The sequence below is a fragment of the Amborella trichopoda genome, chromosome 2 (genome assembly GCF_054954075.1).
Source record: "Amborella trichopoda isolate Santa Cruz 75 chromosome 2, AtrichopodaSantaCruz75HAP2 v2.0, whole genome shotgun sequence".
Taxonomy (NCBI): domain Eukaryota; kingdom Viridiplantae; phylum Streptophyta; class Magnoliopsida; order Amborellales; family Amborellaceae; genus Amborella; species Amborella trichopoda.
Window position 1 is genome coordinate 54,064,469 of NC_142337.1, and position 62,725 is coordinate 54,127,193.

Below are 62,725 nucleotides of genomic sequence, written 5' to 3' on the forward strand. Positions count from 1 at the left end.
AAAATTTTCAAGTTTTCATAGATTTGCTCGGTCTACACTATTTTTTAAGCTTTAAATTTTATAATTAAAAATAAAAATATAGTTTAAAGCTATCACAAAGATTTTCAATATTGAAACCATATTTCTCAACATTATTTGAAAGTGTGCTTTGCTTTGATTGTCTAGAACCTCGGCTCTATACAAACAGCACCCTTTAAAAATTGCCAGGCACTTCATACTCCGATCATCTATTATTTTGTGATGTATGTCTGCAGATATTCCCAAAGATTTATTTATAATACCTGAACCCTGAAGCACACTAGCCTAGTGAACCATAGGACACCCTAAATTGTAGTCCACACGCATACCATAGTCTAACCTTAGAATCTTCCCTAGATACTCCAGATGTTTTAAGTATCCTGTTTTACAAATCTACAACCTATAAATACGTAGGACTAAATTAAAAATACTCCATCAAAATGAGGTTTTCTACTATCCTTTTCTTTTTATTTTATTTCATACATTTTTTCAGTCTTACGATTGCATATTTTCTTATGTTTAATTAATATTGATTAAATATCAGTATTAATTATTATTATTTTTTACTTTTTTAGACTTAATCTATGCTTTAAAGTGATGGTTTTTGACGCCTCATTTACGACATGCCCCAAAAAACTCCTTTTTTCTATTTCTAAACAACTATGTTCTTTGTCATTACAATTTTCAAACTATCAAAAAAATCCTTGTTGTGCTGTCATGCTTTTTAAAATTATTTAAATAAATAATAAATATTTAATATAAACTTACCTTTTTAATCTTCTTAACTATATGTTTGGAAGTACCCACGCTCATCAAAATATTCATGACTTATTTTGAAATTTTTATTATATTTTTTTTGTTTTGATAATAGTTATGTTGTCTTCGCTATGGAAAATGGAGAGCAGCTATTTTACTTTTAGAAATAGCTTGTGATTTTTAAAGAATTGTTAAAGTTATTTCACAAAACATTATTTTTTACTAGCACTTTTAAATAAGGGTGCAGTTGGCATACGGATGCATCCATAGCTGTAGACTTAAGGTGCACCTTCAAATTTTATCATGGTATATAATTTTGATGTAAAATTTTCTTAAGATTATCTCAAAATCTATTTTTATATCTAATTATAAAATTTTAAATTTCAAAAATGGTTAAAATCAAGTAGATCTATAAACATATGAAATCTTGAACATGGACGGTATAGATAATATGTTGTAAAATACATTGTTTCTGAGACTTAAAATCTTTTTATTTTTCATGGTCATACATCTCGACGTCGAAATGATCAATCAAAGGATTTTTCAACATTAAAACTAGCCTTTTTCGGTGGATTTTTGAGGTGCATCCGTAGTTCTACATTATAAGATTGCATCCTTATATAAACTTTTTCCTTTAAATAATATCTTTGTTTTATATTTTAATAGTTACTTTTCTCAAAAAAAATAAGTTTGTTTTTGTGTTTCCATACTTTCTAAAATTATAGTAAAATTTAATATTTATTATAAACTTTCAAACATTTGAAATCAAATACCTTCTTTTATATTTTCCAATTTTGAGTTATTAATAATATCAATAATTATTAACAATTAAAGGAATTATTTATTTACATCCTATATTATGAATTTATGATTTGATTATACTTTTTGGAGGCCTTTTACTATGGATTTTATAAATTTTAAATAGTTTGTGAATCATTCTCAAAACTCTAATACTTTGGCATAATTTTATAGGAAGTAAAATAATTGCATTTTTACTTCAGCTACCATTACATAAGTACATCAAATTTTTATTATTGTCCTTTTTCATTTTTTTCATCTCTCCTTACGTTTAGAATTAAATTTATTAATGATTTCTTTAATCTTATGAATAGGTTTGTTATTCTTCATCGCTCTTATATTTATACGTGCAATGCACGTGAACCTACTAGTAACAAAAAGCACATGAATTTCAAAAACCTACTGGACGGATTTGGGCAAGGTTAGTGCCTTAATTCCATGGGTAACTAGAAGCGTGTGCGTGTTCAATTTTTTTTTTGGATAAGTCAGTTGGGGCAGGCAGTCTATTACTCATGTTTTTTCAAATAGTTAAGCAGTTTTTTTAATATATTAGTGGAATGGTGTCAATAAGAATGAAAACCACAACAGGGTGACTAAGATGTAGGGGTGCTACCACCACGAACCCAACTCCTTGTTCAATTGTGTGATTGTCTACATGCTGACAGTGCATGATTTGTCTGCAAAGTACAACTAATGAGGGAAAGGGGTTTGGGTCGTGGTGGTAGCACCACACACCCTAGTTACCACGTTATGGTTTTCATTCCCACTACCAACGTCACCCCACTAATACTTTCAAAAAAACATAACTCCTAATCGATTTGAAAGAACGGGTAGGGGTCATCTTTTTCACTAAATTGCCTTTAAAAAAAACACAAATAATGAGAAGTCCGGGCTTAATTGGTTAACGCACATAATGATTTGCAACGCTAGGTCTTAAGCTCAATTCCTACCGAGGGCAGGAGCTCTCCCCAATGTCTCACCAAAAAAAACAAAGAGTTGAAATAGCGAGAAGGCATGTGCCTCCCTCGAGAGAAAGAGAGAAAGAGAGAGAGAGGAGAAATGTTCCCCTCCAATAGAAGAGAATTATAGATTGGGCTCAGCTCAGTGATCAGCTTTTATCTGAAGTCCCAGTACATACAGCTACCGGCCATGGCCATTGAATTTTGGAAGGAGAAAATGTCTGAGCTTTTATCTGAAGTCCCAGTACATACAACTACCGGCCATGGCCATTGAATTTTGGAAGGAGAAAATGTCTGAGCTTTTATCTGAAGTCCCAGTACATACCACTACAGGCCATGGCCATTGAATTTTGGAAGGAGAAAATGTCTGAGCAACACGCCACATGTTCGTGCTACAACATTGTGCATTAAACAGACGATGAAGTCCTGCCAAGATTTACTGATCAAACCCATGATGAAGACCTGCCAAGATTTACTGATCCTTCATTGCAAATACTCACAACATGTTCGAAAAAATAAAAATAAAGTTGCAATTTATACATCTTGAATCATGAACATTTTGATAAGTACAGGCGTATTTGCTACCACCGTCACCTTTCACTATGTTTATGTTTTTTTAGCACACTAGGTGGACAACTGTACCACATTCTTTTAGTATTTTTTTTGTGAAAAGACTTCATACTGCCTTGGGAGTATACTGTGAATTTGCTCCCTCGGGCAAAACTCAAGCTCTGATTATTTTTTGGATCCCCACATTTGGAGATATAATCTCTAGAACCAAGCTCCCAACCACAGTGAAGGAAAAAAAAAAAAAAAGAATTAACTCGCACTCTACATAAGGAAAGTTCACATATGCCAACCATTTTTCAGTTGTCTAATATGAATAGACCGTCGAGATGTGCCCAATTATAATGTCACATCTAAATACTATTTTATTTTTAACTTTTCAGAAATGATAGTGGCACCAAATTTGGGACATCCAATCCTCTCTTAAGTTTGCATATATAAAAAAAAAATTTTATTACTGATAAAATAAAATGACCAAAATGCCCTTTACAATTTTGGGGTAGTTTGGTTATTTTATTTTTAAAATATATTTTGAATTGTTTTTTAGATGAATCCCATTGACTAGATGAAACACTCTACATTTCATGTTCGTATGATTTTAAAAGATAAAATAAAATACTCTGAGATGTCATATCTAAATCGAACAGTCAATAGTTTACTTCTGACATTATGGCTGAAGCTATCTGATCCATCCATTCATATCACACGGCTAACTGCACCTAATGATATATCTAATGATATATAGAAAGTTTTCCCCTCTATATATGTCTAAAAAGATGACATTCCAAGATCGAACAAGAACCATACAATTTTTTTAGGAGAAAGATCTAGATGTTGAAAAACTTGAATGTTTTTTTATAAAAAACAATCATCTATTGATACTCAGATGGGTCCCAAAATTTGAGATCAAATCTCCCAAATATTTATTTGCCTAATTGAGGGACTTGTGTACAGTATATTTCCATGGGAGCATGCTATATGAGCTCCTTTTTCTTTTTTTTCCCTTTTTGTTTTCTTTTTTTAATTCCCGTTTGTTTCAATAACGCACAACTTGAGCTACTCAAACCTTTGTTAGTCTAAGACTATAAATAGTATGATTGTTTTTGGGAGCTAAAACTAAAAAACGAGAAAAATTTAAAATATCATACGTTTATTGCACATTATAGTAGAGGGTCCTACAATTCATCTTCTACTCGGGCGGGTAGGACTTTATTGATTGAAAGAAAAGTTTATATAAGGATGCTACTTTATAATGTAGAACTACGGATGCTCCTCAAAAATGCATCGGAAAAGGTAGTTTTAATGTTGAAAAACCCTTTGATTGATCATCTCGACATCGAGATGTATGACTATGAAAAATAAAAAGATTTTACGTCTCCAAAATAGTGCATTTTACAACATATTCTCGACACTGTCCATTTTTAAGATTTTCATATGTTTATAGTTCTACTTCATTTTAACCATTTTTGAAATTTAAAATTTTATAATTACATATAAAATTAGATTTTGAGATAATCCTAAAAACATTTTACATCAAAATTATATACTATGATAAAATTTGAAGGTCCACTTTACCGCTACACCTACGGATGTATTCGTATGCAAACTGCACCCTTGATTGAATGGTGCTTAGGATATAAATTTCAGTTGTTCCTTTGGCTGACTGGTGTCATCTTCATGACAATAAATTACTGGTCACATTGTACCTCTAGAAAATACCTAAATAAGGTAGATTATCATTATGTGCTCTTTGTTACAAACACAACATTAAAATTCAAGATGAAGAAAGAATAATGGGTGTTTGATCAACTCCCGCAATTGGGGATTTAAGCCTTTCTTGGATGGTGAACTGGCTTTTAAAAAAAAATTTGTTTGTTAGTACACCAGGTAGGAATAGGGACCTTACCTTTGGTAGGAATGATATTCAAGATGTTATAGTGTGGCACCTACCATCCGGAACACCTATGCCTTGAGCTTATTTCTATTGGCTTTCTAACTTTGAATTTGTAAAAACCTACTTGTACATAAAGTCAACTAGTGCATCTCACTAACTCACCAAATGCCCAAACACACTTTGATACGTGTACCCTATTATTTTATTCACTTTTATTTTAGGAATAGAATTTAGAACATTGGTATTTATGGTTGTGGGCATCTTAAATTTCATTCTTACCACTAGTAAGAAACCCCAACAACATTCACTTTGATGCTACATGCATAGGATGAAGGGCATGTATAATATAGTATAGAAGATTAAAATACCTAGGCTTAGCTAAGGTATTTTGTATTATGTACCCACCAAAGACAGTAAAGGACCAAGTTAATGAGTTTTGATATGATGATAGGCTGAGAGAATCACATATTTATAAATCGTGTGGGTTCAAGTTTATCATTGTCATCATCTAAGTCTTATGTTTACTATTTGAGGTCACCTGTCAGAATCTTGTTCTATCATTATACTCTATCAAAGGTCATACCCTTATTCAAATCACAAATCACTAGATCTCTTCACATTATTTCTATCCATGTCCTTTTGGGTCATACCCTCAAGTTTATAACTTCTTATTTATTCTAAAGAAAGGAGAAAAGGTTGTAAATAATGATATTATTTAGTACATGGTTGGAAATAGTGAAAAAAATACTTTGTAACTTATGATTTATATAATCAATGGGATCAGTCGGCTAGGGCGATTCTTCTTCTAGTGAAGGCAGTGTAAACAACGAGCAATTTCTATTCATTATAGCCTTTTCCCAACTATTTTTTGTTGGCTACACGAATCATGATTTATCATTCTATACTATTAAGGGTCATACCGTCAGTGAGGCCCTAAGTCCCCATATCCTTTCTTACTACTTCCAACCATGTTTTTTTGGGCTTATCCCTTGCCATTTTTTAGCCTTCCATTTTAACTAACTCGCACATCCTAACACGTGTTGTACTAGGTCTAAGTTGCACATCTCTAGCCCACCGAATTATATTTTCTTTCATCTTATCTCTTATAGGAGCCACACCTAAGTTCTCTCAAATGTATTCATTTCAAATTCTATCCCTTCTTATCTTACCACTCATCTATCTCGACATCTTCATTTCAGTTATACTCATCTTATGGGTATGGTGTTTCTTGACATCCTAACATTCGGCCCCATAAAGCAAAGCTGATCTCACAGCTGTCTTATTGAATTGCCATTCAGCTTCATTGTCACATCTCCACTTTTGCACACCAAGCTCTAATTCTATGCGTGACATCTTCCTGAATCCAACCATTTTCCTGGATTATCTACCTAAGACATCGAAAGTATACTCTGTTTGGTATTTTTTCGCCATCAATCTTAACTATTTCCTTCGTCTACTCCTATTATTACTAAACTTGCATTACATATACCATGTCTTAATCCAGCTTGTTTTAAGGCCTTTATATTGTAGAGCATCCGCCCAAAGTTTTAACTTCGTGTTGACGCTACTTTGAATCTCATCGATCAAAATTATGTCATCCGCAAACAACTTACAATATTGTGTCACATCTTGTAGGTGCCTAATTAAGTCATCCATAATTAAGACAAAGACAAATAGGTATGGGCTCAATGTTGACCCCTGATGGAGACATATTAACACTGAGAACTCACTCGTCTCTCTACTAGTTGTTCGCACGCCATATATATCACTCACCAAGTCGATATAGTATTAGAAACTCATTTCTTATCCAACACCTACCAAATTAAATATCGACCATCATTGCAATGGGGCGCACCTAAAAAAATATTTTAAAAAAAATCTAATAAAATATAATGACTAAAATACCCCTTAAAACTTTCAAGGGTATTTTGATCATTTTATTTTATTTAGAATATTTGTTTTATATTTTTTTTACAAGTGTGAGTTTAAGAGAGGAGTGGACGCCCAAAATTTAGCATCAAAATATTTTGTAAAATAAAAATAAAATGGTGTAGAGATATGATATTGTGATTGGGACCATCAAAGCCGTCCATTCAGAAAGGGCGGTTGGATAGGGGGAAGTATTAAAGTTTTATGCATCAAGGGAAGCATATAAATTTATGAGAAAGCATCTCCACCATTGCATTTAGAACATAACATAGAGTAGACCCATGCGGACCATGCAACATGTATGCATGCACTTAATTTTCAACCACGGCTAATGGGTTGGCCACAGTCATTGCAAACTATTTCTTGCGACTACCACTCTTCATAATCCTCATGAAAGTTTTTTTCAACTAATTGGAGTTAAAGTACACAAATCATGGTCTACCATTCTGCTATATTAAGAGTCATACCCTCAGTGATGTTATAAATCCCTATATCTTTTCTTACTACTTATAACCATATTCTTATGGGCTTACCCTTGCTTTTTTTTAGCCTTCCACTTAAACTAAATCGCACTTCCTAACAGGTGGTATATTGGGTTACACCACATATGGCCAGTCTACCTAAATATAATCGCTCTCATCTTATCGCCTATTGATGCCACACCTAGATTTCTCCAAATATACACATTTTGAATTATATTCCTTCTTGTCTTGTCACTCATCCATCTCAACATCCCCATCTCCACTATGCTCATTCTATGAGTATATTGGTTTTTGTCATCCAAAAGGTCACCCCATAGAGCAAAGTTGATCTTACAACTACGACTATTAATATAATAATACTGTTAATAATGAGAAGAAATAATTCTTCAATGAAAAATCGCATTCCAATAATTGAAATAGCATTCCTCTAAGAAAAAGGGACTCAAGTCTCTCATTAAAAAATGGTGCATGTCATAGCAGTCTCTCTTTCTCAATTTTGCATAAACAAAGGCAATGTCCTGGTTCGTTCTAGTTTTTGTTGTTCTCGTGCATTTGAGCAAGCCAGACAAATTTAAATATTTTGTTTTATAATAGGGTGAGGTTTTTATGAGGTGTCAATCTTATACTATTGAAGTAAGGTGCACCTCAAAACTATGCTGAAAATAGAATTTTGGTGCCGGAAAAGCCTTGTGATGATATGAAGATCTATTGTTGCCCCCAATTATGAAATTTAAAGTTCCATAAATTGTGGCGATCAAGCATATCTATACACACTTAAAAATATTGAAAATAGACGGTCCAAATAATATGTTAGAATATGAACTATTTTTAGAACTAGAAATTCTTTTTTTTTCAAGTCTATGAATCTCGAGATCAAGATGATCAATTTGAAGGTTTTCCAGTATAAGAACAACCTTCACTAGCGGTTTTTTAGGTGCACCTTACTCGGGACACCTTATATAAACTTTTTCTTTTATATCCTATGGATAAATTTGCCTAAACCCCTTAAATGGACATCTCAGAGCTGTCCTTTGTCCATACAATTCCCCCTCCTCTCTCATCCTCTTAATATTTTCTCTATACCTTGTCCATTGTCCTCTCCTGAACCTTCAAGGCTCATTCATCGGAGTCGCAATCCAATGGTTTAGTTGGCTTTGAAATCGAGTGCAGTGAAGGTTCATGAGTTTAGAGAGACGTCAAAGATTGTAGATAAAAGAGGGAGGGATTGTGACGGTTTAGATTGATTAGAGCTAATACTACAGGGCAAAATGATGCAAGAAATGACAGATTTATAGTCCCAGTTATCACAAAAATACACAATTATTTGAATTAGCTTAGTGAGTTTATTTGATGAGGTTGTGATCACAATGTTAAGATACCAATGCCTACAACTCTCTAGATTACACAAGTCACAAAGGGAGGCAATTTTCTTCAAATGCTGTTGTTGTGGCAGATGATTGAAGGGTAGCGTTTATCACCTTTCACCTTTGAGAACTACATCACGTTTGGCTCCCAGTTGGAGTTTTCTTGATATTCATATACTATTTTTGGTTGTTGAAACCTGATGTACTTCTGTTTGACATGCTTCCTTCAGTCTCGGCCAACATGTATCAATGAAATGAACTTTAATGTTTCCCATTAATGAAAGGGGAGCCCGCATAAAACTTTTGCCACATCTATTCCATAACACGGATGAGTGGCAAGACAATAAATGATAGGATTCATAATGAATACATCTAAAAGAATTTAGGGGTGACTCCAAGAAGCGATAAAAGAAAGTAGACTTACATAGTCTGGCCATGTGCAATGTCGACCTAAAATAGAACTACTTAAAAGGCGCAATTTAGTTCAAGTGAAAGACTTTAAAAGGGCAAAAAAAAGATCAAAAAAAAAAAAAGATAGAAACAATGAGAAGAGATATAGTGGCTTACAGTCTGTATGAAAATATGAGTTTTGATAGAGCTGAATGACCAATTCCAAATAATTAAGATTCTCAGATGAAAATAACGATGATTCTCCATTGACTTTAAGTTGAATAGATCAAATGCTAAAATAATCGCAGTTTGACTCTCCTTTTTTATTTTTTTTGGTTACAGTTCTAAGATGGGCAACGTTTGCGTGTATTAGTTGGGGAAAAATACTTATATGAATGTTAGGATCAAACAATATGAGATCCATTTATATGAACAGTCTATCCCTACCTTTGGATATGCTATTTAAATTGTAGTTACTTTTAACATTCGTAACAAATAGAATGACTATCAACTACTCGGCTGGCCCGCTCATCACAGTCCTCAAAAAGCAAGGCTGGGCCACAAATTGTGGACCATGGAGCGGGCTAGGGCCAATGCCAGCCTGGTTCGGCCAAGGACCATGCCCTTTTTTTTTCTTTTTCCAAATAAAATTTTTCTTCATTTGTTCCTGTCGCAGCCCGACCCTAACAGGGCCAACCCTATTGGAACAAGGCCTGGGCCAGCCCTCGCCGCCCTTAAAAACTATCCATTTCCGTCTGTTTTTTATATATGGTGCCTAGTCTGTTTTTTATATATGGTGCCTATCGTTTAATGGTTAGATAAAGTACAAACTAATTACAAATTAATCAATAAATCATGCTTTTCACAACTAAACCTATAAAAATCTGAAATCCAAACAAAGACCAAAAAAACGCATAACAGATAATAAGTGATCCTGATGCATTAAAAGCCTGCAATACTGTTATCCGATTTCACAAATCCTATACAATGAAATTTTTGTTTTATCAAAAGGACCCTAATAAAGTAGTTGCTTGCTCAGCAAAACACCCAAATTACCAGAACTATTTATTTACTCTACATTGCTGCCCGTCATCTTCACTTCTCTTATAAAAACCTGCACAAACTAGGTGATCAAAGTGGAGGGTCACCACAATATAACTTCTTGAGTTTTATTTTTTAGTTTTATTCCTACCATGAGTAAAACCCATCCTATTGAGCTACCCAAGAAACCTCCTATTCCTTATGTATCGTGGTTTTGTTGAGCATCCATCTTGTCAAACATGGCCGCATAGTTTCAACTGCTCAATGATAAAATAAACTTTTGGAGCATAGATTCCGTATATGAAAGGAAGAAAAGCCCATTTTAAGTTTTTTTCAAGTTATAACAGGAGGCATCATTTCCAACGGCCAATTTTTAATCGGTATTAGAAAGTTTGCTAAATGCTGTACATCTTACGCTGTCATTTCTAGGCGCCAGGATAATATTAAACAGTAAATAAGTGACCCCAATAACCTTTGGTTAGCTCACTGATATTTTTCCCTCACAGAGGTGAACAAAAAAACATAAAATCCTGGACTTTTTTTATTGTAACGATTAGACATTATGAAAATTTTGGGCACTAGGAAGACGTACAAACAAAAAGTTTACTTAGGTGAAATTCTAGATTCCAAGCTTTTTTGGTTTTTAAAGAAATACAACGCATTCACTCATGAGCATAAAAGAAACAAATATTTTACTTGGGTGAAATTCTAGATTCCAAGCTTTTTTTTGTTTTTAAAAAAATACAACACATTAATTCATGAACATAAAAGTAGCTAACCCTAAATAATTGAGATAAAACTTGAATGATGATTAAATAATTGAGATAAAACTTGAATGATGATGATGATTCATAAAATATCAAAGACAAACACAAACAAGAGGTATCAAATGTTATAATTCATCAACATAAAAGTAACTGGCCCCAAATAATTAGAATAAAGAAATGATGATGATTCATAAAATATAAAAGATTAGCAAAACGCACAAACAAGAGGTATAGAAACAAGAAAAACAAAAAAGCATAAGATCAATAGTGGGGAAATTTCAAAAAAAAATAGCACGGAAATTTTAATCCCAAAAGAAAATTTAAAATAAAAAAAAAAAAGGGATAAATTTGTTTCTATAGTTTCAGTTGACATTTTCATAGACGCATATTTTTCTATAAGTTCAATATTCATAAACATAATAAGTCCAATTTATTTAGACCTTAATGATTCCCGTCCCAGAAGGAAAAAAAAAAAGAATAACGAAGAATTTGTCTTTTCAAGATACACTTTCTGCTGACATTCTGGCTGCCAATAGAATGAATATATTTACCATGAGACCTTGCAGATAGATTTTGATCACTTGAGACCTTAGAAACAAACTTGCTCTAGTCACAACAAAACCATGGGAATGATCAAATGGCTAGCTCTGCCCTCGGTGACAAGGGGTTACTAAGAAAGCGCCCCCACCACCGCCACCCAAAACCACCGACCGAAAAAGAAGCAAAAGAAAAACAAGTCCAAACGCAGTTTTCCAAGGGCCAAAAAACAATTTGAAACACTGCAAATCCATTTCCGCTCCTGATATGGATTTGAAGCTCTATAAATAGCCCAGACCCGACTATCTACCAAGAATTGAGAAAATGGCCCAGATAAAATGGCATAATATGGACCATTTTTTACGACTCCAAATCCATTTTGTTTTCTTTTTTGTTTTTTTTCTTTAAGATCCATGTTCATGGAGGTCCGAGACGATGGATGTGCAAAAAGTTGTTCGTCTACAATGCCGCTGATATACCATGATCCAAGAAATATAGAAATTCTACTATTGACAAGTGCCACCAAAACCAACCTATGGATGGACAATGGCAATTGCTGGATCCACCAGCGTAAAATATAACCAAGGGCAAGTCCCACTCTCTCCATCATGACCATCCCTTGATTGGACCATAATAACACTAGTGACGAGAGTTATTCTATGTTCATAAGATCATATCTTCCGCATATAATATAAGAAGGGTGTGGCTTGTACGAGGCCGAGGCTCTAAACCATCAAAGTAAGGCACACCTTTAAATAGGCACACCTTTAAATAGTATCGAAAAATGTTGTTTCAATATTGGATATCTTTGTGATGACCTGAAAATTTATTTTCATCTCTAATTATAAAATTTAAAGCTTTAAAAATAATGTCGATCAAAAAGATCTATAAACACTTGAAAATCTTGAAAATTGATGGTCCAAAAATGCATTACAATATGCACCATTTCCAAGACTTGAAATCTTTTTTTTGTCATGTACATAAAGTTGAGATGATCAATTTGAGGATTTTTGGGCCTTGTAAATTCAAAACAACCTCTTCTAGTGAATTTTTGAGATGCACCTTAATTTGAATTTTTAGAGCCTCGCCCTTGTATAAACTTCTTCCATATAAGAGACACTGCAACCAACACCACTGCAACCAAAACAACACCTTGATCTAGATGGAAAGTGAAAACCATGAAAGATCACGAGCCTTATTGAGATAATCATTACAAAACATAACGCAACCCTATATTAAATAAAAAATTTCACAAATAAAAAAGGCACTATATCAAATTATGCGCCACTAAAATCAGCTGAAGAGAATCTACACCTAAAACAACACATTGAAAATGTAAATTCTAAGACAATGTAAATTCTACGATATATCGATGTATTATATGAAAAAATGATAGTGAATGGTGTGCATGAGTAGAGAAATTCATACTCAAGAGAGCTGCTTACACAATGATATGAAGCAACAAGCCAACAACAGATACTTGCACAAAGTCATCAGCTATAAGACATGACATACCAAAATACAAATGAGGGAAGAAACTCAGCCGGGTTATAAATGAAAGGCATCATACGCTCCGTTATGTTTTCCTCTCCACTTAAAATGGGGAATGCCACAATCTACCTTTTTATTTTAATCTGGAATGCCAGTATGGGATTTATTCTTTTTATTTTATCATTGACTACCTCTATGGAATTAAGAATATTTCAAATACGTCTATTTAGTTGTATCAGTCTCTCAGGCGAATTTAAACGGGCTGATTTTCCTAAATTTTGGCCATTCTCATTTGATTCTAAAAGGGTATGTAACGGAAAAGAGTTACGAAATTGTAAAAAGCCCAAAATATTCAAAACAAATAACTAATTCTTTTCATACCTTCTTTTTTCCGGGTTTTATATACAATAAATTCAACCTTTCTCATGCTTCCATAATTTAATTTTTGAAAAAGGTATTACCTATATTGTCTCAATAAATTTAAATACATCTCCATGTATAAATATTTTCTTTAAAAATGAAAAAAATATATGGGAGAAAATATTAAAGCAAATATCATTTTACACTCAATAAATTTAAATACATATGTATAATAATTTCTTTAAAAATGAAAAAAATATATGGGAGAAAATATAAAGCAAATATCATTTTACAAAATCATATAATATCTTATCAGCATCCATAATTGGGTTGGACGCATAGACATTCATAGAGGGGAGTGGGTCCCACATGTCAAAACTTGTATGGTCCACCCATATTGTTCCCATCACCATCCAACCTATTGATTGAACAGGGCAAACTTGAAAAGTGACGAACTATAGGGTCATTTGTATGACCCTATGGATCATACAGTGATATCAAACTTTTTCCTACAATTAAAATGAAGTAACTGCTAACACCTTAATAGAGCATCAACTACTTAACAAACCAAGGGAATGTCCATCATCGGGAACATGCCCTAGCAGATAAGCGGGACCACCACAGAGCTCATCTCACCACTTCACCACTCCAATGGATCCCAAAAACAATAATAGTCCACAAGTTTGTAAAAGAACAGAGATGGTTATCACACCAGATTTCTCAGTAGTCCCACTTTGTTAAGCAACGAGTCTGGATTCCACTGAAGTAATATGTCAACAACAAAAAAGAGAAAATAAGGTTCTAAAGACTCAACTTACCAGCCACAATTCTGTCTAAGATACCTGGGATCCCCGGGATTTGGTGCCTGAAATTTTTAGAACATTTTAAAATCCCAAAAACGGATCAAACAGACAAAAATCCTAAAAATAATAATAATAATAATAATGAGCTTCCAATAATCGGTGGTATCATATTTTTTGGAAGAAAAGATTCAATAAATGACTACCAGAGCGTTCCCAAGTTCAAGACTTGGTGGTTCTTAGTAACTGCACATTTCAGTCTGAAAGAAATTCAAATAGCAGCAAGAATCCATCTCATAGTTCAGACATAAATCTACAAATGAATAACCAACAAAAAAGTACACAACACGATGAAATGACACAAGGCAAAACTCAATTAGCAGAGCCAATTTATATACATCCACACAACTCCTGTCAGATGTTAAAGACCTAGAAATTGCAGTTCCTCTATGCACCTTAGATAACCATGACACTTCTAATCATGGTTATAGTGTTTAGAAGAATGAGATGGGGATCAAATCAAAACAGAAACCGTGAATATAATTAGAAGGGTGAAAGCGTGAAACAAAATCCGCCTTTCTTTAGGTATAGCCATCACAATTAAGGCAAATTTAAAAAAAAAAAAAGGATCGTAGAAAGCATGCCACAAATAACAATGAATGCTAGAGCTTGGTATAAACACCAGTCAAAACGCTTGTAAAAACCAATACAATCAGCATTACAAAGGATATCATGCAACCTTTCATGACATGTGACTGCAAAAAACGAAAAATATCCAGAAAAAAGCTCTAGGTTCATAAATCAAACATTCAAACTAGTAGGGCTACAGACAAACTCACCAAGAGAGTATAGCTGAGGTTTTTAAAGGTTTCAATATCTGTGGTATGGCTTCCCATAGTCTTCCTGCCTTTGACGAGGATAATCGCCATATCCACTGACGGGTCTAGGGTTTTGGTAACCGTCAACTGGCATATGATATCTGCTCCTTGCATCCAGAGGGGCATTAGCAGCAAAGTGAGGGTTATCAGCAACGGTGCGATCATAATCTGAGAAGCCTCCTCCTCCTGGGAGAGGATTGTTATTGTAGCTCGAGACCGAAGACATATGCTGGCGTGATCTCTGTCGCATTTGTGCATCTTTCTGCAAGAACTCTTCCCATTGTTTAGCATGGGATGCCCTTAGCATGGAGATTTTCTTCATGTAAGTATCTCTCAGTTCATTGATGGACTGCATTCTCACAAGAGGACTTGGAGTCAGAAATCCAAGTAAGTGATTCCAAACTTTTACTAACACGATATTATTTTCTCGATGAGTAGATATAATTGCTAATGTGGCTTAAAAACAGAGACCAAAAAATAAAAAAACTAAATAACCCCAGCCCTTACTAGGTAATGAATAAGCTAGTGATTCTTATGAAAAGGAAATTACAAAGGTAGCATATAATTAGAGGGTCCAGATCATGCAGTTAAGAGCTCCACTTATAAAGGGCCATGTTTCTGAGGCATGGATCACAAGTACCTCTATCTTCAAAAAAAGGACTGCAAGTACCAATATAATAAAAACTGTTCCTTGTCAACCCCATGTTTATTTTCGAATATGAAATAAACAGTAAACCAAAAAAAGTAAGAAGAATGAGATATTGACATAAAAGACAATGAGGTCCTAATTGGAATGAGCCGGTTGACAAGGTCAAACTTATAGAAAAAGGATTGACAAATAGCCAGAGAATCTAGTATCTTTAAAACTCCATCCCTATATGTTGAAATGAAGAGGTCCACATCAAGCCATGGTCCAGGTAATTAAGGGTTCTCAATGGTCCTTATATTTATATATTTGAGGAAGAGAGATTAAAGAAGACTGAGATGGTGGGATTATGTTGGGGCTCAGTCAAGTTTCATAAGTAAGGTTTGATCTGATGGAAGACTTGAAAGCTGAATGTGGTTAGGATTGTAAGGGAAGGCAGGATGGATGCAAGAACAGTGGTAGCCTACCCAGAAACAAGCTCATTCCTTCGATGTCATCGTCCAAATGGAAAGTATAATGTAACCCAAAGGACTATGGAGACCATAGTGCAGTTCATGAGTGCTAAAGAGAGAGTGGGCCCCACCATGGGTCATGCTATGGACTGGTGGTCCTCTCTTCATTTACCATCCATCATTTCAAATTTTGGTTAGTTGATATCCTGCCAAATCAAATAACCAAAATATTTTATTTTTTCACACGGCACAAAATCACATAACGGAAATATATTAAACCAAACTATTTTATCTTTTTGCACAACAAAGAATCATATAACCAAATGACCCAATTGGTCTAAGACGGGTGAGGACCTCAAACTTTCCCTTAACCCATCCCAAGCCCAGGTAAAAGGAGGTGGATAGGGTTAGGAAGGCAGCCAACATAAAACTTTGCCAAAACTTTTCATGAATCCGGAAACATATAACCAAAATAAATTGACAAATTTATGATCGCAAGATTGAAAAGAGTCTGACTTTTAAAAATGAAAAGGAAACCAGTAGACCCAAATACAACACATCCATTAAGAATCCTAAGGAGTAAGGTTTTAAAAAACACTAGGTGGCCCCTAGGCGCGCACCCTGACCTAGGGGGCCCATTGTCTAGGAGAGGGCCCGGAACCTCAAACTCCTTGAGGTGAGAACTTTTGAAAAGTACACATGTATGTGTTGTCCAAACGCACATATATGCAGATAGTTGTGCCAGTTTTGTATGTTTTTGCATTTATATGTATTAAAGTTGGGTAATATATCCGTATGAATGTTGAAACGCCTTTAAAAATTCAAATTATTGAAAATTATGTTCCTTAAATAACTGAAATAGTGAAAAACATAATCCTGCAGTGAACGTCCATATTCCATAGCAGCATACTCCATACTTCGTAGTTGACAGCTCATATAATCATCATACACAAAGAACCCTTCCTCAATTCAAATTACTTTGCAAAACAATCAACTTCTTCCCCTTTAGGGGCCTACTCTACCCCTAACCCTTTTCCCCTTTTCATGGGTCAAAAATGAAGAGAAATGCCTTCGCGGGCAACTTTTTCCCTCTAAAAAACACCCAGTTTCAGGTGCCCACCCGGAGGTACCCGCCCAAGCCGAGGTGAGACAGCCTAATGCCCCTTGGGTGCCTAGATGCTCACCTAGGTGCTGGGCGGGCCATTTTTTATATCTGTGCTAGGGAGTGTGCCTCAAGTAACACGATGCCTTGAGCACTGATACACAACAGAATTTGTTGCCTAGACACCACAAGATGCCCCTTAGCAACCTGCATGACATCGCACCCATTGGTGCATCCTTTAGCATTATGTGTAACTCATGATGTTGGGGTATGCCTGTAGACATGGCATATGTTTACACAGACCAGATGACCCAACTCCCACAAGAAGCATGACAATGTATGATTCCAAATATCCAACATGAATACTGTACACATTCACACTATATCTGCAACGTAATTTATTACTCCTTGTGGCACAAAATGACAATTTTATTTTAGCTTTTTAAAGAAACGCAACAATAGTGTCAAGTTGCAAAGCTTTTCACATAAGTGAGTTACAACTCAAAATTCCCCTAAAAAATCTGACCTACAAAACTATTTGCAAAGTTTCGTTTGAGAAAGTAATGATAAATCCAATTATTCAATTCTTCATGGATAATAAAAATTATAATAATTTAAAGAAAAATACAAGATGGAGGGGCACAGAAATATTTATCTAAATATCCAAAAGTGCTGTACTCATAAACCATAGAACAAATTATTAGAAGAACATTGAAAACCCAATAAGAAATCTTAGAAGTTCACTGATATTTTTTTAAATCGAAAATGACACTTTGCGCTTCATGATTTTCATTTCACTGATGTTTTTTAATAGAGAATGATACTTTGCACGACATGATTGCACGTAAATGATTAACAGTAGGTATTTAAGCATGAGCCCTGAATGGAACGTCTGCAAATGTGCACTCATTGGCAAAGTCCACAGATGTGTACTCATTAACATCCCTTATATATTAAAACTTAATGGTATTATTTGTAAAAGAACAACCATATAGAACATAGATGGGGTAAAGTTATACCTCACGATGCTTGCTATTCTCTTCATCTTCTTCCTTATCACGGGTTCTTGCTAACTCTGTAATCTCCCTCCTAAATTCCAACTCTAGTTCTTCCAATGCTTGAGGATAACCTCGAAACTCAAACTTGCGACTGGAATCAATCTCTGGCCCACGGCCCTCAACATTCCAACTGTCACTCTTATGCACAGCCATACTCTGAGAATGAGCATCATAGGGATTAAATCCATGGCTAGCATAGCTTGCACGCTGTGGAGATCCTGAACGACCTTTGGCCCCATCATTACCATATCCATAAGCTTCACGAAATGAAGATTGTGTTAAGAGAAACCCCACTTCATAACCGGATGTCTAATATAGAAGATAGAGTTCTTTTACTAAAGCCTAACGTACGTTCAAACCAGCAAGGAAGCACAAATACTACTGAAATGAGGAACCCATCCAACACATACAAGTCCGGAAGCTTTCAATATATAATTTTGCATTGATGACAATCGAACTGATTCACAACCATGCTGTAAAATACTTCACATTCGAACACGTAAATCTTGAACTTACCTCTTGCTGCAAAACAAAACTGTCAGCAATAGGTGATTTCATCAAACACCCACCCAAAGTTAGATCTCCAAGGGACAAAGCTTATAAATTTTCTACAAGCTCCAAGCATGGGCAAACCAGCTTTGTATGAATGTAAAACATATCAAGGCTATCCCTACCTTGTGGAGAACCCCTTGACAACTGTTTTATATCTTGTCGCAGGTGATCTTCTACAACCTTTTCTTGACTGAAATTTTTCTGCTGGATCTGGGACAAATTTCTTGGACTAGAATGTGACCTTGGGGTTACTGAACGTTTCACCTGAGATCCGACTGGACTTGCACCAGGAGATCTTGACCTGGTCCTGTGAGAACTCGATGGGCCTCTATTTTTGCCCTTGTCATCCTCTTTCATTGCCTTTTTTACAGCATCCACACCTTTTGCCAAGCATAACCTATCCTTGCCACTGACAACTATAAATCTTTCCTCTACTTTAACTTTGCATCCAATATCCTTCTCAATATTACGAACAACCTTTTCAGAGAAATAACCCTTCACATGTTTATCTCGAATGAAGACTCTTTCAACAAACTCTTGAGACTTGCGGTTGGATCCTAAAGTAGATGGGCATCCCTGTGCAAGCAAAACCATTCAAAAATAGCATGAGACAGTAAATAGATGCAAAACCAGTAGCACATCCTGTGAAAAGGAAAGTCCAAAAGGAGATCACAAAATTGAACAAGTCGACTGGGAGAATCCCCAATATCCAAATGCTAGCAACATAAAACAAACACAGAGGCACAAACATATGCAATGAGGCCAGTAAAATTATATGGTGTTAAGAAGTAAATGCTACAGTGTGTCATCACACTCACTTTCTACTCCTCTACCATGTCTGCATGGATGTATGCCTGCTCATCTACTGTGAAAATTGTACATCTTTGCCTAAATTGAAGAGAGAAACCTATAAATTGTATCTCATATATGAAAAGTTAAACCGGCAATAATATTCCACTAGTGAGAAGGTTTAGGTTTCTAAAATCACAAACAAGAGTATTTGCCAATGGCAGATGAAATAAAAACTGAAACGAGGCATCTAACCAATCAAAATTCAGAGCCATCCTGAAAGTGAATAAGATGTTGAACGAAGCCCTGAGGAGAATCACCTATGATACAAATTGTTGATAACATTACCACTCACTACTTCGATCCAAAATGAGTGTCATTAAAACTGCCAATAGTGCAGGGTAACATGTATAGAAGACTTAATTTCAAAACAATATCAATAATTGATTTGTACAACCAGCCACCTATGAAATACATAATTTGTCGTACCTGAGTAAAATGACCTGATTCCCCACATATTTTACAGATCATTTCTTCTTCCTTCCTCTTTTTCCAGTTTCTTTCTGTGGCCTTAGCTTTAGCTTCCCATGCCTTGGCTTCTCTGCTAGTAAAATCGGTTGGAACAGCATTTGGGTCACGAGGCTCCATTTCCTCATCAGAATCAGCAACCTCATTTACAGCGGCTTGTGGCCTTTTGTTTGATTTAGCATTCTCCTGCATATTTCTGGCATTTGATCCTGGTGGGCCAGTATATTCCTTGCCATAAACTTCCTTGAATAGTTCATCATCTATCTCATCTTCTGGTGAATTTGCCATTTCAGTTTCCAGAAACCACTATTTCTGACTTTTCTGCCACAAACTCTGCATGGTAGCTCTATAAGTAATAGAAGTCGGTAAAATGACCATAAGCATAAATGATATCAAAAGAATAGGCCAAGAAGAACAAAGAGTATAAAAAAATAAGACAACAAAATAAAAGGCAACCTAGTATCCCTGGAGACACATAAAATAATTAGCAAAGTTTCAAGCAAGCAACTATGTTCCAGAATAGCTGGAAGCCCAGATTTCAAAAAGTAAGTCATTTCAGGGAATGTGAAAAGAAGAGCGGCCAGATAAGCAATGACATCATCCAAAAACTTTCTTCTTTTTTCTCCAAAAAAGACCACAAACAATTCTTTTAGAAATATATTTAAAAAGAAAAAAGAAAGAAAGGGGGGAAAAAACACAAACCTAAGAGTCAATAAAACTTAATACTACCCAATAAGGCAATTTTATTATTTCGAATCCATTCTGTCTATTATTAACTAGGAAATATGCGATCGTAGCCACTTGTGCCGAATGGACGGCACAAGATGTGCTGATACCACAGCACAAAAACCCACCCTTACTACTTTCTTGTTATTTTCATCTATCTGTATGGCGAGATACACAGTGGAATCCTTTTTGCGATGAAGAAGTGATCGTAGGTTCTATGGCAACACATCGAGTGGAACCAGCAAGAAGTGAATGAAGCAAAAGATGAGGCATCTCCTAGTAACTGAATTTAAGAATGAAGCATAAGATGAGGCATCTCTGAAAATACATCGCTAACTTAATTCTTTTTTAAATGTTAACTTGCGACCAGGGGGCAATGGAATGCATGAAGTCGAGTTGTGGCACCTATCATCCTGATCACAGTGCCTTGAGCCATTTCCCCAAAACGCATCACTTATTCTTTCAAGCAACTTCACCATTCAAACCCATATAATTTCCAAATGGAAGAACCATACCTATTTCATGTTAGTCACCAGCCCACATATTAACAAATCTTTTTAATTTGCAGGCAATTAAAGTCACAGGAAAACAAATTACAAGCACCATACTAGATCATCAGGGTATAATATGCTAAGCAACTAAAACAACAATGTGAACCACGAAATAACTAATAAGGACAAACCTATGAAGCTATGCATCAATATTACAGATATGGTCGTTTCTAAGGCATGGATACCAACCAATAAAACGTCTATAAGAAGTTTAGCCATGCCTCAATCAGAAACAGGGTTTAGCAAAAAAGACAGCATCTCCAGTTAAAAGTATCAGCCTTAAAGAATAATTTAACGTCAACCACTACGTCCTAGCAAGAGAAACAATCAAAAGCCCTAGCAAACAAAAACCAAATCCCAATCAGACGACGCAAACCCTAGAAGCACGAGTCAGATAAAAACTTCAACCAAAACCCTAATCAGAAGCACAATGACGAAGCATCCAATCTGAACCAGTGACGAACTGATACTTACATTTTAGGGTTTCCAGATATGTAGAAAGAGAAACAACATTCACTCAAGCACGGAAAATCAAATAGCAATCGAAAAAGGTCATGAAACTTGAAAATAACTTAACTTACATCTCTAGGGTTATCAGAATTAGATAGATATTGGAGCCAGTATCCTCATTGGTTTTGCTCTTCAGTGGAGAGGGAATGTACACTGATTCTCCAATGGTTGCCCCTCCGGTTTATGTGCAGTGAAAATGTGATAGGTCTTTCTTCTCTTAGAAAGGTTGACTAAAATACCCTGAAAAGAATAGCAAAATGACCACCACTATCAGATGCCCCGCCATTAACTTAAAAATAAATAAATAAATAGAGGAGAAAGTAACATACATGTCCTGTGTATGCAGGGCATTGATCTGCTTTGGGACGGTTGGCGGAAAAAAGTTTATAGGTGAATAAAAGTGCATGCCACACGTGCATATGTGCGTATAGTGAGTTTTATATATATACATATATATATATATATATGTTTGTCCATGTGAGTAGAATATTTTAAAATGTAATATATAAAAAATTTAGAAAAAGTTTAATAGCAAATGAGACATACTAAATAAATTGTGCGAGTTATCAAGAACTCAAACTTATAAGCCACACTATGATGTTGTACGAGAGTGTTTGAGCAATGATTAAGGCATAAAACGTGTGTATCAAAAAATCAATTTGGTTTTATGTCAAGGAGGTGGAGATATGTACCAAGACAGCACTAACTAGTGTGCGAACAACTACAAGAGAGATTGGTGAGTGTTCAATGATAGTAAGTCTACATCAAGGTTCAACGTTGAACCTATTCGTCTTTGTTTTAGTTATGAACGATTTAACTAGGCACATGAAATGAGGTATCGTGGTGTATGTTATTTCCATGCCACATAGATTTGATCAATGGGCCCAAGGTTTGCGTCAACACAAAGTTAGAGCTAGGTGAGCGAAGTGAAGATATGCAACCGGAATTTTATGTGATCATCACATACCAATAAAGTTGAATGGAAAGCTTTATATGCCAACTATGAGACCGGTTTTGCTTTTTTATAGGGCAGAATGTTGGACGGTCAATAAACAACATACCAATAGGATGAGTAAAGTTGAGATGAGGATATTGAAATGGATAAGTGGCAAGACAAACAATTATAGTTTTTAAAATTAATACATTTAGGATAACTTAGGTGTGGCTCCCATAGAAGATAATATGAGAAAAAGTGAACTTGAATAGGTTAGCTACGTGCAGAGTAGACCCAGTACAACACATGTCAAGAGGTAGAGAAGTCGAAGGCTCAAATAAAGTAAAAAATATGCTCAAAAGGACATGGATAGAAATAGTTAAAAAAATATGGGTATGGGTATGGATTCACTGAAAATATGACCCTTGTCAAAGCAGAATGACATATCAGGATTCATATAGTCGATCTCAAAGAGTTGAAAAAAAGATATGATGATAATAATGATGATTTTTGGCATAAGGAGCTCACAATCAATATCGTTTATTACATATGAAATCAGATGGCTATGAGTGTCCTGTTGACTAGACTCAAAGTTAAAAAAAATAATAAATAAACTTTTTAAATATAGTCTAAAATGGTAGATTTTACATCTAACAGCCATGAGTGATTGTGAAAACATTTTCCTGAAGGTAAATGATCTTAAACTATATAAGACCTTTCAATGGATAATTACTTTTATGATTATATGAAATAAAAAAAATAGGGAGTTTTAGGAAAGGGACATTTTTAGATTTTATTGTCTTACCCATTTGGATTCCTGAAAAAAGATTATATGGGAATAACTATTTTTTGTGAAATACGTTTATTATGCAAAATATATCATGTGAAATATATTTTTGTTGTTTGGATGGCATCTGAATGCGGCTTTCCAAACACATTTGTACTTAAAAAATTGGGTCGAGTGCAAGGAATATCTGGAGATAATAACATTGTAGAGATAAGAACAAAAGGAAACGGTAAGAGAAAGATGGAAGTATAAGAGATTTTTATGGATAGGGAGGTAGAAAGCTATAAAAAACAAATATATAAAGATTTTTAGAATGAGAGAGAGAGGATAGAAATTTAGGTTGGGGGAGGGAGAGAGAGAGATTTGGGTTAGGAAGAGAGGGAGTTGGTTTGGAGAGAGAGAGAGTTGGCTTACCAAGAAGAGAGAGATTGGCAGAGAATTACTTCTTTTGTTGGGGCCCGATCGGTAATACACTTTTTTTCTTGGGTAACAAGGAAATTAATTTTTTAGCTTGTATAGAGAAAACAACTTCTGTATTTTGGTCTCAAAACGGAGAAAATAAATGTTTGTGGAAAAAAAATTCCTCCATAGATTTTGGATCCAACCTTTTAAAATGTGCAGTCTTCCTGAGCAACCATTTCTTAGTAATATTTTTCCAAAAATCCAAACAACCTCTTTTGAAATAAAATTTTTCAACATGTTGGAGATAATGATGAATCTATCGGTTTCAATGCCAATCATTTTAATTGGTACAAAAAACTAAGCTTTTAGGATGATGTGCCTCTATGAATTTAAATTTGGGTGTGGTTTGTATAGAGTTGAGGTTCCAAACAATCAAAGTAAAGCATACCTTCAAATAGAATCGAGAAATATAGTTTTAATATTGAAAATTTTTGTGATAGTCTTAAAATATATTTTTATTTTTAATTATAAAATTTAAAGTTTAAAAAATAAAGAAGATCTAACAGATCTATGAAAACTTGAAAATTGACGGTCCAAAATTGCGTTACAAGATGCACTATTTCCAAAACTTGAAATCTATTTATTTTATCATGTCCATGCATTTTGATGTCGAGATGATCAATTTGAGGATATTTGAGCATCAAAGTAACCTCTTCTAGCAAAATTTTTTAAGTAAGCTCTAATTTGATTGTTTATAGCTTCGGCTCTATATAAACTTTATCCTTGATTGTTTATGGCCTCGGCTCTATATAAACTTTATCCTTTAAATTTTATTAGCGCGATTTAATACATGGATCTTCTACGTCCATGATACCTGCTCGTTTCATATAATTGTATGCCTAAGATACCCTTATGCAGTCCAAAAATCTTATATGTCTGCAGAGTTTCTAGCTGGAAGTTTACCCATTTAAACAATATATCCAAAGCATGATATCCTATATTAAACCACAACTACACATTAGAGGAACTCTTTTTCCCATATATAACCTAACTTCATTGTTGGACAGTATTAACTGTAGTGATTAAGACCATATTAGACCAACCTATCCGACTAGTTGAACTATCAACCAATGCTTTGGTAAGTTCGGTCAAAAATAAAAACTATATTTAACAATTTAAAAAAAAAACCAATAGAATAGTCAAACTAGCAAGTTTTGACGACTTAAACCGGTTAAAAAAAACTGAGCATTTTTTGTCATATATTTTATGTTTTTAAAAGGATGTCGAGATGGTTGTTGAGATGAATGAGTGACAAAACAATAGAGTTTGAAATAAATACATCTAATGAAACTTAGGATAGCTCCAACAAGCAATACGATAAGAGAATATAATTTAAGCAGGCTGGCAATGTGCAGTGTCGACCCAGAATAACACTGTTTATAAAGGATGGTTTGATTCAAATGGAAGGGTCTAAAAGGGAAAGAAGACATCCCCTATGAATATCGATAGAAGTAGTGAGAAAGAGTATGATGACTTATGGTCTAACTGAGGGTATAACATTTAATAGAGCGGAATAGCGAAATAAGATTTGTGTAGCTGACTCTAAATAATTGAGATGAGGTTTGAACGATGATGATGATAATTTTATGTTTTTAAACTATTATTTCTACATAAAAATAAAATAAAAATTGAACATATGTCAAACTGATTCGATCGATGGTCAAACTACTTTTGACTGTACTAGACACTTGATTAGTTTGATAGTAGGTCCCATCCTAATAAACACTTATCACAACTATAGTATTTTATTATTTATTCATGTATAACATAGATCCCAAAAACTCTGTGATCAGTACACAATTATATCTATTAAACCAAACCAAGCTACTCCAATTCACCAAATATTATCTATTTAGGGATTTGCATTATGTATCATGTGTACTTTGATTTGGTATGCTCTTGCCGGGTTTCCTACTAAGAATATTAGAGAGCTTCAAGACCTGCTTTCTCCTTTTAACTTTTAATATTTATTGTATTATTTATTTTCAAATACCATTTGTTTGTCTTATTTATTTTCAAATACCATTTGTTTACTTTTAGTGCCATAAACTTTATGATGGTTTAAAAGCATATTTTTATCTCAAATTATAAAATTTAAAATTTCAAAAGTAATATAAATCTAGTTGATCTATAAAGACTTAAAAAAGCTAAATAGTGGACAATTCAAATAACTTATTGCAAGATTAATATTTTAACAATTTAGAGTTTTTTTTATTTTTTTATGTCTATATATATTAAAATTAGGATGACATGTTCTAGAGAATTTGTGAGGGGCACCATACTTGGTTGACACCCGAGAACTGTTTTCTCACCACACTCTCTCTCCGTCACCACCCGGAGAGCTCTTTCTCAAGCAACGGTTTCACTACCGCTCAATTCACCGCTCCATAGCAACGGTTCCACTCTCTCTCAAGTTAAGGCTCTACTCTGAAGCTAGAGCTCATTTTTCACCGTTTCAAGTCCCACCGGGTCGATTGCAACCGGGTATGTTACTCTGTTGGATTTGGTACCATTTCTTTTTTGGGTGGGTGGTTTAGGTTTGTGGTAGCGTAAATGAGGTCTGTGCAGAGATGTGGTTCCTTAAATGGATTTTTTTTTGGGATTTAGGGTTTTATGGTTGTTCAAATAGGGTTTGTTCAAATATGGGTCTTATTTTGTGGATATAGGGGACTTAGGGTTTATAGTTGCTCAAATGGTGAATTTTACATTTTATTCGTAATTAGGATTCAAGGTCCTTCTTGTTTATCTTTCCTCCTAAGTATGGTTTATGGCTTTTGCTCTTTTTTCATCCTCTTAGCAGGGTTTAAAGGGATATCCTCTTACTCTGTAAAGTTTATTTACAGATTTTCTCTGTAAATCGACTTCACCGTTTTTCTTTTCCTCTCTCTCTCTCTCAACTTCATCTGGAAATAAGGAACCAAAAAAAAAAAAAAAACTCAAATTATTTTGTTACGGCCATAATAGGGATTTGTTTCTTGATTTGATTTTGAATTTGCGCAGGTTTGGTTTGTCGTTAAATATTGCTTAACAGTCGTATTATCATCTAAATCCATATGAAGATCATCTATTTCGAACATTGCTTGAAATAACCATCCAAACCAAACGAAAGATCAGTTTTTCTTTTAATCTAATTATTTTGTTTTTTTTCTCTGTTTGATCGGGCTTCGCCTTTCAAGTTTTTATGAAAGTTTATTTTAAATTTAGTAAATGACTGAAAGTTTTAACTTACATAGCCAGAACTACTTGTAATTACAGGAAGATGTTGGATCCTCATAAGATACCGGAAAATAGGAGTAGATGCACAACATAAATCATCAAAAACTGTGTGGGTACATCATCATTTTCCTAGACAGTTCTAAAATGGAGAGCTGTAGATTAATCACATCCACCATGCTTGTTGTAGCATTCCTCGTGCAAGAAAACCAAAGGTCATCCATAAAGACACCTAGCATAAAAAAGACCACATTTATCAAAATTACCACATTTATTTATGGTACTTCCACTTTGCCAATGACGATTTCTAAGCCTTTAAAAACTGCAACAACCTTTAATGCTTAAGTTTTCTCCATATACGCCATAGTTGTTTCACCATCAACCTTGGCCAAAGCATTGGAGTTCCCTCTACCGAAAACTATCATGTCTCTCTCTCTCCCCCCCTTCCCCCCAAAAGAAAAAAAACAAAAAAAAAACAGGGTCACTTCTCTACCCAAACCTATTGCTCGTTTCAGGTAAACAAAACCTTTAGCTGCCGAGTTCACAACATAAATCATCAAAAACCCTCTCTCACACTCGTCCCTCTCTCAAAGCTTTCTTCTCACAAAAATCCTCGCCCCTCTCTCACAGCCCACTTTGTCAAACCCTTGCCCCTATCTCACAACACTCTGCACGTCACAAAACCTTGCCCCTCTCTCAAAGCTTTACCTTCTCTCTGACAAAGCCCTGCTCCTCTCTCAAAGCCCTGCCTTCTCTCTCACAAAGCCTCCATTGCCACTCTCTCTCAACCCTCTGCTTCCTCTCTCACAGACCCACAAGCGAGGATCCATTGGTGGGCCTCATGAAAGATACCTCATCTTCTGCAAGTGAGGATCCATTTGCAAGCTTTCATTTTCTTCAACAAGGTAAGGTGGTTGTATTTTTTTTGGCTGGTGTTCTTTTATTTGTTTTGCTGGTTTTTTTTCATCATAGTGTAAAGATTCTTCACCAAACAAGGTAGGGTTTCCCTCATACATGGGTATGCATTTTATTCTTGTGACTTTCCTGGTTTTTCTTTCTAAATGGTATATATATATTTTTAATTAAAATTGCAAACATTATTTTTACTATGATTTCTCCATGGAAATTTGTTGTTTTTTTTTTTGGCTTATTTTATTGAGTATAGAATCACAATTTTCTCTGTAGAAAAATGTGAGATGGTTTTTTTTTTTTTTTCTTTTCTTTTTTTTTTTTTCTAATTTCTTACTGGTTTTGTTGTATGGGTTGCTTATACAAGCACAATTTTATCTGTAGAAATTTGGTTTTTTTTTTTTTTTTTTTCTTGCTAGTTTTGTTAGTGGTTTGGTTACTGGTTATGTGCATACAAGCACAATTTGCTCTGTAGAAATTTGTTGTTTTTTTTATTTATTTCTTCCTTTTTGAAATGTGGGTATGGTGTATCAATGCTTCCTGAGTATTTTTTTTGTCTCCTCAATCCCAAAGATAAATATCATACCCAAAATTTTGTTTACATGCTTTTTACAATATGGCAAAGATGCCTCATGGCCTTACGAGGCTGCACAATATGGCAAAGATGCCTCATAGCCTCATGGGGCTGCTCATGGGTGCAGCCATGTCCATGGTAATTTCCAACCATTCCTAAACATTTCAGACATTTCCCTCAGGAACGGTCTTGGCACTGCCTCTTTCAACAAGCACACCTTCACCACCTCTGCAATCACATAAACCTCCTCTTCCACCACATCACCCAACCGCCTCATCTAACAGCTCCATTTATCTTGGCTCACCAAAATGTCCATTGCCCTAAAGAACATAAAAGAAAGGAAACAAGAAGCTATCAAGGCTGCTATATAAAGCAAAAACCAGTCAAAATAACGTTGTTCGATTAGTTAACCAAGGTTTGATGCTTGTATAATTTTTTTAAACATAATATAGATTGAATGTTTTTAAAAAAATAATCTTAATGCGATGGACGTCGATATCAAATCAAATATATTGTAATTGAGTGGTTAAAAATAGTTATTACTCCAGATTATAGGAGATAGTTTGCCCATGGGTTACCAAACATAAGAAACTGGGTACACATGAATTCCAAACATGTGAACCAAACATGGGAAAAAACAAGACTGGGAAACTCTCGCTCAGGGAACTGTTTACATATGAAAACTGTTTTACATTTACATATGCAAACTGTTAAGCATGAACCAAACGAGCCCTAAATATTAAATGTCATAGCATCATTGTGAAATGAATTTTTTAAGAAATAAGAGCACCCAAAATAATGAGCATACCTTGCCAGGAAGAGATCTATTACACTATCAAACTGTACCTTGATGACATTATGGAACTCCAAAACAAAAAAGAGAAACTAATGCAATAATTTGAAATTTTTACATGGAAACAAATATTGGGTAAAGCATTTAGCTGAACTATACTCATCCCTGGAGACAATTGAGATCCATACCATAAGTTAAATGATTGACAAAATTACAGTATCCTCCTATATTCATTAATTATGAAAGGAATCGAACACTTAAAAGACCACTTAAGAATAGTCAACCATGGTTGAAAATCTCAAGTAGCAAAGTAGATTAAGACTTCAATTCACACTAAGGAGAAATACATATTATTGGAACCCTATGCAATTTTTGGATTGTAACAATATTTGCAGGTAGAAAGTACACAATTAGGAGCATTAAATTCTAGATATGTTGAAGCATTTTGAATGGGTTATACACTTATTTTATTTGCTATGCTGGTGTGTTTGACATTTGAAATCATTAGTGTATTTGCACTGTAGCTTATATGGGGCTAACAATTGTTCATGATCTGAATCGTATATTTTGTAAGTGATGCATGAATGGATTGTATCAAATAAATCGCAATTCAAAATATGGTTTTAAGCCTTTGATCAATGAAATACTCAACGAGTGGTTTGAATGGGAAGTTTCTTGCATTCACAATTATCAAACAAGAGAAACTCTCTAGTTTCACTTTCTTCCAAGAAACCAGCAGCTCGGATTTTTTGGGGGAAATTGCAAATAAAGTTATTAAACACAGCCTAAAACCTCTACACCTCACAAAACCCTTTGCCTCCCTCCCTCCCTCCCTCGAACTACCCTGCTCTGTCGAACCCCTCTCTCTCACACACTTTAAACCGTTTACAATGAATGATTGATGTAGGGAAGAGGGGAAATGTCATAAATAAATCAAAAGAATAAAAAAGAAAAAGGATGAAAGATTATGATTTTGATGGATAAGTACTTTACAATAGTAACCCCCTTTCAAGATTTGCAAGGGAGTCCACCTTAAAGAGATATTCTCACAAAACCCAAATTCTTCTTCTCTTCTTGTATTCTCTTGTCAAATGATCACATATTTATAAAAGAAAACCATTAAAACCTAACTTGGTCCCCAAGGAACCATGATCACTAAATCCTAGCCCATTATCTTTTAAAAATTAAACTTCCAATTCTTCCCTTCAATTCTCTTTAAAGAGAACAACATGAAACCCAAATCCTAAATTTCAATCTCCCAAAAATAATAAAATAAAAATCATCATCATCATTTTAGCTTTTTCCCAATTAATTAGGGTCGGCTACATGAATCCTGGTTCTTCATTCTGGTCTATTAATAGTCATATCCTTAGTGAGGCCATAAGTCTTCATATCTTTTCGAACTAATTCCATCCACGCCCTTTTGGGCCTACCCCGTGCCCTTTTCAGTCCTTCTACTTGAACTAACTCGCACCTCCTAACAAGTGTTGTACTTGGTCGGCACCACACATGGCTAGCCCCTAAGTCTACTTTCTCTCATTTTATCGTCTATTGGTGCCACACCTAAATTCTCTCAAATAAATTCATTTCGAATTCTATCCCTTCTTGTCTTGTCACTCATCCATCTCAACATCCTCATCTCTGCTATACTCATTCTATGGGTATATTGTTTTTTGTCCTTCCAACATTCCGCTCCATAGAGCAAAGCTGTCTCACCGCTGTCCTATAGAACTTGCCCTTCAATCTCGGCTATGGCATAAAATTCCAGTTGCACATCTCCACTTTGCTCACCCAGCTTTAATTGTGTGTGACATCTTCCTCGATCTCTTCATTTTCTTAGATTATCGACTTAAGATATTGAAAATGTGGCCTTTTTTGTAGCCTTCAATCTTGACTGCTTCCTCGTCTCTACTCCTATTATTACTAAACTTGCACTGCATACACTCTATATTAATCCAACTAATTTTAAAACCTTTAGATTCTAGAGCATCCCTCCAAAGTTCTAACTTTGTGTTGACGTCGTTTCGAGTCTCATCAATCAAAACTATGTTATTTGCGAACAACATTTACCATGGTACCTCATCCTGTAGGTGCCTAGTTAAGTCTTCTATAACTAAGACAAAGAGGTACAGGCTCAATGCTGATTCTTGATATAGATCTATTGTTACTGAAAACTCACTCTTCTCTCCACTAGTTGGCGCTCCATTGTACATATCTCTCACCAGTCGATGTAGTGTTTAGAGACGCCTTTCTTTTCCAACACCTTTCAAATCAAATCTTGGGGTACTCTATCATAAGCTTTTTCTAAATCAATAAAGACCATGTGGAAGGTTTTTTCCCTTCACCCTAAACTTCTCAATCAGGTGCCTAAGTAGGAAAATAGCCCCATTTGTTGACCTTCCTAGCATAAAACCAAATTGGCTTTCAGATACACTCGTTTTATGCCTTAATCGTTGCTCAATGACTCTCTCCCAGAGCTTCATTGTATGACTCGTAAGCTTGATCCCTCGATAGTTTGCACAATTCTTTATGTCTCAGTTGTTCTTTTAAATAGGTACCACAATACTTTTCTTCCATTCGTTTGGCATTTTCTTGTTCTCAACACCTTGTTGATCAACTTTGTTGGCCAGGCAATGCCAATTTTCCCCCATGCACTTCCAAACCTCTATCGGGATATAATCTGGTCCTAGAGCCTTTCCTATCTTCATCTTTTTCAAAGGTTCTTTCATTTTCGACATCCTAATCCTATGAATGTATGTATGACCTCCGCCATCACTTTTACCAACAGTCCCTGCAACCACTATGTTCCCATTGTGTTCATCATTTAATAATTTTTGAAAATAGGCTCTCCACCTGACGTTGACCTTGTCATCTTTCACACCATTTGTTCCTCATTCTTAATGCATTTAATATGATTTAGATCCCTACATTTTTTCTCGCTTATTTTTGCTAATTTGAAGATATCTTTTTCACATTCTCTTGTTCCCAGTTTAATGTATAGATTATCATATGCCTTAAGTTTCACTTTACTTACTATTTGTTTATCATTTTTATATTCCTAATTCCGAAAAAATAAGAAAATGAAAATAAAACCCCTAATTGCATCAATGATTAATTATGTGAGGAGCTTAGAGTTTGCTTTACTTAAATTGTGGGGCTGTGCATTTCAAGTTTCAGGCAAGAGATTCTAGAGAACAAATATTCTAGGTTTATGAATTTGGATATGGAGCATAAAAATAAATAAGTTTAGTGTTTACAATATCTGAAACATGACATGAGATGGACTTTACTTTCTCTCTCTCTCTCTCTTCTTTTTTTTTCTTAGCGTTCACGTGCTTTTGACTTTTTTTGTGGCCTTTTGAAGGAAGAAGGTGGAGATGTATTTATTGTTTTACTCCTTTTTTTTATGGGATTCATTTGTGCTTCTTCTTTACCTTTTTTCTTTTCTAATTTTGTGGATTTGGTTTCTCATTTTGTTATTTAGATCCTTGTTTACAGCTCCAGATTTTTTTTCTCTTAATTTTGGTTTTAGTCGTTAAAATTTTCCAACTTTGTTCAGGATAATCTTTTTATTGTTCATTTTAATTTGTTTTCAATTAAATTTGTGGTTTCTGGCGTGGATATATATATTTGTAATAGTTTCTGTAGTCTCTAATTTTTTTAACTCTTTCTCTCTTTCTCTCTCTCGCTCTCTCTCAAGCGTGCACACACACATGCACTTGTTTGATTCCATGGACCTTTCCATCTTTACATTAATTTCATCTTAATATCAAATTTGAAAAATGCCACTCTTAGTTTATTTGTTTTGTCATGCATGTGCTCACAGTCATGTATTTGTAAAAACATATCCATCTTTCCCAATTATGTGAGTGCTTTTTTTATCATTTATTTATTTTTTATTTTTTGCCAAATTCAACATACACAGTTATGAAAAGGATGAGGTGTCTATAGAGCCTAGACTTTATGGAAACAAAATAAACCCTCATCTCAAATCCTCATCTGGAAAGCACTTTTGTCATTGGAAATCTTCATGATGGCTCTAAAATTGATTTCTAACACTGACAATAAAATTTGAAACTAAAAAAATGCTACAGATCTTTGTGGATCTTTGAGCACTTATAGTTAGGAAAGAATAGATGGTCTAGATGATTTGTTGTAATATATAATATTTTTAGAATTTGAAATCCTAATTTTTTTGTACAACCATAATGTTCAAGTTGATATTATTGATTTAAAGGTTTTTTAACACTTGAATTGCAATTTTTGATGAGTTATGAGGTGAGGTTTTACTTATCTTGATAGGGCTGCAGCCCTATCAAACCATTTTCCTTATGAAAAAAAATATAGCTGAGTATGAAATTTTACATATTAAATTAAAGATGTAGTGAAGGATTGAGATGTGTCCTTGTATCTTCTTCAATCTTCCGTGTTACAGGTTTTCCACAACAAATGTTCATTTTTATATATGTTCCCTGTAAAATATTGAAACACAGTTGTTACAATTTCATGTGAAATTGTGAATCCCTTTTATATATTAAGCAACCGGTTCTCCCTTTCTGTCTAGATGGCAATTGCGTCCTCTGATCATGGTTTTAAATGGAGTAATTGCAGGAATTCCAGAAGGTTTTGTGGAGACCTGTGTGTACTAAATGGATACTGAACCTAGCAGCAGTAATTCAAAGGCAAACACTAGCAAGGATGAGGGGGTAAAACCATATGATTGTTGTTTTTAATTGCAGAGTTCTTCTGATCATAAGTGATTTCCTATGAGCAAACAATTATAAAATTTCATTTTACTGTTTTGAAGGGAAAATCCTTGGAGAAAGAAGAAATCTCAGAGTCAATGGGGAAATTACTTATCGAGGAAACTCAAAATTCCGGAGCAGGAAATTTGTCGTCTAATTTCAAGAGAAAACCAGTTGTTATAATTGTTGTGGGGATGGCAGGCACGTCTCAGCATGTTATATCATATATCCATTTCAAATTTGTGCTGTTTGTATTAGAGCCATTTATTCTAGGCTTCATAATACATTAAAAGGAAACTACCAATCTAGGATGCTATCTATAAAACCAAGATGTTGATCTTAGACCTAATGTTTGGTTTTTGCAGGGAGTGGGAAGACAACTCTCCTTCATCGCTTGGTGCACCACACAAAAACTTCAAACATTCGTGGATATGTTTTGAATCTTGATCCAGCTGTGTTATCTCTCCCCTTTGGTGCAAATATTGACATTAGAGACAGTGTGAAATACAAAGAAGTGATGAAAGAGTACAATCTTGGTCCCAATGGAGGGATACTTACTTCACTGAATTTATTTTCTACCATGTTCGGGGAGGTGTGTTTTACTTGTAAAAACTTTTGTCCTTCATTACATTTATTTTCTACCATTCTTGGTGAGGTGTGTTTTACTTGGAAAAACTTTTCCTCATGCCCTGTGCTTTATTCTAGCATAGTTGATTCTACTTTTTTTTTTCAGGTTATTACAACAATTGAAAGACGTGCGAATGAACTTGATTATGTCCTTGTGGACACTCCAGGACAAATTGAAATATTTACATGGTCAGCTTCAGGACAAATAATTACAGAGGCTTTTGCTTCTACATTTCCCACTGTGGTTGCATATGTGGTTGATACTCCTCGTTCAGCAAGTCCAGTGACTTTTATGAGCAACATGTTATATGCTTGTAGTATTCTCTACAAGACAAGATTACCTATGGTATTAGCTTTTAACAAAGTTGACGTGGCACAGCATCAGTTTGCTTTAGAGGTGGGTCATTGCTACTGTTATTTGTGATTCTCATTGTCTTTATTTTCTTGTAAAAATTGTTATTTGTTTGTATTCTGTTTTGAATCAGGAAAAGGTGTGTGATATTTTTTTATGATGTTTGTTCTCTACCTTTATGCCCATTAGTAAATTGTCTGTTCGGCATCTTGTTCTGAAAATTTCCCTTGGAGTTGTATTATATGCATTCTGATTTATTGTTCTTTTATTCTATTATATGTTGTGATTGTAGCTGTACATACATTAGGTAAGCAACTTGATTTTCCTTATAAAGTGTGAAGATAAGGACTATTGTGGAAAGAGTTCATTATAATGTGAATATTATTTGAAGGGTGTGGTTTGTATAAGGCGTCAACCTTAAACAACCCAAATAAGGCACACCTCTAAATTATGCTAAAAGATGTAGTTTTGGTGTCGGAAAACTTTTTGATGGCCTAAAAAATTGTTTATGTCCCTAGTTGTGAAATTTAAAGAACTAAAAATGGTTTAGATCGAGTAGATCTATAAACACTTGAAATCTTGAAAATGGACGGTCTAGAGAGTGCTGCATGATGCTCAAGTTTCAAGACTTGAGATCAATTATCTTTTCACAAAATGAAAAATAAAAACCTGTACATATCAAGGTCAAGATGATCAATCGGTGGGTTTGTGCAGTGTCAGGACAATATGTTTTGTTGGGTTTTTGAGGTGCACCTTACTTCTACAGTATAAGGTAGACACCTTATATAATCTTTTTCCTTATTTGAAAAAGATAGGTGTGAATATTGTTCCTGAGATTGGGTTGAGAATAGAGAACCTTTACAGGACGGAATCATCAAAGATATACATCTAGTATAGAATCTGCTATTCAGAAATGATAAGGAACTGGAAAGGTTTGGATTCATGACTTGTTGGAGGCTAGTAGGAGGGAAAATTAGTGTGGGTTTACTTTGCGCATCACACAACATCAAGGGCAGAATCAAACATTGGGAGCACCATATGGGATACTCATGATTAAATGGATGAGTAACTGCAGCTTGCAAGGCTACGCCTTGTGAGGTTCCACTTGTAATGGCTCGCATACTAGCACTATCAGTTTGGATTATAAGATTTCTAGGTGAACTTTTTCCAGTAAATGTATCTGAGATAAATGAGAATTTAGATACTTGTATGAGGGTTTGGAGACACTTAGATACTAGCTGATAGATGGATAGCTGTGAAGAATCATACACTCACACAAATTTCCCTATTTATTGCTCTGATGGACTTATATTTGTTTAGTCATTAGATATGTTTAGAATTGTTAAAGGTTCTCATGCTGTTCTCCAAGGGGGCATTTGTTTTGTGGAAGAGGGGACTGTTTGCAGCCCGCTTTTCCACAAAGGATGGAAGCCACTCCTTCCATGGAGTTACCATGGAAGAGGAGGGTTCCTAAAAACAATGTCCCTTGACGTTGTTTTCAGGCCCACTGGAAGAGCGGGTTCCAAATTGCAGCTTCCACTCATGTGTAACAAATGCGGGAATGCTACAGTTCATGGATGCTGCACCCCAAATCTTTTATGAGTTTGCAAGTGTGGGTTCTCATAATGTACTTCAGTGTATGACAGTACAGTTGGTTGCAATGTTGCAGATAGCAACCTCATTTGTAAGTGTGGAGTATTCTATTGGATGCATGTGCTTCATATTGCATACCTCTCATCTTAGAAAATCTTACTGACATTGGCAATATCTTATTGTTGTTGATAATGAGTTTGGAAGTATAGAGATACTGGACAACGTACAATATATTTTGTTACTTGATATAAACTGTTTACCTGTTGAAGGGTATCATTGTAACTTGTAGACATATCTTTAGGTTTCTTGGCTGAAACTTTCTCCAGTGATTGAAATAAATGAAACCTAAAAACAATTAAATATAAATAATAAAAAGCATTTAACCTAAATACGACTGTTTTTTATTTTTGAGGAATGTTGGGTTCCTAGAATTTAGTGAGGCTGCATTTAGAGAATTTCTTCTAAACTTTTCAGAGGATAATGATATAGAAAGAAAAGGGTTTGAGTATCAGTTGGAAGAGAAATATATTGAAGTGGTAGTAGAGTTGCAATTCCAATATTTATTGGGTCCTACAGTTAGAACATGCCAGATTCTTATAGTTTTTTCCTTTTTTTATTTAGTTTATTTTAACTAATAATATCTGTTTGGGGTAAGTGGCTATACATCAAGTTGCACTACAAGTGGTGCAGAAATATAGACATATACAGTTGACAAAAGAAAAGGTAGAGCGATCCTCCTCCAAAATGAGGCAGTTTATACCGATTGTGACTCTTAGCTATGCAGTCAATATTACTGTGAGCAGTTCTTGTGACATGATGAAATGTGATGAACACTCTCTTGAGAATGTAAAGATCTTCATGTTGTAGGCTTTCAACCATTTGTATTGATTGCATTAGCCAATTGTTCTGCTGTGTTGCTACGAAATGATCATTAGGAGCCATCCTGTGTGCTTGCTTGTTATGTATGTTTAACAAGGTCATGTTTAGGATTCTGACTTCTTGTTATGGTGTTTTTGAACTAACTGTTTCACTTGAGGCTTTGGTCTCTTTAGAAACCTTTATTATGTCAGTTCCTGCTCTTGATTCCTAAAGATTAAATGACACTCCATTGTTATCTTTTTGTTTTCTTGGGTAGGCATTTGTAGGGATTCGAACCTCAGATGTTCCATTGCAGCTTTGACTTTTATAAGGACATGCCAAGAGCCCCATTCCGTCTGTTACTGTTTTTCTTGGATTATTGAAGGTTATGGTCCCACAGAGTTTGGAGGTCTGATAACTGTCAATTAGCCCCACGCACCTTCTTTTGCCTATAAGGTTGTGTAGTTTTGTAGAGAAGTTGGTCACGTAGCTGTTTGTGGGAAGTTATCTTAATTGTTGTAAAGGTCTATAAATAGGCACAATGTAATGTGATGTAATACACTTGTTGCACCTGTGAAATGAAAGTTTGTGCATTATTTGCCTTTTGAGTTCATCGTTATCTCTCCAGGTTTTTTGAAGTTAACCTCTCCAACAGAAACCTTGTTTTAAGAAAGAGAGAAAGAGTGCGTACTTTTTAAAGTAACCAAATTGTGGTACAAGCAGCGACACATATTCTAAGATACCAACAGTGGTATCAAAGCTTTCCAAAAAAATCCAACTTGGTATCAGAGCTTAGGTTGTCGAAAAAATAAGTGTTGGAGAGCACTGTTGCCCCAAAAAAAGATGCACATTCATCACAGGGTCCCAAAAAGATGAGCATTGGAAAGTACATAGGCTGCCAAAAAAGGAGCACAGGTTCCCAAAGAGATAGGCATTGGTATGGAGATTTATTACTTGGAGAAAGAGATTTAGGACTAGTAGGTCAGAGACAAAACTCAGAGGAAAGGTGATAGAAATTCAAATATCTTTATTTAATTTCCTGAATTATTCCATATGGCAAATACTAGTAGTCCAAATATTTCGCACCCATCGATTCCAATTTTCAAAGGTGAATTTTATGAGCATTGGAAAATTAAATCATGATTTAATTTGGTTGGGTCTTGATAAAAAAAAAGTGATTTTGAAAAATAAAAAAAACAAAAAAACAATGATTAAAAGGCTAAGTGCTTTGCAATGAAAACAAAAGAAAAAAAAGGAGAGATTTTTTTTCTTAAATGTGATGTTCTTGGAAAAGAAGGAGATTTTAAAAAAGGGGGAAAAAGAAAATTGTAGAGCTCTTGATGTCAGTGTTTTGCAAAAGTTTCCAAAAAACGAGGTTTAAAAAAAATTATTATGAAAGTGGGAATGAGCAATCCTCATGGGAAATCCATGCCTTGTGCAGGCAGAGGAAAAATATTTTTTTTTTTGTTTAAAAAAAGCCACTGCGGTCCTAGTATGTCGTGTCATGAAAGGCATGATGGGAAATCCATGCGTAATGAGGCATAGGAAAAATGATTTTTGAAAAAAAAAACAGGGACACCGCAGCCGTAGTGTTTCATGCCATGGAAAGGCATGATGATGCCATGAGAAGGCATAAGAAAATGTGTTTTTCTTTTAAAAAGGAACCGCAGTCCTAGAATGTTTTGTCATGAGAAGCATAAAAAATTGGGGGAGAGCAAAAAATTGAAAAACCAATTTACAAAATTATCAAAGGACCCAATCATTGTCCCATTTTTGTCTGTGAGATAGAAGTGGGAGGAGAAGAATTTTCAGGTTTCCCTATGGACACAAGAAAAGAAGCCGAACACAGTGCAACTTATTTTGCCATATCGTAATTGGCAAAAATGAACGAAGTCATTGAAATTAAAGATGATGAAAAAGAGAAGATGAAGATTGTCAGGGAAGAAGAAATTTATGAAATAAAAAAGCATATTGAAAGTTTTGAAGCACTAGTTTCTATACTAAAGATGGAAAATGAAGACCTTCGTAATTTCATTGAAAATCTTGTACAAGAAGTTAAAAAAAAAAAAAAAATTTTTTTGCATCAACGGGGAATGTTGGAAATATAATGCAAAGTTGTAGGGGTTGAGGTCTGTGTGATTTACTCACTCTATGTCAATGGGTAGTTAGCTAGTAGAAGTTGAGTGGTGGGGAGTTATTCTTAGTCAGTAGTTATCTAGTAGTAAGTTATGAGTCGTGGGGAGTATTATCTAAAGAAGTTGGTCTCGTAGCTGTTTGTGGGAAGTTATCTTAACTGTTGTAAAGGCCTATAAATAGGCACAATGTAATGGGATATAATGCACCTATAGCACCTGTGTAGCACTTGTGAAATGTAAGTGTGTGCGTGATTTGCCTTTTGCTCTTTGAGTTCATAGTTATCTCTCCAAGGTTTGAAGTAAATCTCTTTGAGAGAGACCTTGTTTTAAGAAAAAGAAATAGTGGCTGCGTACTTTTCTAAAGTAACCCAATAGTGGTAGTGACGCCACTCGTATTTTAAAGATACAAACAGTGGTATCAGAGCTTTACAAAAAAAATTCAACAAATGTTGGATTTTTTTGGAAAGCTCTGATACCACTGTTGGTATCTTAGAATATGTGTGGCTGCTTGTACCACAATTTGGTTACTTTAAAAAGTACGCACTCTATCTTTCTTAAAACAAAGTTTCTGTTGGAGAGATTAACTTCAAAAATCTTGGAGAGATAACTATGAACTCAAAAGGCAAATCACGCACACACTTTCATTTCGCAGGTGCTACACAGGCGCATTACATCCCATTACATTGTGCATATTTGTAAGCCTTTACAACAGTTAAGATAACTTCCCACAAACAGCTACGTGACCAACTTCTTTAGATAACTCCTCACAACTTAGACTTCCTACTAGATAACTACCCACTAAGAATAACTCCCAACAACTCAACTTCTTCTAGATAGTTACCCACTAATGTAGAGTGTGTAAATCACATGGACCTCAACCCCAACAATTTTGCATTATATTTCCAACATTCCTCCTAGATTCAATTTTTTTTTTTTTTAACTTCTTGTAAAAGATTTTCAATGAAATTGCGAAGGTCTTCATTTTCCATCTTTAGTGTAGAAAGCAATGCTTCAAAACTTTCAATATGCTTTTTCAGTTCATAAATTTCTTTTTCCCTGACAATCTTCATCTTCTCTTTTTCATCATCTTTAATTTCAATGACTTCTTTCATTTTTTCTTTTTTTTTTCATTGCAAATAATTTAGCATTTTAATCAATTTTTTTTTTCTTTTACAAAATCATTTTTTTTTATCAAGACTCAAACATTGTTTTCATTTTAATTTTCCAATGCTCATAAAATTCACCTTTGAAATTGGAATCGATGGTTGATAAATATTTGGACTACTATTGTTTGCCATATGAATAATGTAGGAAATTAAATAAAGAAATTTGAATTTCTATCACCTTTCCTTTGAGTTTTATCTCTGACCTGCTGGTCCTAAATTTCTTTCTTCAAGTAATAAATCTCCACACCAATGCCTTTTTCTTTGGCAGCCTGTGCTCTGCAATGATTATCTTTTTGTGGCAACCTGTGTGCTCTCCAATGCTTATTTGGCAACCTGTACTTTATCTTTTTCTTTTTGGGCAATGGTGATCTCCAATACTTATCTTTTTGGCAACCTGGGCTCTATATGTTGGATTTTTTGGAAAGTTCTGATACCATTGTTGATATCTTTAAAATATGCGTGGTGCTTCTACCACCATTGGGTTACTTTAAAAAAGTATGCAACCACTATTTCTTTTTCTTAAAATAAGGTTTCTCTTGGAGAGACTTAGAGAGAATTATGAACTCAAAAGGCAAATTACACACACACTTTCATTTCACAAGTGCTACACAAGTGTACTAGGTGCATTAGATCCCTTTCATTGTGCCTATTTACAGGCCCTTATAACAGTTAAGATACTTCCCACAAACAGCCATGTGACCAATTTCTCTAGATAACTTCCCTCAACTCATAACTTCCTACTAAATAACTACTCACTAAGAATAACTCCCCACAACTCAACTTCTACTAGATAACTACCCACTAACATAGAGTGAGTAAATCACACGGACCTCAACCCCCTACAATTTTGCATCATATTTCCAACAATTTTTGAGTTTTCAGTGTTCTCAAGATTTGACAGTATAGCTTGGGAATCAGTTTAAATTGTCAATTTAAATGCCTATATTTTATATGAGTTGCTCTTATGCCATCTCAATTTTTCTGTTTTAATTGGTACTAATATTGACTTTTGATTTCATTTTGTCATTTTCCTTTTTTTTTGGTTGGTTCGCTGACTTGAACTTAGCAATGAAGAAGATGGAATAATGAAAGTGGTCATACCAGCAAAACTGAAAACCTCAATCAAGACCCACAAAAACAGTTAAGCTTGAGCCACAAAAGACTTTAATCGTTTTAAATATTTTAAATGTTCAGTGGAAACCTCCACTAGCATTTTGTAGTTTTCAACTTTGTCATTTACAAAAAGCAAACCTTGTCATCATCAACCAAGAAGTAAACAGACAGACTTTCTCATGTACTAGGAGAGCTGGGAAGAGGTGGACTTCTGTTGACTGCACAACTGAACCACAATATCTTGTGGTATTCAGGTACTCAAGTTCATTATTCTCACTACACCTAATGATCTATGCAATTTCAAGTAGTGGTTCGAACCCTAACTCGGGTGCGCTACATTATTTTATTTTTGTTGTAAAAAAATTAAAAAATAAGTAGAAAATAATGTTGTTAAAAAAAAAATTATTCCATTTGAAATTCTATCTTTCTATTATCAATCTTTTTTACTAAATTTATTCTAGAATCTAAAAAATTAACATTTTGAAAAATTGAAGTGTTATTTAAAAAATAATGTTGCAAAAAAAAAAATATTCCATTTGAAATTCTATGTTTCTATTAACAATCTTTTTTACTAAATTTATTCTAGAATCTAAAAAATTAAAATTTTGAAAAATTGAAGTGTTATTTCGAAAATTGATACACATTCAAATAATTTCGATATTGATAACCAAATTTTTATTTTATTTATTAACTTTTGCATTATAAATCATGTAATGTACTATTTTTCTTACAGTTGTCAATAATACATTTTAAATTGGATGATATTATAAAATATTTTGGATTTGTTATTGTTTGTATAATAAAATAATTATAAAATGTTAACCAACAATTTTAATTTCAGTATATAACATTATAGTTAGTTAGGTTGTAATAATTTTGGATTATAATTAGGTTGTAATAATTTGGGTTTTTTTAGCGAATTAGAGTTTTCCGCCAATTCGAGATTTTTTTGGTCATTTTTTCATTGATTTAGTCTATTCTTTATTGTAGTTTATGTATGATTGATATACTTTATCACTGATAATCCTATGATTTTTCTTTTGTGTGATGTAAATTTAATGGTTAACATTAGTTTATACAGGGAAAGAATGTCTCAATATTCACAAATTGATGAAAAAAATGAAAGTTAACAATGTAGTACCCTCGTCTTATTGGATTCTTAAAAGACAACATTTATAATGAATTTTAATAATTTTTTTGGATTTTTTTAAAGCTTAATCCAACCGAGTCAGACGATTCCCGATCGTCGATTCACAAATCCGGATGGGTTTTTGGAGTGCCCGATCTGGGGCACCGATCCGTTTTTTAAACCACTGGTTTCAAGTAGTGGCCAACTATCATATAGCTATTTCTGGTTGATGTGGTTGTTGATTCATGATGCATATTAGGGTTGTTTTTTCACAAAATCAGCACCTTAATTCACAGAGAGGTCTCTAGAGAGCAAGCCTTAAAGAGAATAAGAGTGTAGACAAAGAAGGAAAAATCACAAAAATTAAGAGGAGTCCACCTCCAAAGTTTATTCACCAAAAGTTCTTAGCAAAAATAACAATCTAACTCCCTTACAATAACAAGTATTTAAATAACTCATAGCCCTAAAAAGTTTCTACAAAATCCTGGCCATCCATACTATTTAATCACGGCCACCCATTCTTAACTTAAAAATAAATGACTAAACTTACCCCTTAAGAAATAAAGAAATAACAATTGAAATAAAAAAATAAAACCCAAATAATTCCCTTAATTACATTATTGCGCCTTTCTTCCCCCTTGGTTCCTACAACCCTTCTTGGCCCAGCCATGAACTATTGGCTGGGCCATGGATGCATCATTCTCCCCCAGTTGAAAGGAACTCGACTCTGGCGAATTGGCTTCAATTAAGATGCGGTATAAGTTTGGATCCACCTTTTTGACCTTTTGCTTAGAAATCCACGTGCTATCAGAGTATGACCTGCCCTTCCATTTGACTAGATATTGGCGATAAGAACCCTTTCGAGTTTGAAAGCTTTCAGTCTTCAAAACTTGCTCAATTTCCTCATCTTTCTTTCTCGGTAATTGCTTCATCATATCAACTACTTCTTCTTTGACTTCTATAGGGTATCCATAAAACTCAAATAAATCAGCAACATTAAACATCGAGGAGACATCCAATGCCTTTGGTAAATCCTCCTCATATGCATGATTTCTATATTTCTTCAAAATGCGGCAAGGGCCCACCTTCTTGGACTTGAGTTTATTATAGGTTCTCAATGGAAACCTCTCGTTTCGCAAATACACCATTACTAAGTCACCATCCTTGAAAATCAGCTTTTCGATACTTTGCATTGCTTTCTTCAATTTTCTTTTTAATTTGAGCTTGCAAATCTCGGATATGCTCAGCAAAAGCATTGACATCATCACATATCTTACCTGGCATTAGTAATGGCACTATGTCAAGCACATGATTAGGAGTCCTCTCATTTCCAATCTCAAATGGTGATTTTCCTGTAGATCGATTCACTGAACTGCTGTAAGCAAACTTAGCCTGGGGCAAAGCGAGGTCCCGCTAAGATATGCTATCATCAACAATACTCCTCAAGAGGTTATCATGGCTCATATTCATTACTTTGGTATGCCCATCTGTTTGAGGATGATAAGCGCTAGAAAATTGAAGTTTGGTTACCAAGCTCTTCCACAAAGTGCACAAAAATAACTTAATAATTTTGTAACCCGATCAAATGTAATAGACTTAGGAACACCATGTAACCTTACAATATCTTTGAAAAGGAGATTGGCAATATGTGTAGCATCTATAGTTCTCCTACAAGGAATAAAATGTTCTATTTTGGAAAATTGATCAACAACATCAAAATAGAGTGCATACCTTGTGTGGTACATGGAAGTTCAAGTACAAAGTCCATAAAGATATCAACCCATGGGGCATCTGGAACATGAAGAGGAGTATAAAGACTTGTATTTTGTGTGTGACCTTTAGATACTTGATAAGTTTGACATTGAGTCACAAATCGAGCAACATCTTTCCGCATGCGTGGCCAAAAATACTTTTCTCCAGCCATAGCTATAGTTTTGTCATTCCCAAAGTGCCCACCTAAGCCTCCACCATAAAGCTCTGTGATTATCTTCTCCCATAGAGAGCAATCAGGTATATATAACTTCACACCTTTAAATAAACAACCATCATGCATGAGATACTCACCCATAGGGTCTTGCCCATCAACACACCTTTCAAAGACCCTTATGAAAATTGGGTCTACTTTATATTTGTCTTTTATCACTTCAAACCCCAACACTTCCATAGATAGTACCCTTCTACTTAAAGCATCGGCTGCCTTATTTGGGTTCCAGCCTTGTGCTTTAATAGGAAGGTGTATTCTTGAAGGAAGGCCATCCACTTAGCATGTCGCGCATTCAACTTCTTCTAGGAATTCAAATACCGAAGTGCTTTAAGATTTGAGTATAAAACAACCTCCCTACGGATCAGGTAGTGCCTCCAATAGCACAAGGCTTGCACCACTGCATAACACGCGAGATCATAGACTGAATATTTTTTACGTGCTTCATTCAACTTCTCACTAAAGAAAGCCACTGGCCGCCCCTCTTGACTTAAAACTGCCCCTATACAAATATTTGATGTATCGGTTTCAACATCAAATACCTTAAAAAAATTTGGTAAGGCAAGTACTGGTGCTTGCATCATCTTTTGTTTAATTAAAGTGAAGCTCTTTTTAACAGCAAGACTCCATGAAAACTTTCCAGTCCTCATACAATCGGTCACTGGTGCTATTAGAGTGCTGAAATTTCTGATAAAGCGGCGATAAAATGTTGTTAGGCCATAAAAAGAATGCACCTCAGTGAGTGACTTTGCCACTCAGCTATGGTCTTCACCTTTTCTTGATCCACCTTAATTCTCTCAGATGAAAAAAAAACTACCCCAGAAAGGCGACATTGTCCGTCGTAAATGAATATTTTTTCAAATTCCAAATAAGTGATTCATTCTTTAGCACATCAAAAACTTTGTCCAAGTGGTTAAGATGATCTTGGGGGTTAGCACTAAAAACCAAGATATTATCAAAATAAAGCACAACAAATTTACCAATAAAAGAATGAAGGACCTCAATCATTAGGCACATGAAGGTGCTTGGTTCATTAGAAAGTCGAATGGCATCACAAGCCACTCATAGAGTCCATCTCGAGTTTTGAATGCGGTCTTCCATTAATCCCCAGGACGAATCCAAATTTAATTGTACCGTCTCCTTAAATCAATCTCTGAGAAAACCTTGGCTCCATGAAGCATATCTAATATATCATCGAGCCTGGGTATGGAAAATCGGTTTTTGATTGTAATTTTGTTGATTGCTCAACTGTCCACGCTCATCCTTCATGACCCATCTTTCTTTGGAGTCAGTAATGCAGGGACGGCACATGGTGACATGCTTCTCGAATCAATCCCTTCTTAAGTAAATCAACAACTTGTCTGTACAACTCTTCATGGGGCTCATTTGATAATGGCCCAAATTTAGTAGGCTAGACCCAAGCACCAAGTCAATGTGCTGCTAAATATTTCTCATTGGAGGAAGACCATCAAGTAATTCTGCAGGCATCAAATCTTTATACTTCTCAAGTAGAGGTTCCAGAGACCTAGGAATTGCAGTAGGTGCGGAAGTTCTTTTTGCAAACAACACATAAATCACATCTATATCCTTGTTGCCCCCTTTTAATTTTTGCACATTAAGCAATTTTGGACCCTCCTCTTTAGTGGATTTGGGTGTAGGAAGTTGCTTCATAGGGTGGAGTGTGGTATTAATACCATCCTTGACAAAAGAATAAGTGTTTGGTCTAGTTTTTTGCACCATATCATGATCATAAAGCCATGATCTACCAAGTAATATGTGACATGTATCCATAGGTACTACATCACATCATACCACACTTCAGCTTTATAAATAGCACCAATGAAAAAAGAGATTAAACATCGAGTAAGAACTGGTACCTCACCTCCTTCTTGAACCATTGGGTGTGATATGGGCTTGGGTACTTATGCTCCTTCAATTGAAGTTTATCCACTATCTCTTTAGACACAATATTTTCACTGCTCCCACCATCGTTTGGTATTGTGCATAACTTGCCTCCTGATGTGCAAGTTGTTCGAAACATAGTGTCACAGGCACTTCTCTTCCTCACAAGGTCTTGGGGTTGATAGCATGGTTCGCTGAGCAACTAAGAGTTCACCCCTTTCATCTCCATACAACTCCTCAATCTCACTTTTGAAAGGCTCAGTCCCTTCATAACACTGGCTCGTACCAATATCACTCTGGCCTTCATAGGTGTATCCTTCATCGACTCCTACTTCATAATTTTCTTCTACCAAGTTAACTTTGATAGTGGGTTGACGTGAGGGCAATTGAATGCACCATGCCTAGGCTGTTGGCACTTGAAACACGCAATTTGTGTATCATCACGAGGTGTTTTAGGTGCTCCCACACCTTGCCCAACACCACCTCCCCCCATATTAGTGTTTGGCCTAATTGGAAAACTCTGAGTGGTTTGGTTTCTATGTCCCATAGGTGGTTTTCTAAAGGTTAAAGCTTGCTGCCCCTGTGTTGAAGTAGAGCCTCTTGTCATTGAACTGTTTCTCCCAAGGCTCAGATTGATTATTTCCTCTGCTTTGAGGGCCAAAGTATAGGCATCAGACATCTTATAGACATCTTTGAAGGTCAATTCATTTTGAATGCCTTGATTTAGCCCATTCAAGTAGCAACTTATTTTTTGATCTTCATACTCTTGTAAATTTGCACTAGATGTCAAAATATAGAACTCCTCAGTATAGTCAATTTTCTCTTTGCTTGAGGTTTTGACACCTTTGGTACAAGGTTCGGGCATAATTTATTGGTAAAATTTTTTGGCGCATCTTCATCTTAATCTTTTTCGACGAATTAATTTTTCCTTGCCTTGTCGATGATGATCCTGCTGCAAAGCATCCCACCAAACCAATGCCTGGCCAGAAAATTTTGTGGCTACTAATTTGACTATTTTTTAATCTGCAATATCTTTGTACTCAAACACTTTCTCTACTTTACTTTGCCAATCAAGAAAATCATCTACATGAAATCGACCATGAACCTCTGGAATATCAATTTTTATTCGAGGTTCTTTTTCTCTTTCCAACAACCGAAGAAATTGGTGATTGAATTCCTCATTAACCGGGGCCGCCCGAGGTTGGTTAGGAACAAGATGCATACCTCTTTTCACCTCTGTTGCCTTGAGTTCCAACACTGGTCTCAAGATTCCTTCCATCCTGAAGCTGAGCGAACTTTTGCACAAGCTCATCTACTTTCTCAGCTACGGGCATGAATTCGTCTACTCTCTCTACTAGGGCTTGAACTGCTTTAGTCAACAACTTTAATCTATTGAGAGGTGTCTCGTTTGAAGCCATCGGAACCCGCGATACCAATTGATGCAAATTAGGATTGTTTTTTCGCAAAATCAGAACCTAAATTCGCAGAGAGGTCTCTAGAGAACAAACCTTAAAGAGAATAAGAGTAGAGAAAGAAGGAAAAATCACAAAAACCAAAAGGAGTCCACCTCCAAAGTTTATTCACCAAAAGTTCTCTGCAAAAATAACAATTTAACTCCCCTAAACTCTTCAATAAAATGAATTTAGATAACTCATGACCCTAAAAAGTTCCTACATAATCTTGGCCATCCATCCTATTTAATCACAGCAACCCATTCTTAACTTAAAAATAAATGACTAAACTTACCCCTTAAGAAATAACATTTGAAATAAAAAAATAAAGCCCAAATAATTCCGTTAATTACATTATTGCGCCTTTCTTCCCCCTTGGGTCCTACGAACCCTTCTTGGCCCAGCCACGAACTATTGGTTGGGGCATGGCTGCATCAATTCATCAGTAGCCTGTCATAAGAACCAAAACAACAGTTCTTAAAAGAAATGGAGCTTGATTACTTGTTCCACCTTGTCCTAACAATAATCATTTGAGGTGTTGCTAAGTCATAACCAACAGTTGCTGAAGTTCATTATAATTAAACATTAATGATTTCAATATGTTGCTGAAGTTCGCTTTATAAGTGCTAGGAAAGCTAGTCGTAGAAGCTTCCCCAGAAGGGAGGAAGCCATGTGCTTAAGTACTGACTGAGCCTAAGAGTGAGGCTATTGAATATCATTGTAGTAGACTTGACTTTCCTTCCCCTCTTTGGCTTACTCAGTGCTTACATAATTCTCTTTCTGGCTCTATGTTCCCTACAACAGTAGGCCCTACTTAGTTAAGGACCCTTTCATGCTCCTTGAATAAGCAATCTTATCAGATGATTCAATGCCTTTCTCCATAACATGCGTCAGGAGCATATTGCTCCTTCACATGACTCAACCAGATTTGTAGACCACTTTTTCTATTATTTGCATTGTCTACATAGACCATCAATGAGGCCACTAGGCAACTCCACAGGCATCTTCAACCATTTCTGCTCTTTTATCATGTCTTTCAGCTCTCATTATCTCACGTGGTTATGGGTGGTACAGCAAGCTATTCGTGGGGGTATTCTCCTTGTTTATTTTGAAAATTTTGGCTTAGTCTACTGTAACTTTCAAGAAATTAGAGTAAATTACTTTAGTTGCAACTGAATAGGAAAGAACTAGTGAAGTGAACGACTCCCATGGGCTACATGCCTAGATAAAGCTTATAGATATTCATACAACATTCTTTTTTCTTGAAGATGATTTACAACGCAGAGAAACTGAACTTCACTACCTATATGAAAAATAAATGAAGATCATTGGTGGTTCTCTTTTTTATCTTTTTCTCTCTAGAAAAGGAATCCCTACTACAATTTCAACCAAGAGTAATTGAACTTCAATAGTTAATATGAACGATAAGTGGGTGTATGGGTCTTTTTCTTCTTCTTTTTTTTTAATCTTTTATTTTGAAAGGGTACTCTTACTACATTTTCAATCAAGACTAACTGAACTTCATTGTCTAATATGAACAATAAGTGTGGATCATTGGTTCTTTCTTTTCTTTTTCTTTTTATGTGGTTTGCAGAGCACCGGAAACTGTTCTGAGAGTTGTTTTATGTTGAGGATTGCAGTGGATGGAAGATTTTGAGGCATTTCAAGCTGCCATTGAGTCTGACCAATCTTACACCTCCACCCTCACAAGAAGCCTTGCCCTTGTCCTTGATGAGTTCTACAAGAATCTTCGGTCAGTTGGAATTTCAGCAGTCTCTGGGGCTGGGGTTCAATCTTTCTTCTCTGCCATTGAGCAAAGCGCAGAGGAGTTCATGGACACCTACAAGTATATGTGACTTCACCCTTGCATTTTCTGTGACAATCACTGGTTTATGTCTTATGAGTGTGTATGCATGCGCGAGCATGTGTGTGTGTGTGAGAGAGAGAGAGTCAAACTGCATCTGGAAAGAGAGCATGAAACCACATCTAGAGACACTCATTCTCTGGTTTTTTTGTTGGGTTTTTCTTTTTCCTGCATAAAAATGCTCCAACACATCCCACATCATTTCATGTGGTTGGTGTTGTTTGAATTGTAGGGCTGATCTAGACAAGAGAAGGGCAGAGAAAGATCGGTTAGAAGAAGAGCGAAGACGAGAAAACATGGAGAAATTACGAAAGGATATGGAGAAAACACGAGGCGAGACAGTGGTTTTGAGCACAGGCCTGAAGAATGGTGTAGGCAGTAGGGGTGCAATGGATGTGGATGAAGAGAAAGAGGACGAGGAAGAAGAAGATGAAGATTTTGAGAGGTTCTCAATGGAAGAAGAGGAAGACGAAGACAATGGTGATGACAGCGATGATGAAGAGGTTGCTAAGTTCTCTTTCTGAGAACATGAAAAGTCAAGTGAAAAAAAAGTTACCACAGAAAGGATAGGATTATGAAAAGAAAGGAAAAGAAAAGGGAAACAACAAAAACATACAATCCCTAATGTTTACTTGAATCTTTTCCCGTGATGGGAAAGGTCTTAAATAGCATACTGTTTTGAGGGATTACGGGTGTGGGCTTAAAAACTTCAGAGTATCGCTATTTGACAGTTTGCCCTCTTGGTTCCAAAGTTTCGGCATCCATAGCGTCGAATATCACTAATCTGGACTTTGTTATGATGTAAACATTTGGAAAACGTATGTTGTGTTACAATCAATTTTAGTTGTTATCTTTCAACATGAACAAATCAATGGAAATATGATTGTGACATTTTTGGCTCCTACGTCAATTAGCTGCTGCAGCAGCTAAAAAATAGGAGTTCAATAGAATATAGAATAAGGATTGAGAAACAAGAAACAATCCGATGAAACTTCCTAATATAATACATGATCTTTAAGGATACCAAAAGAGTATCATGTATTGGTCAAAATAAATCTATGTGGTGCGAGAAGAAGAAAAATTTCTCGGAAAAAAAAAAGTGATTGCCTTATTATGTTTTTCTTTAGGTTCCTACTTTGACATCCCAAGTGAATCTCTTATAAATAGAAAGCTTGTTGATGAGGTTAATTAACTTTAACATTTTTTGGCGGTTGATAATAAATTCTATATTTTTTGGGGGTTGATAATTGGCTTAAGACAGATCTGGGACACTGCGCTCTTTGGGTACATGGACTTGTGCCAAAAGATCGTGACTCTTTCTTATATCATACAAATCAACCAATTTGCAACCCACTGAAATGTTCTCTTATTTTTTGGGGGATTAATTTGGGAGGGTGAGGTGGGTTGTTTTTTCGGTCAATTTCAGCATGTAAAGTTTTTGTTACCCGAGTTTTGGGGGCTTTAGGAGGGTTTATTTGCCCGAATTTGTTATGAAACATTTTTTAAAAAAAAAAGGAAAAAAGAAACAAAGAAAATGATTTCTCTTTTAACTTGGTGAGCATTTTTTTTTTCTTGTTCATCATTGACAATGGGTAATTTACAAAATTTGGGGTCAAACAAATTATACAGTGATTTAACACTACTTTTACTCTAAAATTGATGTATTTACTGAATTTTCTCAACCAGAAATGTTATTTTTCGGTTTTTTATCAAAAATTATTTTAAAAACGTGGTGCAAGAAACATTCTAAACCAATGATTTAAAAACGAATCGGTGCCCTGGATCAGGCACTTCGAAAACCCATCCAAATCGGTGAATCGGCGATCCAGATTGGGAATCGGCCAACCGGATTAAGTCCTAAAAAAATCTAAACAAGTTATTAAAATTAATTATAAATATTGTAGTTTAGGAATCCAATAAGAAATGAGGGTACTCCATTGTTAATTTTTATTTTTTTCATCAATTTGTGAATATTAATATGTTTTTTCTCTATGTAAACTTATGTTAACCATTAAATTAACATCACACATAAAAAAAATCATATAATTATCATGGAAAAAATATATAATCATACATGGATTACTATAAAGAGTAGATTTAATCTATAAAAATGGCCATCAAAATCTCAAATTGGCAGAAAGCCCTAATCCCCTAAAAATACCCAAATTGTTACAAACTAACTATAATCCAAATTTATTACAACCTCACTAACTATAATGTTATATGCTGAAATTAAAATTGTTGGTTTAAATTTTCTAATTTTTATTATACAAATAATAACAAATCAAAAATATTTTGTAATACAATCTAATTTAAAATGTATTATTGAGAACTGTAAGAAAGGTAATTATTTACATGATTTATAATGCAAAAATTAATAAATAAAATAAACTTTTGGTTAGAAATTATTAGAATGCCTATCAATTTTTGAAAGAACACTTTAATTTTTCAAAATTTTTTATTTTTAGATTTCTAGAATAAATTTAGTAAAAGAGATTGTTAATAGAAAGAGAGAGATTTCAAATGGAATAAATTTCTTTTAAAAAAAATAGGTTTTTAGATTTATAGAATAAATTTAGTAAAAAAGATCGTTAATAGAAAGAGAGAGATTTCAAAAAAAAAAAAAAAAATTGCTTATTTTTATTGTCAACAAAAATAAAATAAAATGTGTCCAAGCGGAATCAAACGGTAGACATGAAAGGCTTAATGTAGAAGTGATAACAACTCCGTCATATCAGCGCAAGTGTAATTGTTTTTTACAATAATAATACTTATCCAAATTCCGTCATAATTTAATGCATAGTGGGAATTATCCCACATCCAACAGCAAGCTTTAGTTTCGCTTCTATACATTGTTTTGTAAGTTCGTTAAGGCTTGTGCACGTGTGCCCGCGGTTGTCATCCACATGTGTCGGGTTGGTGACGGTAGTCTTCCACGTGTAAACCATGAAAAATCGATATTTTGCCACGTGTTAAGTGAATCGCTTGTAATGACGTCTGACGTCATAAAAGCGATTCATTGTGCAGAACCAGCCGATTCATTCTACAACCGAGCGGAGGTTCTCGATTTTACACTGGATTGTTAAGTGAATCGCTTGTAATGACATCTGAAGTCATACAAGCTATTCACTGTGCTGAACCGGCCGATTCATTCTAAAACCAGGCGGCGGTTCCCGATTTTACACTGAAATCGGCACAGGGTGAACGAACCGACCGGTTTCCGATTTTACATTGAAATCGACACGGGATAACTCATTCTCGTGCCGACTCGAGGGAATCCGTTGCGACGTGTCGATTTTTAAATCATTGTGCTAAACAAATGCTCCTAAAGCCGCCAAATTAAAGGACGGGGACAATGTACCAAGGCGAACAAATAATTTCCCAGTTGTTATTCAGCCCTAAGGGTACGAGTCCGTACGAGTGTTAGCTTTCCTTCCAACCCAATTATTTGTAATGCTGGATGCTGTACCATTTTCGTTTTGTTTTGTATTGTTTTTTTTTTTTCTCTTCTTTAACGTTAACATAAACTTTCATTATTTTTTCTCTTTTTTAACGTTAACGTAAACTTCCATTATTTTTTCTCTTTTTTAACGTTAACATATACTTCCATTATTTTTTCTCTTTTTAAACGTTAACATAAACTTTAATTAGTCAGAGTAAGAGTCCAAGGGTACAAGGTGCCATTCTCGTTTTGTAACAAGGGAACGAAGCAAGGGGACCCTTCGGATATATTAATTAAGCATTCTCTGTTTGTTTTGAAGTAAGAGTACTCTTTGTTTGCGGCAAAAAGAGCTAATGGACAGGGAGGGCAGGGCATTCAACCCCATGAGCAAGTATGAAGGAAGAAAGATACTGCCTATTTTAGAATCCCCTCACTTTCGAATTGGATGGATGCAAATAAGCCAGGCTCAAATTGGGAAAAACCAAGGCCAACCATAAATTGAACTACAATTCGTGGCAACCTAACCAAAATCGCACCCCGCCCCACCCCACAATGCCAGGCCAGGCAAACTTAGGCCCAACATTAGCCTTTGCATTTTCAAGGATTATGAATTTGTGGCAACCTAACCAAAATCGGGCCAGGCAAACTTAAGCCTAACATTAACCCTTGCATTTCAGGGATTATGAATTTGTGGTAACCCAACCAAAATCGCGCCGCGCCATGCCATGCCATGCCGGGCCAAGTAAACTTAAACCCTAACATTAACCTTTGCATTTTCAAGGAATATAAATTTGTAAATTATCCATGTGCATATAGCCCAGCCATGGTTCTCCTGGGCTTGCTCACAGGCTATAGGCGTGGCCCAAAGCTAGTCCCACCAGCCCAGCCTCCCCAGAAGCCCTACTTAACAATGGACTTGCAGGTCTTACTTGGATGATTTCCAATAAAAGTTGATCAAATGCTCGGACTTCTACCACTCTCTGAGATGCCCTAAACCTAAGCCTTGCAAACGATCCATAACTGAGCTCCATCACAAAAATCGACTACTACAAACATGTTAAATCCTCTCCTCTTGAATTCACATCCATGACCTCATGAACAATTTTTCTTGAGGCCCATTCTCTATTCTCGCTATCGCACGGTAGTCAGACTATAATGGTGATGGCTGAAATGCACTGCGTTCTGGATTTAAGGAATACTACATGAAATTATCTGAATACAAATCCTCAAAATTATATGGAACCACACAACTTACGCAAACATTAAAAAAAAAAAAAAAAATCATATACCATACAACTTTTTTATGGTGGAAGATCACCACCCTTTACATGCAAAAAAACCCATTTATGGTGTAAGATCACCACCCTTTACAGGCAAATAACCCAACAACAGTACCGAAAAGATGCACCGAATCACAGGAAATAGAATGAGATCAAGAACCAGCTATATAATTGAAGAATCATTTAAAGTGTGATAATTTTCAAATGCATGGACGCTCTTCCTATTCAGGAAAAACCAAACCAACAAGTCAAATTTTGACATCTTTCCAAAATGGTGCAGACCAAGACAGACGCCTTTTGAGGTCCGCAGCTTACCAAAGATTGCAAGATCAAACAATAAGCACAAAATAGAACATGGAAGAGAAGAAACAAGGAGCCCTAGGTTCCACTCGTTAACAAGTACCAACCGGTGTAATATAGCTGAAGGTTCCTAGTGATAAATGCTTTAACAAGATTGCTTCCAACGAAACAAAACCAGAACTCATCTTAAAATTAAAAATCCAAAAAACCATATCTCTAGCAACCCCAAAATTAGAATATTCAAAATTAAAACAAAAAACAAGTTCAATAAATATACTGTTTGATTGCAATGACAACCTACTATTTCTCCTTTCTCTTCGAATCATGAGCCTCTAAACTTACATAAACAAGTTGGGCCTTGATGCCTTGAAGGTAGTCTTGAGCTTCCTGGTTGGTGGCCTAAACTTCCTGAAAACCAAGGGGAACTTGATTTTGGAGTCATGAAACTGCTTGGTGTTCTCCCTCTTGCAAAGCTTTGCGGGAATGGTAGCTGTCTTGATGATCTGGATGCATGGGTACCTCACTCGGTGACGTGAGGCCATCTCATTATACATTTGCTCAACTGCACCATTCAGTGTGGTATCCCTATATTCCTTATACATGTTATGATATCCAGTCCTACTCTGATACCTCAGCCAGATGCCATAGTTTTTAATCTTTGTGGGTTTCTTCTCAAAAATCTGCATAATATCGATCTTTGTTACTTGATAGGAATATACCATAAAAGAGGATGCAAAAGAGCAGCTTCTAAGTATATATGAGCAGCTGTGCATCTCAGGATATTCAACCAAAATTAGCAGGACAATTATTTGGATTTTTTTTTTCACATTTTGACTTTTCACCCAATTTTTAAAAATAAAGAACAAAAGTGGAAAGAAAAAAATTAATCCAGAATTTGGGTATCTGTTCCCCAGAGGAAGAAATTCCAAATTTTTCTTTTCTTTTCTTTTCTTTCTTCTTTTTTTTAAATTGTATTTGGAAAGTTTTCAGTTAATCATTAACCAACAAGGGGAATATTTCTGGCAAACTACTCTTTTACAGTTAATTCGAGTCAGACCATGATCAGAACAGATCCCAATGCCATTCTGATCAAATGCTGCTAAAAATTAGTAAATTTTTTTATGAAAACCGAATGCTACCAGTTTTCTCTCTGGCTTTCCTAATTATTGCTGCAAACTTCCAGGGCTTTTGAGTTTAAAAACATCTAATTTCTGTCTGTATGTCTGCTACTTTTTCTGCTTTAGCTGTTTTTCGTGGTTCTGAATTTTGGTGAATTATATAGAAGAGATCAGCATCCTATATAATGAAGAGTGATGGCACAGAATATGTAAACAAAATCGATGCTGCAAATTTTAAATGAGTAAACAGACCTCATTTATGGCTAGCACTTGACCATTGCTCTTCTTAACTTTCTTAAGTTTCCTGAGGAAATACCTATTAAAAAAAAACGCAAACATCAATAAATTAGGAAATAAATACAATATAAAAACCCCCTTCCTTCCTGTGAGCATCAGTTTATGAGGAACAATCTCAAACAATTAATCATTCATGAAAACCACCGTAGTTAACGAACCAAAACTAAAGACTTGCACCAGTAATTTGAGCATACAGCTATAATTACAAGTTCCAAACGAAATCACCATCATATAGTTTATCTAACATGCAAGGAGAGTGCAAAAATATCCTAAAAATATTTCAAAACATGGTCAATTATTCCCAAGTACAATGAAATGTTGTCATATCCAATTATTCCCACGTACAATGAAATGTTGTCATATCCCAGCGGATCAAGCAGTGAATGAACTAGATCGTAGCAATAGAAATGATCTATAACATGCACAAATCAGAAGTAACAACAACTGACACCATAACACATTCATATTTAGAAACAATAAGTCACTAAACATCATAATAGAAAATCAAACAAGAAAAGGGTATAGAGGGGGTTGTAAAACCCACCTAACTGCCGATAACTTGCTACATATGCTATGAGATATTCCAGTGAGGAGCCATGACAATACTTACCCAGTTTCACCATCAGATCTCTAATGCAATCCTCCCTCAAAAAGTTTATATATATTTTTTGGTTCCCAACCTATTACCACCCCATTTCACCTTCTCATTGCCACCATCTTATTCCCTTTATTTCTTCAAAATTAGTGGTGGCTGCCCTCTATAGAAAGGGAAAAACATGCCATCACCATAAGATCACATGCCCCCCATGGATTCATGTGTATCGCAATGAGATTCTGAGCCCCAATTCTATGGGAAAGTATGACATTAAGGTGTTAACACATCAACCATGCAACAAGCCCACATCTCACTCGGAATCTGACCAGGGTAGTTTCCACGTCTTTATCAGAGATTTTTGAGTAGGCTGATTCCACCGTAGTTGAAACTGAAGACCTCTAGACCAATCTCAAAGCTCCAAGACACTCACAGATCGCCTCTCATGGGGGTGACTTTCTAAACATCATCAGGTAGGCAGTCCAAGAGTCCACCATGGATTGCTCAGATCCTCAAGAAGAGGATCAAAACACCCCAGCCCATGGAGTTCATGTTTCCCATATGCTAACATCTACAAAAGGGTTTGATAAGCTTACCCGACAGTGCATCTGCTGAAATTCTCAACAGGTTGGTGTCTACTGCATTCAGATAACTTCATAGATATGCCACAATAATGGAAACAACTTCTGTGCAAACCATAACTGGCTATTTAAAAGGGCATATCATATAGGGAAAATTCATATGAGCAGGTTCCTTCTTCTGCATTAAAATACTTCCAAGGGCCTGATATTTTCCAATGAATAAAAACTGCGCATACATTTCCAGTCTTCCAGCATAAGCTCTAAAACCAAAAGAAAAATAAAACAAGATGAAAAAAAAAGATAAGGAGAAAAAAGAGAGAAATAATAATAAAAAAAACCAATAAAAAGGCAAAAAGAACAACTTCCTCAAAGTTGACAGCAGAGCAGATCTAAGTAGCGTATAACCCAGAACAGCGAGAGCCCAGCTGGTTCAATAAAAAATTTGTGTGACCTTCCAGGCTTAACCAAATTTAATAACTAGCATGCCTTTTCCGGGCATTCAGCATGCTATGACACTGCATTTTTATAGACAATAATGTGGAGGAACACATCTTAGCCACGCCCTTAAACATGTATATTAAAAAAACTTTATTTATTTCAAATTTATGATTCTTTTAACTTTTAGAACAACCTTTAGAGGAAGGATTAGCCCAATCCAACCATTTCCAATAGCTTGCAGCAATTTTATGATGCTGTCTAACTCTTAGAACACTTTGAATGGAAGTATTAGCCCAATCCAACCATTTCCAATAGCTTGTAACACTTTACAGTATCGATAGCCTTCAAACTCATCGTCAACTATCAATTTATTTCTCTTTTTTTCCTACATTCTCAGCTGTAATTCATTTCTGGGTGAGACCTCAAAAACATTATCAAGCAATCCAGAAATGTGAGACAACACCTTTGTGGAGAGTCTGATCTTATTCCATCATTTTCAGTCCAGCAATGATGGTAATTTATTTGTTTTGATAAGTAAATAATCTTCTTATGGCAAAATAGCAAATTGTAGAGCCAACCTGATGGCTTTGACACTCATCTTTATTTAACAGCTTCCACTCAGAAATACAAATACATCATACATCATTATCAGTAACGATAACTGCGTGAGAAGCACAAAAACAAAAAGGTGGATAGAGGAAGTAATTAAGCAATATCTAGGACACACAAGTTGTCATTTTAGCCACCAAAATGAATAACATCAGATTATGCTACTCCGCCCTGAGAGCATGTCATTGGATTTTCTCATCTAAATCAAAGTTTTCAGCTAAGCCAAAGCAAAACCTTAGAGAACAAAATATCAAGTGATCTCCTTTTCAATGCTGAAACGCATTGAAAGTTATCCATCATAAGATAATGCATAATGAATAGTGAATCCCCAATTCTAGTTAATATTTTTATTCCAATCAATCAATCAACGAGATCTACAAGAATACAGAACGCAACAGTAAAAAATAATATACAAATAGTTAAAAAAAAAAAAAAAAAAACAATCGATGCTAGGGTTTTGAAAAGTACCAAAACTTGGATTTGGCCCTGACTTCATTGGTGGCCCAAAGCTTCATCCTGTAGAGCTTTGGGTGCTCCTCGGTCGGAGTTGGAAGGGCACGGCCCACCACCTGATACTGATGAAACTGCACAAAAAATGAACCTAAAACTCAGTATAAATGGAACGAGAAGGAAATACCTGGTATGTAAAGAGAGAGATGGAGAGACCATGGCCTTGCGCTTACTCTGAAAGCCACCATCTTTGCAGTAACAATCGCCGCTCTGTCTCCTTCTAGGGTTAGCGGCCCTCACTGTCCCCTCTGCGATTTCTAGGGCTTCAAAGCGTCTCAGTGAGGGCTTTTTCACATTATATATGACGAGGCCTGGAAATACCCCCTATTTGCTAAAAAATTGTAAACATACCCCTATTCTATCTAATGACTTCCTACTCTATAGGAAGTATACTATCCATTTACTTCCTTAGACACAACACATGTTGGGGATGTACTCTAACAACTTATAAAATAATCTCAACAAAAACAAAGTTTCAAAATAAATTATCTATGTACTAAAAAATACATGCTTCAAGATTGAATGAAAACTTTTTAATTTTTTAAATGCTACATCTAAGTGTCACAAAACTCAAAATTCAAATTTTTTTAAAAAAAAATAATCATCTACCAATTCTTATATGGTTTCCAAAATTTTAGATTAAAAAGACCCTCACAAGAGGTTTTTTGGATGAGGGAGTAAATGCACAATACGCTGCCATGGGAGCATAGTACTTGTGCCCATTTTTTACAATGTCCAACACTTGGATGGGCTGGTAAACCATATAGCCATGTTTATTATATGGTTTATTTGGATTATATTATACTTCCATGTCAATAACGAAATGCTGGAAACGTTGCATACAGTTGAAATGTAGCAAACATCATGGCCACAAGGAAAGTTCATTGTTCCTGTTTATCATTTTTAGCTATTTGTTTTCTAGAAAGGATATACTATAGGTAGTAGTTTGGAAAAATATTTTCTCAATGTTTCCCAATGTTTAGCATTGAAATGTAAGATTATCATTTTTAGCTATTTGTTTTCTAGAAAGGATATACTATAGGTAGCAGTTTGGAAAAATATTTTCTCAATGTTTCCCAATGTTTAGCTTTGAAATGTAAGAAAATGGAGCTTCATTCTTAAGATGTGAAAGGTAAGAAAATGGAGCTCCATTCTTATTAAAGGGAATGGGGTTGAGGTCGTAGTGGTGGCACCTCTTGAATCACAGCTATTGATCAAGGTTTCTATTTCAATTGACGCATCCCCATACTATTTTTAAAACGAGTAAGGGCCTATATTTCCCATTGATTAACCTAAAAAAAAAAAAAAAAACGGTGCGAAAGCGCTTTCGTATGCTTACGGAAAAACTTTATTTGTGAACAAACTTTGACGGTTATTTGCGGGTGAGTCCATGGTGTTCGTATAATAGTTATGAAACTATGAATCTTGTGAACAATACAATGTTGAATCCATTAATACTAATAAAATAAGATATCAAATAGGATTAATCAGAATAATATGTCTCGTGACTCACAAATGGTATTTGAAATTATGGTAGTAGATATCATTTCCAATATCTTACCATGGGATAATTTTCTCAAATTATTACTAGTTTGCCATTTTTTGATAGGCATTTATTGTTGTTTCGTCGGGAATTCTATAACTCTGGACAACTTTATTTTCTAAAAATTTATTTAGTTTTTTATTTAAAATTTTATAAAATATCAAACGGTCAAACCTCCTAAAAAAACTCAATGAGGTGGTTAAATCAATAAATTTTCCATTAAAGCAACTCCAAAGCATTACACCTAGGTGCCTATAATTATTTTGTTAGAAAATGTCTAATTTGCCTCCTTTCTAGGTTTGAAACCTTAAAGAATATTTAAGTTGTATTGAATTATGAAGATTTGAAAGATATAAAAAAGCTCCCTAAGGTTTCTGTCTTGTCTTGTGTTTCCTAACAGAGGAGGGTGAGATAGTTTTTTATCATAAAGCATGTGAGATCAATGAAGTCGGTTAACGCAAAACATCTATGACGAAGAGATGGAGGCCTTGCAACAAAATAATAAAGTATGGGACCTCATTGAATGTTTGGAAGGGCAAAAGCCTAGTATTTAAGAAGAGGAAATGTCTTGATGATGTTTTTGAAATGTGCAGAGCTCGATTGATTGTAAGATGTCTACTACCATATGTATTTTCTCTTTGGAAGGTGGGTCAATTAGTTTGTTTTCGAGGTTGCAATCTATGGTGGCTTTGTCTTCTAAATAAGTCGAGGGTAAGTTACTTACCCATGTATCTAAAGAAATAATTTTGTTAAACATATTATTTGGTGAGTTATTAGTTATAAGAAGGAATTTGGTGAGTTATTAGTTATAAGAAGGAACACCGCTTCATTGCGGTAATCAAAGTGCCTTGGTTATAGCAATGAATCCATCTTTCCACAACATGACTAAACATGTTGATGTTCACTATCATTTTGTTTGTGATGTGGTAAATGGGATAATTTTATTATAAAAAAATCATATTGTTGAATTAATAACTCATAGGCAACAATTTTTCGGACTTGACTTGTCAATGGAAAAATATCTTAAAATAGGAGAATGTTAGTGTGAGTCCATATTTCCCTACTATATTATTTGTAGTAAATCTCAACAACCTATATTCCTTATATTCATTGACACCCTATTTTTATGAGGATGTGAACATTTTAGGTTTGGGAGGGAGTGAACTTTTGTTGGAAAAATGCATTGGCCCATTTGGTTACTTTGTACAACTCTTATAATTTTAAAAATTTGTATGTGTTTGACATGATTAGTTAATATCAAAACATAGTGATTTTTTTTCTCTGGTTTTATAGTACGGGGTAGATTGTTTACTCTCACATTGCAATCTTTCAACATTGATTTGGCTGGTTATCTAATTTATAAATGAACTCTACGTATATTTGTAGTTTATAATTGACTCTCCATTTAAATAAAAAATAGGGAAAATTTCGTACATAACCCTAATTTCCCATCTTATTTCATGGTAGACCCTCATTTTATTT

At 35.1% G+C, this 62,725-nt stretch overlaps 3 protein-coding genes across 13 annotated transcripts; 1 reads left to right on the forward strand and 2 right to left on the reverse strand.

Moving 5' to 3' along the window:
- Positions 1–14,069: 14,069 nt before the first annotated feature.
- LOC18431453 (Zinc knuckle (CCHC-type) family protein) lies at positions 14,070–22,111 on the reverse strand. 6 transcript variants are annotated; one of them, XR_016049615.1, is made up of 7 exons: positions 22,017–22,111; positions 20,120–20,479; positions 18,964–19,417; positions 18,641–18,811; positions 18,251–18,546; positions 14,993–15,380; positions 14,070–14,218 (listed from the first exon to the last, which is right to left on the reverse strand). XR_016049615.1 is itself a non-coding variant. In XM_088858573.1 (6 exons), the coding sequence occupies exons 2-5, from the start codon at positions 20,444–20,446 to the stop codon at positions 15,024–15,026; spliced, it is 1,434 nt and encodes a 477-aa protein (XP_088714699.1). In that variant the 5' UTR covers positions 20,447–20,479; positions 22,017–22,111; the 3' UTR covers positions 14,070–14,218; positions 14,993–15,023. The 6 variants fall into 6 exon arrangements, 4 of the variants coding, with proteins under 4 accessions (XP_088714699.1, XP_006841641.2, XP_088714698.1 ...); XR_016049614.1 differs by having other exon boundaries at positions 20,120–20,491; XM_088858573.1 differs by lacking the exon at positions 18,641–18,811.
- A 4,275-nt stretch (positions 22,112–26,386) lies between these two features.
- On the forward strand, positions 26,387–51,424 carry QQT2 (P-loop containing nucleoside triphosphate hydrolases superfamily protein). Of its 6 annotated transcripts, none has more exons than XR_016049617.1 (8): positions 26,387–26,612; positions 28,152–28,246; positions 34,229–34,323; positions 34,425–34,567; positions 34,732–34,954; positions 35,096–35,386; positions 50,264–50,515; positions 50,766–51,424. XR_016049617.1 is itself a non-coding variant. In XM_088858578.1 (8 exons), the coding sequence occupies exons 3-8, from the start codon at positions 34,267–34,269 to the stop codon at positions 51,055–51,057; spliced, it is 1,212 nt and encodes a 403-aa protein (XP_088714704.1). In that variant the 5' UTR covers positions 26,387–26,612; positions 27,384–28,246; positions 34,229–34,266; the 3' UTR covers positions 51,058–51,424. The 6 variants fall into 6 exon arrangements, 4 of the variants coding, with proteins under 4 accessions (XP_088714704.1, XP_088714703.1, XP_088714702.1 ...); XM_088858578.1 differs by having other exon boundaries at positions 27,384–28,246; positions 50,310–50,515; XM_088858577.1 differs by having other exon boundaries at positions 50,310–50,515.
- A 4,193-nt stretch (positions 51,425–55,617) lies between these two features.
- LOC18431451 (large ribosomal subunit protein eL20) lies at positions 55,618–59,967 on the reverse strand. Its single transcript, XM_006841576.4, has 4 exons — positions 59,874–59,967; positions 59,659–59,774; positions 56,926–56,989; positions 55,618–56,235 (listed from the first exon to the last, which is right to left on the reverse strand). The coding sequence occupies exons 1-4, from the start codon at positions 59,886–59,888 to the stop codon at positions 55,894–55,896; spliced, it is 537 nt and encodes a 178-aa protein (XP_006841639.1). The 5' UTR covers positions 59,889–59,967; the 3' UTR covers positions 55,618–55,893.
- Positions 59,968–62,725: the final 2,758 nt, after the last annotated feature.

What these genes read in the sequence shown, in the direction of transcription:
- QQT2 (XM_088858578.1), top strand. Translation starts at nt 34,267, where the DNA reads ATGGATACTGAACCTAGCAGCAGTAATTCAAAGGCAAACACTAGCAAG. An exon ending in GTTGTGGGGATGGCAGGCAC is followed by an intron (nt 34,568 to 34,731) that starts GTCTCAGCATGT and finishes TTTTGCAGGGAG; the next exon opens with TGGGAAGACAACTCTCCTTC. An exon ending in TTTCTACCATGTTCGGGGAG is followed by an intron (nt 34,955 to 35,095) that starts GTGTGTTTTACT and finishes TTTTTTTTTCAG; the next exon opens with GTTATTACAACAATTGAAAG.
- LOC18431451 (XM_006841576.4), bottom strand. An exon ending in AGGGCCAAATCCAAGTTTTG is followed by an intron (nt 56,990 to 59,658) that starts GTACTTTTCAAA and finishes TTTTTTTAATAG; the next exon opens with GTATTTCCTCAGGAAACTTA. An exon ending in AAGTGCTAGCCATAAATGAG is followed by an intron (nt 56,236 to 56,925) that starts GTCTGTTTACTC and finishes GATATTATGCAG; the next exon opens with ATTTTTGAGAAGAAACCCAC.
- LOC18431453 (XM_088858573.1), bottom strand. Translation starts at nt 20,446, where the DNA reads ATGGCAAATTCACCAGAAGATGAGATAGATGATGAACTATTCAAGGAA. An exon ending in GTCAAGGGGTTCTCCACAAG is followed by an intron (nt 18,547 to 18,963) that starts GTAGGGATAGCC and finishes CATTTCGTGAAG; the next exon opens with CTTATGGATATGGTAATGAT. An exon ending in AGAATAGCAAGCATCGTGAG is followed by an intron (nt 15,381 to 18,250) that starts GTATAACTTTAC and finishes GTGAGAATGCAG; the next exon opens with TCCATCAATGAACTGAGAGA.